The sequence below is a fragment of the Caretta caretta genome, chromosome 1, assembly GCF_965140235.1.
Source record: "Caretta caretta isolate rCarCar2 chromosome 1, rCarCar1.hap1, whole genome shotgun sequence".
Classification (NCBI taxonomy): domain Eukaryota; kingdom Metazoa; phylum Chordata; order Testudines; family Cheloniidae; genus Caretta; species Caretta caretta.
Genome location: NC_134206.1, coordinates 175,954,005 through 176,026,093, shown reverse-complemented (window position 1 = coordinate 176,026,093; position 72,089 = coordinate 175,954,005). Strand labels below are relative to the sequence as shown.

General features: G+C 42.9%; 1 protein-coding gene and 3 long non-coding RNA genes across 5 annotated transcripts; 2 read left to right on the top strand and 2 right to left on the bottom strand.

Annotated features, from left to right (window-relative positions):
• The first annotated feature begins 25,779 nt into the window (after positions 1-25,779).
• LOC125644444 (uncharacterized) lies at positions 25,780-32,647 on the top strand. The gene is made up of 3 exons (XR_007359008.2): positions 25,780-26,051; positions 29,143-29,199; positions 32,572-32,647. It is a non-coding gene; the product is annotated as an uncharacterized LOC125644444 (long non-coding RNA).
• C1H21orf91 (chromosome 1 C21orf91 homolog) lies at positions 31,369-55,255 on the bottom strand. Of its 2 annotated transcripts, none has more exons than XM_048868410.2 (5): positions 55,110-55,255; positions 54,056-54,186; positions 35,208-35,741; positions 32,814-32,876; positions 31,369-32,327 (listed from the first exon to the last, which is right to left on the bottom strand). In XM_048868410.2, the coding sequence occupies exons 2-5, from the start codon at positions 54,177-54,179 to the stop codon at positions 32,167-32,169; spliced, it is 882 nt and encodes a 293-aa protein (XP_048724367.2). In that variant the 5' UTR covers positions 54,180-54,186; positions 55,110-55,255; the 3' UTR covers positions 31,369-32,166. The 2 variants fall into 2 exon arrangements, with proteins under 2 accessions (XP_048724367.2, XP_048724375.2); XM_048868418.2 differs by having other exon boundaries at positions 55,072-55,227.
• On the top strand, positions 36,493-39,674 carry LOC125644451 (uncharacterized). The gene is made up of 3 exons (XR_007359017.2): positions 36,493-36,594; positions 37,230-37,416; positions 38,452-39,674. It is a non-coding gene; the product is annotated as an uncharacterized LOC125644451 (long non-coding RNA).
• Positions 55,256-64,076: 8,821 nt separating the features above from the next.
• On the bottom strand, positions 64,077-70,806 carry LOC142070573 (uncharacterized). The gene is made up of 3 exons (XR_012666445.1): positions 70,708-70,806; positions 67,326-67,487; positions 64,077-64,353 (listed from the first exon to the last, which is right to left on the bottom strand). It is a non-coding gene; the product is annotated as an uncharacterized LOC142070573 (long non-coding RNA).
• Positions 70,807-72,089: the final 1,283 nt, after the last annotated feature.

Genomic DNA, 72,089 nt, shown 5'->3' with positions numbered 1-72,089 from the left:
TGTTGAGATGTGTTTTCACGGTACACGATATAAATATCTATTTTCATTCTCTCTCTATAACATAAATGCTGTGTGGTGTTGATGTCCGCCAGTTTGCTTCTGCGGGGAGGGTTGGGGGAATCGGTAATATATTTGTCAAGAATGTAAAACAGAACCATAATATGAACACCAGATTTTATCTCTTTTGGACACAGAAGGAGCTGTGTCTAAAAGACACAGACACCAGAAAATGTGTTGACAGGTCCTGATAAAAGGACTATGGGACCTCAAGGCCACAGATACTTAGGGAGCCCCGAAGTCCCAGGACACCATTACTACATATTAAAGGTGAATTCCAGAGCTAGAATAAAAACTGTGTTATTCACAGATTTGGTTTCCAAATGAGCCAGCCAGCCATGCGCTTTGTGTGTACATGACAGGTGGGAAGATATACATACTCACACCTGAACTTTCATAAAACAAATGTTCTTTTCTTGAAATGGTCACAGTATACATAGCATGTCTCCTGAGAGGGGTCAGATGTAATAGTATAGTAGTCAACAAAAATGCATTTATATACACGTGAGGGGACAATATTGATGTTCCATGGCTTGGGTTGTGGGTTAGGGAAAAGGGGCTGATCCACAAAAGGACTTGGGCTGAGTGTTGCAATGCCTAAAGTTTAGGCACCATGCTGCTTAGTGGAATTCACAGCCATGAGATAAGTGTCCAGGTTCCCTATACAATATATGGGGAAAGATAAGTGCCTAAGAAAAGGATCATAGAAGCCTGCATGCTGGGCAGGGAGCTGCCTAAGCTAGCCAACAGGAAATGCTGAGGAGAGAAGTGCGGCTTGGGCCTTGCCCATCTCAGAGAGTTAGATGCCTATCTTTACTTAGGATTCACAGCCATGAACCCTCTCCTGGAGTTAGGTGTCTAAGCCAGGTCAGCCCTTTCTCGTGGAAAAATTGAGGCAGAAGTGGTGATGATGGTGTGCCCCCTCACAATCCCCAAGTGGTTAGACTGCTAACCTGGAGTGTGGGAGACCAAGTAAGGTTCAGATCCCCACTCTGCCTGATTTGGAGCAGGGACTGGAACCTGGGTCTCCCAGAGAGTGTGCTAACCACTCGGCTATTGTCATTTTCTCTTTGGACCAATGAGTATTTTATATACAGTGGAACATATTCAACAGGAGAGACCCACCCCAGAATACCCCATAGCCTAGGATGCTCACCTAGGAGATGGGAGCCCTGGGTTCAAATACTTATTCCTCTTGGGCAGAATGGGGATTTGAGCCTGGGTCCCCCATATCCTGGGTGAGTACTCTAACACTGGATTATTGGGGATAAGGGAACTGCCACCTGCAAGCTAGGCTTGGGAGCACCTAGTCTGAAGATTCCACTGAGGCTTAGGCATGAGCTAGGTACCAGACTGCTCTGTGGCACCAAGACTTAAGTCTCTTTGCACATGGCCACTGGCAGAAACTTAGCTGCTTTCGGGGTTAGGCAGCAGCTGAGTAGGAGCTTTGAGGGTCTAAATTTTGGATTTAAGTGCCTAAAGTGGTAAGTAGGCACCTAAACCCCTTTGTGGATCTAGCCCAAGGGGTTTTTTTTTAGCATCATGCATTTGTGACCTTCCCAAACCTTTTCAGGTAGGTAAAGCAGATGGTAAGAAAGTAAATATTTATAATACATGGAAGGAAGGGAAGATATATTTTCTTGCACATGATTACTAACTTTCATGTTACTATTATACACTACCAGGGTAAACTGCCATGGATCCATTGAAATCAATGGAATTATGACAATTTACTCCAGCTGAGGCTCAGCCTCCAGATCTTTACCTGTATTAGCTAGCTATGTGGCTATGGCAACCAGGTCCATGGATGAATTAGCAAACTCAGTTGGAAGGGCCTAATTTGGTAGCTCTCTGAACTCTATATTTTGTGAAGAAAATCCAAGTACTCTTTGGTCTTTAGCACTTTTTTGCTCCAAGCATCATCCCATAGAAGAAAATAGGGAAGAATGATATATTATTGTATTAAGGAACAATGCATGTGGCATTACTGTGGAAATCCTATTTCTTTAAAGGTGTGAGAGAGTTTCTGAAAGCCATGCTCCAACATATCTTAGTGCTTAATATCTGTTATGAACCAGTCAATAATAATAACTTATGGTGATCTTTTATAAAATATTTTTAGTTGGTTACAGCATGAATTTACAACTCTACTGCTTAAAATCAAAAATCCCATAAAGTAAACTAAAATAAAATAAAATTGTAGTTACTGAAGTCTACCACCAGAGAGGGCTTTTGCTCTATTAAATATTAATGGCTAAATGGCAAATATATCAAAGGGAAACGTACAAAGAGCAGTGCTTACTTTCTTCTCGTGTAAATGTCAAATTGGCAGTTTGTGCAGTAGTTATAATTGGATTTGGTCTTTATTATATTTATTCTAATTGTGAGTACTGAATTGTCCTCCTTCAGATACCAAGAGGAAAATAATGTATTGAAACGTCAACCGTTCATAACAGTGGAAAAAATATAAGATTTAATCAAATCCTTTTAATTGTACATAGTGTTGCTTCAAGGATAATTGTCAAGATAGTTTTGAAAATGGGTACAATGGAGATAAATTGGGGATAAACTATTTTACTGGATAAAGAATAAGGAAGCTAATAAGGGCCATATTCTGATACCTTTTCATTGAATAGCACCTGACTTCACAGGTGGTTGGTTCCACAGGAGTCAATAGCTGTACCCTTGGTGTGAGATGCTACCCAGCATTGGCTGGGCTGTCAGAATGTGGCGCTATGGACCAGTGCACTTCTCACTGATTCTGAGGGTGTATAAAGATCAGGAGTTCTATGGGGATTGCTAAGTCCAACTGATATTTCTTCTATTCTCCACCAAATGGTATGTGGCACACTAACCAAATGTTGCTTAAATGCACAGAAGTAGCCATCCTTTTTAGACTTCAGATGCTCCATTTAAACATCCAGGTCACTGAAGGGTTGCTTAAACTAGAAGAATTCATGTCCATACCTCAAGGCTTAGTTTTAAATTGACATAATATTTATATTTGCTGAACATGGAAGTATGCAGACTTCTTGTTTTGTTTTTCTTTGCCTAAAAAGAGCTTGGGGAGAGTCTGTGAATGTGATATTTTTACATTTGATGGCTTATGTCCTTTAAGCCATGTATTGGCTCTGCAGGTTTCCAGTAGATGGGGAGGCCTGGTACAGCAAATGCACAGGAGTGTAACTTTATTCATTTCTGCAGTCCCCTTGACTTCAGCGAAGAATTCTCAGTGCAGGCCCTCACCCTACCCCCACTCTTTCTTCTCAGAGGAATGTTTGGAAATGTGAAATCAAATTGTATGCTAGATCTCTTCTAATAAAAATATAGGGATGAGTAGAAGAAGCGAGTCTGGGCGGTTATTATTTTAACCTATTTACTATGGCATAAATACATAATGTTGTACAAACTGCAAGCTTTCCAGTCCTCTAGAACCATTGGTCCTCATCCTGCATTCCTTGCACAGTCAAAACTTCTGTGACTTCAGCAGAGTTTTGAACACACAAGAAATATAGGTTTCAGAGTAACAGCCGTGTTAGTCTGTATTTGCAAAAAGAAAAGGAGGACTTGTGGCACCTTAGAGACTAACCAATTTATTTGAGCATGAGCTTTCGTGAGCTACAGCTCACTTCATCGGATGCATACCGTGGAAACTGCAGCAGACTTTATATATACACAGAGAATATGAAACAATACCTCCTCCCACCCCACTGTCCTGCTGGTAATAGCTTATCTAAAGTGATCATCAGGTTGGGCCATTTCCAGCACAAATCCAGGTTTTCTCACCCTCCACCCCCCCACACAAATTCACTCTCCTGCTGGTGATAGCCCATCCAAAGTGACAACTCTTTACACAATGTACATGATAATGAAGTTGGGCTATTTCCTGCACAAATCCAGGTTTTCTCACATCCCCCCCACCCCCATACACACACAAACTCACTCTCCTGCTGGTAATAGCTCATCCAAACTGACCACTCTCCAAGTTTAAATCCAAGTTAAACCAGAACATCTGGGGGGGGGGGGGTAGGAAAAAACAAGAGGAAATAGGCTACCTTGCATAATGACTTAGCCACTCCCAGTCTCTATTTAAGCCTAAATTAATAGTATCCAATTTGCAAATGAATTCCAATTCAGCAGTTTCTCGCTGGAGTCTGGATTTGAAGTTTTTTTGTTTTAAGATAGCGACCTTCATGTCTGTGATTGCGTGACCAGAGAGATTGAAGTGTTCTCCGACTGGTTTATGAATGTTATAATTCTTGACATCTGATTTGTGTCCATTTATTCTTTTACGTAGAGACTGTCCAGTTTGACCAATGTACATGGCAGAGGGGCATTGCTGGCACATGATGGCATACATCACATTGGTGGATGTGCAGGTGAACGAGCCTCTGATAGTGTGGCTGATGTTATTAGGCCCTGTGATGGTGTCCCCTGAATAGATATGTGGGCACAATTGGCAACGGGCTTTGTTGCAAGGATAAGTTCCTGGGTTAGTGGTTCTGTTGTGTGGTATGTGGTTGTTGGTGAGTATTTGCTTCAGGTTGCGGGGCTGTCTGTAGGCAAGGACTGGCCTGTCTCCCAAGATTTGTGAGAGTGTTGGGTCATCCTTTAGGATAGGTTGTAGATCCTTAATAATGCGTTGGAGGGGTTTTAGTTGGGGGCTGAAGGTGACGGCTAGTGGCGTTCTGTTATTTTCTTTGTTAGGCCTGTCCTGTAGAAGGTAACTTCTGGGAACTCTTCTGGCTCTATCAATCTGTTTCTTTACTTCTGCAGGTGGGTATTGTAGTTGTAAGAAAGCTTGACAGAGATCTTGTAGGTGTTTGTCTCTGTCTGAGGGGTTGGAGCAAATGCGGTTGTATCGCAGAGCTTGGCTGTAGACGATGGATCGTGTGGTGTGGTCAGGGTGAAAGCTGGAGGCATGCAGGTAGGAATAGCGGTCAGTAGGTTTCTGGTATAGGGTGGTGTTTATGTGACCATTGTTTATTAGCACTGTAGTGTCCAGGAAGTGGATCTCTTGTGTGGACTGGACCAGGCTGAGGTTGGTGGTGGGATGGAAATTGTTGAAATCATGGTGGAATTCCTCAAGGTCTTCTTTTCCATGGGTCCAGATGATGAAGATGTCATCAATATAGCGCAAGTAGAGTAGGGGCTTTAGGGGACGAGAGCTGAGGAAGCGTTGTTCTAAATCAGCCATAAAAATGTTGGCATACTGTGGGGCCATGCGGGTACCCATAGCAGTGCCGCTGATCTGAAGGTATACATTGTCCCCAAATGTGAAATAGTTATGGGTAAGGACAAAGTCACAAAGTTCAGCCACCAGGTTAGCCGTGACATTATTGGGGATAGTGTTCTTGACGGCTTGTAGTCCATCTTTGTGTGGAATGTTGGTGTAGAGGGCTTCTACATCCATAGTGGCCAGGATGGTGTTATCAGGAAGATCACCGATGGATTGAAGTTTCCTCAGGAAGTCAGTGGTGTCTCGAAGGTAGCTGGGAGTGCTGGTAGCGTAGGGCCTGAGGAGGGAGTCTACATAGCCAGACAATCCTGCTGTCAGGGTGCCAACGCCTGAGATGATGGGGCGCCCAGGATTTCCAGGTTTATGGATCTTGGGTAGTAGATAGAATATCCCAGGTCGGGGTTCCAGGGGGTGTCTGTGCGGATTTGATCTTGTGCTTTTTCAGGAAGTTTCTTGAGCAAATGCTGTAGTTGCTTTTGGTAACTCTCAGTGGGATCATAGGGTAATGGCTTGTAGAAACTCGTGTTGGAGAGCTGCCGAGCAGCCTCTTGTTCATATTCCGACCTATTCATGATGACTAGCCGTCACCTTCAGCCCCCAACTAAAACCCCTCCAACGCATTATTAAGGATCTACAACCTATCCTAAAGGATGACCCAACACTCTCACAAATCTTGGGAGACAGGCCAGTCCTTGCCTACAGACAGCCCCGCAACCTGAAGCAAATACTCACCAACAACCACATACCACACAACAGAACCACTAACCCAGGAACTTATCCTTGCAACAAAGCCCGTTGCCAATTGTGCCCACATATCTATTCAGGGGACACCATCACAGGGCCTAATAACATCAGCCACACTATCAGAGGCTCGTTCACCTGCACATCCACCAATGTGATGTATGCCATCATGTGCCAGCAATGCCCCTCTGCCATGTACATTGGTCAAACTGGACAGTCTCTACGTAAAAGAATAAATGGACACAAATCAGATGTCAAGAATTATAACATTCATAAACCAGTCGGAGAACACTTCAATCTCTCTGGTCACGCAATCACAGACATGAAGGTCGCTATCTTAAAACAAAAAAACTTCAAATCCAGACTCCAGCGAGAAACTGCTGAATTGGAATTCATTTGCAAATTGGATACTATTAATTTAGGCTTAAATAGAGACTGGGAGTGGCTAAGTCATTATGCAAGGTAGCCTATTTCCTCTTGTTTTTTCCTACCCCCCCCCCCCAAGATGTTCTGGTTTAACTTGGATTTAAACTTGGAGAGTGGTCAGTTTGGATGAGCTATTACCAGCAGGAGAGTGAGTTTGTGTGTGTATGGGGGTGGGGGGGATGTGAGAAAACCTGGATTTGTGCAGGAAATAGCCCAACTTCATTATCATGCACATTGTGTAAAGAGTTGTCACTTTGGATGGGCTATCACCAGCAGGAGAGTGAATTTGTGTGGGGGGGTGGAGGGTGAGAAAACCTGGATTTGTGCTGGAAATGGCCCAACCTGATGATCACTTTAGATAAGCTATTACCAGCAGGACAGTGGGGTGGGAGGAGGTATTGTTTCATATTCTCTGTGTATATATAAAGTCTGCTGCAGTTTCCACGGTATGCATCCGATGAAGTGAGCTGTAGCTCACGAAAGCTCATGCTCAAATAAATTGGTTAGTCTCTAAGGTGCCACAAGTACTCCTTTTCTTTTTACAAGAAATATAGATTCAGATCCGTAATGAAATCCTGCTCTAAATGTGGAGGTGCACTAGTTAAACCCACTCTCTAAATCATCTGTCCTCTCGTCTAGATTTCCCAGTGTGTCTTGTCCTGTTTGTCTGTCCTTTAGATTGTTCCCAGGGCACAGACTGTCTTTAATATTGTGTATTGCACACTCCACAGCACATCGCTGGCACTAAACAAATCATTAACAGAATAACCAGCCAGAGGGTAATGTTTATTCTTGAAAATTAAGGCTTTGATCTTGTCTTGGGAGCCACACACATCAGACTTCTGCCTTCAGCAGAATTTTGCATGAGTGCAGGTAACTATGCAAGAGGCTCCCGGTGCATGATCAGGCCATAAATGTTTGTTACTGAAAACTGCAATCTTGGAAACATATCCCTTCAAATGTGTTTTAACAAAACCTAAATTTGGGACCTAAGTTGACTTGAGTGTGATCCCTTCCTCTGTTGGCATTCAGGAGCATTAAATTAGTTGTTGGGAGAGGGATTATCAGGTCCTGTTATGACAGAAAGTAGGGACCGACTTATTCACAATTGTGTGTGATCAGATATATATTTGGTGCTGAGCACCCACAACTCCCATTGACTTCACTGGAGGTTGTAGATGCTTTGTGTATCTCAAGATTGTGCCTCTAGAGAGGTCCCAGAGAGGAGTAAAAGTGCTGTGTGAAATAAAACTAGGCCCAACTCTGTGAGAAGCTAAACACCTCTGGCAAGGGGCTGAGGGTTCCTGTCTCTCATTCACTTCACACAGGATCAAGTGCTTTATTCTTAAAGAACATTAAATAAGTCTTCCCCCTCTCTACGATATTCACAGCCAGCGCTTTATACTTTCCATGGTCTTTCCTCACCATTCTGATAATTGCAGGAATGTGTCAGATGGATGGTGCAGAAGGCGTTCTTTGCTTCTGTCATGCACTGCTCCGGAGTCATTAAGGCTCCAGGTCAAGAAAGCACATAAACATGTGCATCAGTTCATCCTTAAGCAGGAAAGCACATCAGGATGTACTTATAATTTTAAGCATACGCTTAAGCTCTACTGACTTCAATGGGACTTGAGCACACACTTAAAATTACACGTGCTTACGTGCCTGAGGGCTGAGTTACTGCAGGTTCTGTTTAGAGCAGCGGTTCCCAGACTTGTTCTGCCGCTTGTGCAGGGAAAGCCCCTGGCGGGCTGGGCCGGTTTGTTTACCTGCCGCATCCACAGGTTGGGCTGATCGTGGCTTCCAGTGGCTGCAGTTCGCTGCTCCAGGCCAATGGGGGCTGAGGGAAGTTGTGGCCGGTACGTCCCTCGGCCCGCGCCGCTTCCAGCAACTCCCATTGGGCTGGAGCAGCTAACCATGGCCACTGGGAGCTGCGATCGGCCAAACCTGCGGACGCGGCAGGTAAACAAACCGGCCCGGCCCGACAGGGGCTTTCCCTGCACAAACGGCAGAACAAGTTTGGGAACCACTGGTTTACAGGATGAGTTAGTGCAGTTGAGTGAGCAGCCCTGGTCTGGCTGCTGGTTTGCTCACAGTAGGCAGGCTTTCCTGAAGCCTAAATGAATAAAGTAACACATTTAAAAGGTTCAGAAGCCTAGTTATCCACCTGCTTATACTGTGAATATCAGGAGTTTCTTCACTTTTGTAAAACTCAGGTAAACCAGAGGAGAATCAGGTCCCAAATGCACATGAAGGCTCCAAATCCCAAATGCACATGAAGGCTCCAAATCTAAGGATGTCTTTTCAATTACACTTTCATTTCCTGACACTTGAGATCTGCCTTCATGTCTCTCCTTGGCACAGCACTAAGCCATTGTTTCACTATGATGTCAGCAAGGGACAGGGAATAAATGATGCAATAAAGCAGCTATGCGGCCCTCCTCCTGCACACCCCAATGACAGCTTTGGGGGATTAAACTGGAAATTGAAGGTTTACAGTAATTGCCTTGAAAATGTTGATTTTATTTGTCTTTTACTAACATTTTAAGACAGTGTTGTTAGTCCCCAGTCTCCCATAGGATAAAAAGGGAGTTTGGATTCAAAGAAAGGCAGCTCAGGATAGGAGTGATGTGAAGTTTGTTGTTTACAAAATGTTTAGTTGGAGTCTAATTCTGGGGGAAAGATGTGTCTGAGTTAAGTCTTTACAGTGTCTGGAGCTTGAGAAAAGGGGAAAGGGACTTCAAACCACAGATCAGCAGAAGTGGACGTGTCTTTTCTTAAAGCTGTGAACATTCATCCTGTTATGTGTGACCTGGCACAGAACTTGCTCTCCATTGTAGACTAAAGAGATTGTTTTGAACTGTGGACGCTGGACAAGATTGCCATTGGATTCCAGCTATTTCAGAATGTATGGGGGTAAACTGCAGGGAGCTGCTTATGTTCAAGTACCTATCCCTATACTCCAATGTTTCTCATTTCATAATCAGGAAATGAGAAAATTCATGCTGAAGGCCTTTGCAATGACCACATTTTTGGGTTAATCCTCTTTAGGGATAAAAGATGATGATACTATTTTATACTTTCATAGCGCCCACCCTTGGAGGATCTCAAAGCACTTCAAAAACGTTAATGGATTAAGCGTGACAATAAAACTCATTATTTGTAATTTTTAGATGAGGAAACAAGCACAGAGAGGGTGCTGGGAAGTGACTTGCACGAGGTCATGCTGGAAATCAGTAACAGATCTGGGAACAGAACCCAAACATCAGGTCAGGTTCTCAGCCCTATTCTGACCACTTTATTGCTAAAGCCAGTGAAACCAGTCAGCTGTGGATATGGTACAAAAGGAGCAGGAATCTCCCACATGATCCCATCTGGGGCTTCCCATAGTGGGAGGGTGTCCCAGGGAGTGTATAGTCACTGCCATCTCTGCCCCTGCTGCCTTCTGCTTAGAGGTATTGTTGGGTAGGGAGACGTGCATTGGGGTCATAGCCTGAGCTCAGTGCATTACAGAAATGACCAGGTTGTTGTGTGGTCCCATGGTCTAGGTAAGAGCGGCCCCTAGGCTGTTGCAGGTTGGCCCAGAGAATCAGGGAGCCATGACAACTCCACGATGCCCCCCATCATTGTACCCACAGCTTAGGCAGAGATGCCAGAGTGGGAGCATCAGGTAATGGAGGCAGATGATGAATCTGGCCAGTTCTATCAGCATTCCCTTAGCAGAGATAAGAGTAGGATGAATTAGGAGAAATATGTTCTTTTTTTTCTGTTTAAGTGCAAAATGTTAAAGATGCCCTGTCTATGAGACATAATAATGTACTGCACACAAAAAAGCTATATTAAGGTTGTAAAGTCAAGTCCTTAAAAGTTAGGAAATGCCTGAATTAAGGTTGCCTTCACCAAAATTCAGCTCCCTTGTGCGTATGCCTTAAGACACAGTCTGTAATAACATGATCACCTGTTTTTTCCATAGGATCCCTGCTTCATGAAGAGCACAGGAATAAAGGGGGCTTGCATAATGAGTAGCTATTCAGTATTTCTCTCTTCATTGTTCAATGTGCACCCCTAGAACTTATTTACTGCACTTTATTCAAACCCTTCTCTGAAGACAGAATTATTAATTTCTTCATGGGCTCCTCCACTTTAGTAGCTGAGTGTTGCACAAATATTCATAGGTTTCAGAGGGGGTAGCGGTGTTAGTCTGTATCAGCAAAAACAACCAGGATTCCTTGTGGCACCTTAGAGTCTAACAAATTTATTTGGGCCTTAGCTTTTGTGGGCTAAATTCCACTTTATCAGATGCATGGAGTGAAAATACAGGAGCAGGTATAAATACATGAAAGGATGGAAGTGGGAGGTCAGTCTAACGAGACAAATCAATTAACAGCAGGATACCAAGGGAGGAAAAATCACTTTTGAAATGGTAATGAGAGTGGCCCATTTCAGACAGTTGACAAGAAGGTGTGAGTAACAGTAGGGAGAAATTAGTATTGGGGAAATTAGGTTTAGGTTTTGTAATGACCCAACCACTCCCAGTCTTTATTCAGGCCTAATCTTACGGTGTCCAGTTTGAAAATTCCAGTTATGCAGTTTCACGTTGGAGTCTGTTTTTGAAGTTTTTTGGTTGAAGAATTGCCACTTTTAGGTCTGTTATTGAGTGACCAGAGAGATGGAAGTGTTCTCCTACTGGTTTTTGAATGTTATGATTCCTGATGTCAGATTTGTGTCCATTTATTCTTTTGCATAGAGAATGTCTGGTTTGGCCAATGTACATGGCAGGGTGGCATTACCAATGTGATATATGCCAGCAATGCCCCTCTGCCGTGTGTGTGTGTGTGTGTGTAATTTACTTGGTTTTTAAAAAAAGCCTAGGAATTCCATCATGTGGCATCATATATGTTATGTTCATGACATACATAAAAAGAAGTTAGATTAAAAACATGAGTATTCTTGCTGGAAGGTCGCAGCATACTCTACTTTATTTCTTGGAATTCAGATCAATAATACCCAAGGACTCCAAAACAAAAAGAGACAAAGCAGGTTGCTCCCTAAAACAGCAGCACAACTCATCCCACCTGATTGTTAATCCCAGGTGCTTCACTACAGAGCCACCTACCTTGCAAGCAGGACTAGGAACAACACTGATCCCCCCTCTCCCTTAAAGTGATAGCTTGCAATTCCAACACAGTCCTCAGTACACCAAAATACTGATACCCACGTGGGTCATCAGCAGGGCTTGAACCGTAAGCCCACAGACTTCTTCCACTTGAGCTAACAGAGTAACTGATAGCAGTAGTAGGTTGTCATTCTCTATGTGGACCAACACTCGAAGGGGATTGGACACTGGCCAGAGGGTTTCACAGATATATGCTGACAGCGGAGGAATGGTGAGACTCTGGTTCCATTCTGGAGGGGTGTATGCTCTAGTTGGCACAGAATTTTCTTTATTCACCTCAAGCTTGATGCCTTTATTCCCATCCCCTCAAACCTGTCTTTGTCCCAGTCGTGTGTCTTCTCCACTCCACTTCCTCATCCCAGTCCCATTCTCCTCACCTAGCCAGTCCTAGTCTGCACTCCTCAGGCTTCTCATTCCAGTTCCAGTCTCCTTGCCTAGCCAGTCTCAGTTTCCCCTTCTGGCTTCTCTTCTGATTTGTCTCTTTCTACCCCACCCAGGCCTCCAGTTCCCTCCTGTTCACTCCCATTTTTATACACATTAGTTCCTAGCCTCCATATCCCTCCCTGAACTTCTCATCCAATCTGTGTCCCCAACCCTCATGGCCTCTTGTTTCAGTCTCTTTGCCCAGCCATTCCTAGTTCTCCCACTTGCACACCTGCTCCACATTATATCAGTCACCCCTCACCTCTTTCTCCCACCCTGCTGGTTCTTAGTCCCAGTCTCCTTACTCAGCCAGTCCCAATCTCTATCTCTAGCTCCTTATCCAGTCTCAGTCCCTACTGTTTCCCTTCCCAGCTCCCAGTCACTTTGCCCAGCCAGTCCCAGTTTTCCTTCCCCATCCCCCCGACCCCCAGGATCCAGTCCCAATTTTCTCCCCATTTGGCTTCTTTGGGCTAGATCCACAAATGGATTTAGGTGCCTATGTCCAAGATGAAGGTGTTTTGAAAACCTCAAAGCCCCTGCTCATCTCCCACCTAACCCGGGAGGTGCCTCAGATTCCAATGGTAAAGTCCCAAAGGTCAGTGCTTATCTTGTAATGAAAGAGGTGCCGAGGCTCAAGCAATCTTCTTTACATTGATAACTGATGCAGCAAAACCAGAGGTGCTGGGGCTATGAACTACCAAGCCTAGAAGTGCTGGGGCTCAGCCCTGGCACAAATTAAGTGCTGCCAAAGGTACCTAAATTTCTCTTGGTGGGCACGCACACAGTGACTGCAGTCCTGATGCTGCTACTGCTTGGTACCTAGTTCAGGCCTAAGTACTGGCAAAATGTTCAAACTAGGTATTTCTCCATTCTTTGGTACCTAGCTCTCCCCATGCATTGTACAGGGGGCCTGGGCACCTAACTCAGCATTCCATAAAGTTGCAATGTGCTTAAGCCCCCTTGTGGATCTAGCCTAGTGGGTTCTCAACCTATTTAGTGTTGTTGGCCACATATGCAGCTCTTAATGTATATACTATTTGTATGGCCCTGAGGATGTCACATGGGCCACAGCTGTGTGCTGATTGGGCCATGACTGAGAACCACTGCTCTATTATAATACCCTGTTTTCAGTTGCTTGTAATTTTGCCATCTTTAACCATTTGGGCTGAAAATGTCGAGTGTCTGCTTTAGGCTGATCATTTATTTATTATTGGAAAATTTCAGCCAAAGCAGTTCAGCTGTTTCCAAGAACAAAATTCATTGTTTTGCCCATGTTAAAAAATTCAAGTGAAGAAATCTAGCTGAAGATCTGGCCTGCACTGAGCATATTCCAGCCCAGGACTGACCAGGACTTTACCTATAATTCCAGCTCTGGGCTGCTGCAGGCTGTCTCACTTGTGCTCTCAGTGACCCCCTTGCTGGGCCCAGGTAGCATGGAGGAGGAAACTGTCCCCTCTGTTTTCAAATCAGACAAGAGCTGGACTTTCACATAAAACAGGACTACAATCTCTGTTTTACAATTTAACTGTGGAGTCAATAGGATTTGCCTCCATAATAACAATTAAAAGAATATTAAATTTGAGCAGATAAAAACAAGAACTGACCTTCAGTATGAAGGCACAATGAAACACTCCCACATTCCTTAACAGGGCCTGATAATGTCTTGTTAAAGATGAGCATGTACTGTGAATTCCTCGTTGTTACCAGCCCATGCCATGACTGAAACATTTTTGAAAAGTAACTTTGGCTAGTGAATACAATTAATGTATGGTTGATGTCCATACACAGAAAACTTTATTCTATTTGCATCCAAATATTAACTATTAGTGAGTTTAAAATATTTTTTCCTTAATGAGATAAGCAGAAGTTTTATATCTCCTGTGTCTTACGTATGTTATGGCAGCAAGAGAAAAATGATATAATATAAAGCATGAAGAGTTGTGAGTTCTGTTTTGGAGAGAATTATTGTATAGATTATAAGAACAAAGGAAACAGGAATTAGGTTAGAATCTGATGTACCAGTAGGCATGCATTGTTTTATACCAAGAAGCACAAATTGTAGGTAAAATTTTGAAACCTGAGTAACTAAAGTTAGGCAGCTAAATATTATATATGTATTTTACAAAGGCACAACCGATTTTAGGGTAGAACCAGAATCCAAGATTTCTGGTTACCACTCTTATGGTGCAGCTATTAAAAGACATACTATCACAGTACTGGTACTGATGATGGATGGTATTTTCACAAGCATCTAAGTAACTAACATGCATGTGACTTTCATAGAATATCAGGTTTGGAAGGGACCTCAGGAGATCATCTAGTCCAACCCCTGCTCAAAGCAGGACCAATCCCCAACTAAATCATCCCAGCCAGGGCTTTGTCAAGCCTGACTTTAAAAACCTCAAAGGAAGGAGATTCCATCACCTTCCTAGGTAACCCATTCCTGTGCTTCACCACCCTCCTAGTGAAAAAGTTTTTCCTAATATCCAACCTAAACCTCCCCCACTGCAACTTGAGACCATTACTCCTTGTTCGGTCATCTGCTACCACTGAGAACAGTCTAAATCCATCCTCTTTGGAACCCCCTTTCAGGTAGTTGAAAGCAGCTATCAAATCCCCCCTCATTCTTCTCGTCTGCAGACTAAACAATCCCAGTTCCCTCAGCCTCTCCTCATAAGTCATGTGTTCCAGTCCCCTAATCATTTTTGTTGCCCTCCGCTGGACACATCCACATCCTTCTTGTAGTGTGGGGCCCAAAACTGGACACAGTACTCCAGATGAGGCCTCACCAATATCGAATAGAGGGGAACGATCATGTCCCTCGATCTGATGATATGCCCAGCCCAAAATGCCATTGGCCTTCTTGGCAGCAAGGGCACACTGTTGACTCATATCCAGCTTCTCGTCCACTGTAACCCCCAGGTCCTTTTCTGCAGAACTGCTGCCTAGCCATTCGGTCCTTAGTCTGTAGCAATGCATGGGACTCTGCACTTGTCCTTGTTGAACCTCATCAGATTTCTTTTGGCCCAATCCTCTAATTTGTCTAGGTCCCTCTATATCCTATCCCTACCTTCCAGCATATCTACCACTCCTCCCAGTTTACTGTCACCAGCAAACTTGCTGAGGGTGCAATCCATGCCATCCTCCAGATCACTAATGAAGATATTGAACAAAACCGGCCCCAGGACAGACCCTTGGGGCACTCTGCTTGATACTGGCTGCCAACTAGCATGGAGCCATTGATCACTACCCTTTCAGTGGGAGCTGTGAGCCTAAGTTACTTTGGCATTTTTGAAAATCCCACCCACTGTTTTGATCTAACACAATTCCAGTTACCTACATTGATGTAGCTGAATGTCCTTCTATTCAACAAGAAAGTAGAAATTCTGCTACAAGATTCTTTTCTTGATGGCAATTTACCAGTGATCTGAATTTGATATTCTTTTCCTTTTGAGTGAGTTCCTTTGCTTAAACCGTAGTCCAAAACTCAACATCTTTTTAACTTTGATTTGTTCATTATTTTTAAAAGTACAAAAATATATTCCCGGATCTCACACAAAAGCCAAATTGCTTTGAGTATTTGTCATAATGAAGGCAAAAAGAGAATTGGCCATGAACAACAGGGACAATAGTACAGATTTGTGCAGAGTCTCCATGGAAAATCTGAAGCGATTCAGCTGTTTCTTTTGAACTGCTCAATTGTTGCATATTTGAGAGCTCAAATTCTGAGAGTTATTGTGTGACTCTCATTTAACAGAAAAACACATCCTTGTACATTGTGATCCATGTCTCCAGCCTTCCCCATGAGTAAATCCTTCAAAATACAGCTAATGTTATTAGAGACGATACTTAAAGGTGATGAAATTCTCTGTGTACATGGCTGTCACCTGGAAGGAAATGTATGTCTTTGTGTTTAATTTTGAAACAGTTGTTGTCTGGTATTGAGCAAGTTCTCTTTTTGTGCCGAGTTATTTCAACTTAAGGCTATGTCTTCACTGCACAGCTGTATCAATGTAAAAACACAACTTGTTATCTCTATTTAAAATCCTAGTGGAGACAAGGGACAGTAATTCTTTCCTCGATGTGTAGCTAGGAGAGGTCAGCCCTAATCTCCTCACTTTAGGTTGACTGTGACAAGCTACCTCAAGTTAAAACCTCTAAAGTGCCTTGTCTCCATTATCATTTCACATCAAAATAGCTATCTTGGGGTAAAAACACACTGCTTTTTCATTGAAGACAAAGCCTAACGGTTAAAAGCAGAGAGAGCTCTACTGGACTGTAGCTAAAGCTTTTCTTTCTTTTCTTTCCTTCCAGCTGTTACTACAGCATGTGGCAGCTCAGTGCCTGCAGAATTGTAGTTGCCCTTTCTCTCTGGTTTTGGTTACGCAATGGGAATCAGGATTATGCACTGGGAGACAGGATTTCTCATGATCCTGCACTGGTGGTCAAAAAAACAGGAACATTTTACACAAAATTCACACACACCTTTTTTAATTTTTTTAATTTCTTGATCAGCTCCACTCTGACTCCCCAGTAATACAGGCGCAATAGAAATGTAAAAGCATCTTTTGGTGTCGTTTATAAAAATAAGTGGCCCCCGTATCATTTGGGCTGAGCTTGAAGTGCTGGTTGATCACATGTTGTTGTCACATGCTCTTATGCAGCTTTGATTCTATAGTATGACTGCTCAGCTATTTTAAAGCCTTTGCTTTTCAAATAGCTACGGGCATGTGACTTTCAAAGAGCTTGTCCATTACTCTTAGGGCTGACATTGTCAGCAGTCTAGAACAGTGGAAACTGACAAGCCAGGAACATTCTTGGCTGTTGGGAATCAGGATAGAATCTCTGCTCCAGCAGGCCAAACTATAGGGAATGTTGTCGATGGCTGCAGCAGCTACTGAGAAGGCTCAGCGACATCCATCTCTTGTTAGATGATGTGGTTATCATTAAACAGATTAAATGTTCAGTCACTGCTTATATTAGGGAATTTCCCAGGTGCCATTGTGTGGATTCTGACCTGCAGATCCAACAACATTGGTAAGGCTATTGTTCTTTACCAAAGTCCTCTAACCCTGTGGATTTTGCATGTTCCAAGATTAAGTACTAATTCAAACAATTACACTGCTTTCCCCTATTGAAAAAGACTTGGAAATTACCACCATCATTCGTAAGGCCCAGCCAGTAAAGCACTTAACCACATGCAGAACTTTACGCAATGGGACTGCTCATGTGCTTAAAGTTACACACAGGCTTGACTGTTTTGCCAGATTGAAGCCTAAGGAAAGATGTGTTCAGTATTAGTCTCTGAAACCATCCTGGCTAGGAAGCTTTGTGTTTTTTATTGCAGAGTCACTGCACAGCTATAAACACAGTAAATTGCACTCCATGCTATTTTCATTTCAAAGTGTGAGCACTTTGGAATTTGAATTCTAATTAAAATAGCTACTGGAGTCCTGTAAACTGCTAGGAAAGAAATGCTAACACTGACTTTTAGTGAAAATCTGGTGGTCTGTGCTAGACTTCTTTTTTTAGCTTGAACAGGTTAGCATAAAAGGTGGAAAAATTGACTCTATTTCCCAAACATTTCTTCTTTCCTTAGAAGGAGGATTAAGAAATAGTCTTATTTTATAAGCTGATATTTGCCTTTCAGTGTACTCATTTTTGTGCTGCATCAGAAAGCTGGGGAAACGTTTTAAAGTGAAATCATTATAGGGAGTGCTATTCTGCACAGGAATTTGTACCAAGCAAGAGTTACTAAAAGTAGAAGTTTGGCAAATTGCATCAACTCAGTTGTGGTCTCCTCATCTCAAAAAAGATAGACTGGCATTGGAAAAGGTTCAGAGAAGGGCAACTAAAATGATTAGGGGTTTGGAACAGGTCCCATATGAGGAGAGATTAAAGAGGCTAGGACTTTTCAGCTTGGAAAAGAGGAGACTAAGGGGGGATATGATAGAGGTATAGAAAATCATGAGTGGTGTGGAGAAAGTGAATAAGGAAAAGTGATTTACTTGTTCCCACAATATAAGAACTAGGGGCCACCAAATGAAATTAATGGGCAGCAGGTTTAAAACAAATAAAAGGAAGTTCTTTACACAGCGCACAGTCAGCCTGTGGAACTCCTTGCCTGAGGAGGTTGTGAAGGCTAGGACTAGAACAGGGTTTAAAAGAGAACTGGATAAATTCATGGAGGTTAAGTCCATTAATAGCTATTAGCCAGGATGGGTAAGGAATGGTGTCCCCAGCCTCTGTTTGTCAGAGGGTGGAGATGGATGCCAGGAGAGAGGTCACTTGATCATTACCTGTTAGGTTCACTTCCTCTGGGGCACCTGACATTGGCCACTGTTGGTAGATAGTATACTGAGCTGGATGGACCTTTGGTCTGACCCAGTATGGCCATTCTTATGTTCTTAACTCCTGGTCTGTTGAAATTCCAGTTTAGTCACCTTTATTGCCAATATAATACAATATTTAATGCTTTGTAACATGAATTTGCTTTGATATCCTTTTAGGTGACAATCACATATTAGCTCCAGGAAAGACAGCAATACCAAGAATCATTAGAAATACCGGCTTGCATATGCTCTTATTGGGACAACCCCCCCAGGCCCTTTAAGGCATCAAAAACATTAAACTGTGTGTTAGTCTTGTGTCTAAGGTCTCTCCCTCCCTTCTTCAAACATTTGGCCAAAAAGGGAGGGAGGGGAGTGGCAACTATTTAAATATTTTCCAGTAGAGTACTTCATTTAATAAAGAGGGATTAGAAAGAGATCTTCCCCAAATTGCTATATTTTCAAGCATGCCTGCACATATATCTCACACTGTTAATATATATAGGCGCACACATCTCCACTCACACAAATGTGCTGGTAAGAGCCATGTGTTAAATTACAGAACCTGTAACCAATGCAAATTTAGCAGATGGCTCCAAAACTTATCATGTACCTTTATAGCACCACCTGTCTCTGCTCACTAATCTGTGTCCATGGGGCCTTCTTCCTGCATTCCACCCCACCTTTTAAAAATAACAGCAACAACAAAACATGGCAAAGGAATGATTCCTCTCCTCTCCCCATTCCACCTCCTAAATACGCAGACCTGAGGCCAAGGATGGGTAACATCAGTTCTTACAGCAGTGTGTCCTTGTGACTATGCAGGGCTTTGAACAAAAGCTGTCATAACTGATGCAGGGTCTTGTGGGCTCTCCATTGCAGATCTGGCTTGTTACACTCCACTAAGGATGTAGAGACATGGGAGAAGCTCTCTGCCCAGAGCCACCTTGATCAGGGGTAGGGAGAACTAAGATGAACAGTCTAAAGGTCACACCTATGAGTAGTCAAGCCTAGGGAGAAGTTTTTACTCTGCCGCAGTGTATGGAATGTGTTTTAAAGGAGACTCTAACCCTGACAAGGCCTCCTTCAGGTTTTGGACTTGACCAGAAACAATGATCATGTGGGAAGGGTCAGATCTAAGGACTCAAAGTGGTTCGTATTAGTGATGCCCAGTGTGTAGCCCATGTCTGGGATCACTGTCTTTTCCTGTGTGTTATAATGACAATTTTAAGAAAAAGAGAAGTTTTCAGCAATACTTACAAGGAATATGTTTGAAGTTCTCTAGCCTTACTTATATTAGCTCAGCTACGAGCAACCTCGTATAGCAGTGATGCTGCTACTGTAGTAAGATTTCAGACTTTAAAGTCAGCCTGAATTGAAACAAGCACTAGTGCATGTAAAGTATATCTGTGATGGACTGAAGATCTGTAGGCCGTTGCATTCTAGCGGATGTCATCATGTGGTGTCAAGGTAACCCAGTGGGGTGCAGTTGTGTTGGGGTTTCAGCTGACAGGCAGAAATCAGTTGGAAACCAGGGATGTGGTGGGATTGTGTTTGGGGATATAAAACTTGGAGCCTCTTGGGAGGATAAGTGGAGTTCTAGCATTCCTCAGTCCTACAGGGTGTTCTGTCAAGTGTGAGACCAGAAAGTAGAGTCGGGAGAAAAAGAAAAACATGTTTTTAGGAGACAACCACATTTTGTTCAGTGTTAATGTTAATGTTAATTTTCCCCTTTAGATATATTGTCCTGGAGTTGAACAGGCCTAGTAGTTTATATAGAGTCTTTTTTTTTTTTTTTTCAAATTAGCCTCGTGACCTGTTGCACTTAACTGAAAGGCAGTAAGTAGTGAGCTTGGATGTGCCCTTGAAATCCTGCTCTGATTAAAGTTCCCCAGAAGAATCAGGGCCTTGAATAAAACAACTATAAACCTAAGAGCCTGGATGGGGGAACCATGAACTATTATTCCTTTTAAACCTTCTTTTATTCCAAAAATGGTACAAGAGCTTTAAGGCTGCACAGTTAAACACTCAAAAGTTAGCAAATGTAAAAGTTATGATCATACACTACACTCACTCTTCCCCCTTGTGTCAATGAACTGAGGACATTGCCTTTAATTATATGATTACATGCTACTGCAGGTGAAGTGTCATTGTTTTTCTACAACCCGAGATGCATGAGTAACATCTTGTAATTTTTATTCTTGTATATTTACACAGTTTTCATTATAATAGTCCAGTCTATCCCTGCTGATAGATTTTTAAAGTAATTTCACATTAGGATACATAGTACTTTCAACTATGAACTAATATACCTTCTCTCACCAATCAGCAGCACTGCCTTCCCTTTTTAGTTAACAGTCTCACTGCAAATTCTGTGGGCTGAAGCCCCTTAGACAGCAGGGAGCTTACTATTGACAACTGGTGGTGAACAGGGAGAAGCGTGGCCCACATATGCTTGAGAGCTCCAGATGGACAGACTACATAGGTGAAGGGGCTCTCTGCTGACATCTGTTGGTGAGCAAGGGGAAATAATTGAATGGGCGAGGCTTCATTTGCATTTCTGTTATGTGACAATTTGGGGCATTTTGGTCAAAATTCTGTTAACTTTTTAAGTTTGGGGGAATAGAACATTATTATCCCTATTGTGTAATGAAAGGGCATGAGACCTGCATCAACTGTGCAGGGGGAGAGGGGTCACCTTGACCAAAACTACAATCTGGTATGGTTGGGTAGTAGTGAGTTTGTTCCTGCCTTGTGATAGGAGTGTATTCCTAGTGGTAAAGATTTGATCCTATATGCTACTGCTCTCTGCCTGAGTAGTGCACAGAGGTGTTTTCATGAACATGAGGTGGGTAATGGTGAAGAGGTAGCTTTTGCTGAATCTGCAGAGGGTAGTAGCTGAGCTCTGGTGTGGGTCTCATACCCAGCAATCAAAGCTGTAATCACTTCAGCTGGGCTAGGACCAGGCAGCACTTCTGTTTGGGGGTCTGCCTGAAGTCTGGAGTCTCCTAACACTGGAAAACAGTGAGTGGCATTGCAGCAGGGGAGGAAAGTGGCTATTTCAGAAACATATTGCCTTATTGGACACGTACAGTGTGAGAGGAGGACTACGTTTAAAACTGTTGTCTAGACACCATGGGAGACTGAAAGGTCTCATTGGTTCCCCCAAGCTTATTCTGTGCCCTTTTGTTCATACAATGGCCTCGGTGCTTGTATGGGGACGTGTTCCTTTCAAGGGCATCTGGGTGGTATATAGTTTCCCAGGCTTATGGACAGAGGCCTTGAGTCAGTGACATTACAGATCATACAGATGCACAAGGGGACAGGGTTAAATGTTGCACGTGCAACCCCAATGGCAGCATTTACTAACTTCTGAGTAACTAACTATGCAAATATTATCAGGTCTTTTAAATATGGAATTTCCTACATTTTTCCCCCTCCAGCTAAGGGTGCAAGTAAACAGCGAGTACCAGATTTATCAAACCCTTAGTATGTTTAGGAATAAACATTTTTTTTAAAAAAAGTTCTACACCTGGAAAATTAAACATATCATTTGGAAATGTTTGTCACATTTCAGGGTGCAATCCAGATCAGTGAGGGGCTGTGCCACTGCTGCCCTGCACCTTTGGGTGCCTCACAATGCTTTGCTGTTGTAGCTCCCAAGCCCTGGGCTGTTCGCAAACAGCCTAACAGCACACAGGTCCCACCCTGAGTGTCTGGGTATAGCTGCAGCCCTGATCCAATAGTTCTGACACAGCAGCCTGTCAGCAAACACCAGCCACTCTCTGGCTTTCTGCAGCCTTGGTTATTACTTGCACGGTGACCCAAGCACACTCCCAGGCCCAAACATTCCCCAAAACATGTGTTCTGCGCTGTTCATCCCCCTCCTGGGTAGTTCAGATATTAAAGGTCCATTGGCCCCTGTGAAGGGTCAATATTCAACAGTTTTCTACTTCAACTAGAGTAACCAAACAGCTTAGTTTAAATCCAACACTGGGTTAGTTTAGATTAAAAATAAAACAAGTTTATTGAACTACAAAGAGAGATTCTAAATGAGTATAAGTATAAGGTATTCAAGTCAGAAATATCCACAAGAAAAATAAAGATACAACACTTCCTAGTAGCTAAAATTTAACATGTTAGACTTGGTTCAAGGTAACATTCTTACCACATATTTCCAGCAACATGGCCAGCCAAATTCTCGGGTCAGGCTCTCCCCTCACCAAAATCAAAGGGCTGGCCCACATATGCTTGAGAGCTCCAGATGGACAGACTACATAGGTGAAGGGGCTCTCTGCTGACATCTGTTGGTGAGCAAGGGGAAATAATTGTTTTTTTTTAGCCGAAAAAGAGAGGTTGGGGGTATTTTTGCTCCTCATTTTTATAGTCCAGTCACCCTTTGAAATGCATTTTCTTTAGGGTTACCCCAGATAAAGTTCATCCCAGCAGTGAGGACAGAGACCTGGAGTCTGGTGGTGAAAGAGGTTCCATGTTGTTGTTTGCTAAGAAATCATTACTTAGTGCAACTGTGGTTCTTTGAGATGTGATCCAGACGTGTATTCCTCTTAGGCCTGTGTGCACCGGATCCGTTGGCATAGTTGAACCACCTCCAGGAGAGGCAGTAGCTATGTCAGTGGGAGCAGCTCTCCTGCTGACATAGCACTGTCTACATGGGGCATTAGGTCGGCATAACTACGTTGCTCAGGGATGTGGATTTTTCACACACGAGTAGATGCAGCTGTGTATTACATTTAGGCATGTGTGTGCCCAGGGCACTGGAGCCAGAGAATTTTGCCTTGCAGGAACCATAGAGGGGCAGCACTCATGTCTCATGGTCATAGCCCCTCACCTGGCTATATGAGGAGGTGGCACTTCTGCTCCAACCACTCTGTTCTTTCACACCAAATGTCCAAAGATGAGACTCCGATTCAGAGGGATGGAGGGTGAATTGTGGAATACACGTCTGGATCACAGTAAGTAACAGTTTCTTCTTCTTCAAGCAGATGCAGCCATGTATTCCACTTAGGTAACTCACAAGCAGTACCCACCCCCAAAAGCTGGGGCTCAGAGTCTACCTAAGCAAGAATTGGAGGACTGCCCTTCTGAAGGCTGCATCCACCCTGGAAGATGTGGTAATGGCATAATGGGTCAAAAATGTATGTATGGAAGATCACGTAGCAGCCTGAAAATGTCCAATATGAAAACATCGCTGAATGCTATTGATGTTGCTTGTGCTCTCGTTAAGTGAGCTCACTCCCTCTGAGGGGGTGTAGTGGAGGCTATTTCATATGCAATCTTGATACAGGATGTTACCCACCATGGGAGTGTCTGCGAAGAGACCACTTGGCCCTTCGTACAATCTGAATATGACACACACGGGCGAGGCGAAGCACTAAATTGTTTAGTCCTGTCCAGATAGAAGGCTAGACATCACCTGATGTCTAATGTATGGAGACGCTGCTTCTCCGGAGATGAATGTGGCCCAGAAAAGAATACAAGTAAGTATATCACCGATTTCAGATAAAATGGAGAAACCACTTTAGACAAAAATTTTGGATATGGTTGTAAAGTCACCTTGTCTTTGGAGTATTGTGTATAAGGAAGCCCTGCGATTAGACCATGCAACACGCACACTCTCCTTGTGGACGTTATCGCTAGGAAAGCAGTTTTCTGACCCGAGCAGAAAGGGACAAGATGCTGGGGGCATCCGATCAGTGCTGCTAGGACCATGTTAAGGTCCCACAGAGGAACCTACTTTTGGACAGGAGGCTGTAAATGAAGAAGCCTTTTTAAGAATCTTACCACTATGGATTGGAGAAGACGGATCTTCCCTGAGGAGGATGAAATGCTAGTATCGCTGCCAGATGCACTTTCAATGAACTAAGTACCGGCAATTGAAAGTGCAGAAGGTACTCCATAATGTCCTGGATGGAAACCAGCATCAGTTGAATTCCGCAGGAGAAGTGACTGCATGGAAAACCATTTCCATTTTGCTGAATAGGCCAGCCTGGTAGAGGGCTTTCTGCTGTTAAGTAGAACCTGCTGAACAGCTGCCGCATACTGCTCTTCCTCCTCATTCAGCCACGCAGTAGCCATGCCACGAGATGCAGGGAACTGAGCTCAGGGTGCAAGGTGTGGCCATGATTCTGAGTGATTAGGTTGGGATGGAGAGGAAGTGGTATGGGAGGCTGAACTGACAGTGCAAACGTCGAAGAACCAGCACTCTCTTGGCTGCGCTTGGGCAATGAGGATGAGCTTGGCCCAATCTGCCTTCAGCTTGAGAATGACCTGTGGAATGATTGAGATCGGGGGAAAGGTGTAGAAGAGAGCCGCTTGCCAGCTGAGATGGAAAGCGTCAGACAGGGAACTTGGACCGAGGCCCGGGAAGAGCAGAACAGGAGACATTTCCTGTTGTTCCTTGTAGCAAAGAGGTCTATCTTTGGAATTCCCCCAAGTTGTGGAGATAGTCCAGAGCATGCTTGTCTTTAGAGACCATTTGTGACTCAGTGAAAAATTCCTGCTGAGATGGTTGGCAAGGTGATTCTGAACAGTGTTCCCTCTAATTTTTTACCAAGTGTGGAATGAATTTTGTTATGTGCACCAATATGGAGGTGACGTGTGATACATCACCTTCATATTGGTGCACATAACAAAATTCATGTGGCGGGAGTGGGGCCGAGGGGTTCGGAGTGTAGGAGGGGGCGCAGCGGCAGGGCAGAGGGTTGTGGTGGGGGGGGATGAGGGCTCTGGGCTGGGGGTGCAGGCTCTAGGGGCAGGGGATGAGGAGTTTGGGGTGCGGTAGGGAGCTCAGAGTTGGGGCAGAGGGTTGGGGTGCAGGGGGCATGGGCTTTGGGGTGGGGCTGGGGATTTGGGGTGCTGGCTGCCCTGGGGCTGCGAGGGGGAGAGAGAACTCTCCACAGCCCTCTGTCGCCGCAGCAGATCAGGGCCATGTCGCCTCTCCCGCGGCCATGGCAGGTCCACGCTGGGGCCAGCGGGGTGGGGCGTCTCTCCCTGCTGCAGCCCTGAGCCCCTGTGCAGGGCTTAATAGGCAGCCGCGCAACTTAGAGGAAACATAGATTCTGAACCCTGAGCAAGTGGTCAGTGTTATATCCTTGGGAGCAACAGTTTGAGGAAGAAATCACTGGAGAGACAGAGCGCTGTAAACCTTTAAAGCAGCCATTTATTGCCCCACACTGAACTAACCAAAAACCAGCCAAAACTGCCTGGGCTATCCCCATATAATCTAACTCAGTTGCCATAGCAACACAAGATTCTATTACCACGACAACCAAATACACAACAGTGGGCTATAAGAATGAAACTCTCCCCCATGCTAATCTGTCACAACCTGAGCACCTCCTGGCAGAGCATCCTGGACTGTGCTCTTCCTTGCTTGTTCACGATACGTTGTCGTGGTATTGTCAGTAAATATGTGAACACCTAAGCCCCTGATCTAGACCTGAATGGCTCCAAGCACCTGCACGCTGATACGCAGGGAGGACTCCTGCTCCAGCCACAGACCTTGGTCTTTCAGCAGTCTCAGATGTGCTCCCCAGCCCATCATTAAAGCATCACAGTACAGCGTGGACATGCCCAAAGAAGAAAATGCCCATTGATGTGTTCCTGTCCCACTTTGTTGCCAACGAATGGCCACTTGAAGGTTAGTGCCAGTCAGTTTTGATGACAGCTGGCTCGAGCTGTCAGCTTGTGCTCTGTCTTTGAGAAACACATTGTAGTTATAAATGGAAATTATGTTCAGAACTCTTAATATGCATGTCATACATAGATACATTACACAAGAATATTAATGATCAGTGTGGTGGTAGTTTTTGAAGGATACCTCACAAGGCATACATTGCACAAGCATTATTACAATAATGTGTAGAGTATGAATACAGCAGTGCTTTCATATGAATCTAATTGTTTTTGGTAATGGGGAAAACAGGATTACAAAACATGAGATTAAGACAGACCAGACCTGGATATAAGCATACAAGCTATACGACCCACTAGATAGGCCAGAGGTGGGCAAACTGCGGCCCGTGGGCCACATCTGGCCCACGGGACCATCCTGCCTGGCCCTTGAGCTCCTGGCCGTGGAGGCTAGCCCCCGGCCCCTCCCCTGCTGCCCCCCATCCCTCACAGCCTCAGCTCGCCGGGCTGCCAGCACGCTAGCCCTCCGCTCCTGCCGGGCAGAATGGCGACGTGGCTGGCTCTGGCCGGGTGGCGGGGCTGTGAACTCCTGCTGCTCTGAGCAGCATGGTAAGTTGCGGGGGGAGGGAGATTGGATAAGGGGCAGGGGATCCCAGGGGGCAGTCAGGGGACAGGGAGTTGGATAGGCATGGGAGTCCGGGGGGGGGGGGGGGCTGTCGGGGGTGTGGATAGGGGTCAGGGGAGCAAGGGGACAGCTAGTTGGGGAGGTTGGATGTGGGGCGGTTAGGGGTGGGGGTCCCAGCAGGGGTGGTCAGGGGACAAGGAGCGGGGAGGGGGGTTGGATGGGTCGGGGAGTTCTGAGGGGGGCAGTCAGGGGGCAGGAAGTGGGGGGGGGGCAGGGGCCAGACTGTTTGGGGAGGGACAGCCTTCCCTACCCAGCCCTCCATACAGTTTCATAACCCTGATGTGGCCCTCGGGCCAAAAAGTTTGCCCATCCCTGCAAAAGGCTCATAGCTTCTTTCTGGTTCTTGCTGGATTCAGCAGTGTGGTGATGAATTACGAGAAGGTAAAATCAATGAAACTGTCATCTGCTTACTGTGTGTGGTGCACCTACCACACTGGGCTCCATGACTGACATCTCTGGGTTGCTGCAGTACTAAACAAAGCAATGAGTTTAATCTGCCTGGAAGACCTGGTATCTTCTGGCCACACACTATTAGTCCCTCTTTCAGCTCTCCCTTTGATTTTTAAACGTTAAGTATGTGTACGTTTGAATAATGATAGTCTCAGCTTTTTAAATGTTGAGTTTGTAAGACTTTACTAAGACAAATGCTTTATTGGTGCACCATGGAGTGAATAGACACATATACGTATACAGCCCTCAAGCAATGAACAGAAACCCGAGTTTTTAAAAATATAATTAAATAAAAATTACTTCTAGTCTTCATGAAACTGCTGTTTGGTTCTTACAGTGATCTAATTTTGATGACCTTCTGAGACACTTTACAAGCACAATTTTTATATGTTTAAGAATTTCCCTTTGGGGAGAAACAATATGATCTCATCTCAATTTTATGTGGTGGGAGCCTTGCAGGCAACTACAGGTGCAGTTGCATTGAACTATGACAAGTACCAGTCCAGAAGCATCACATACCTGACCAAAATATGAGTGTGTGTCCTTTGTGCTTCTCCCCCACCTCCCAACAGCCAACATGGATCAGTGGGGGCAGCTTTGATTTTTGTAAAGTCTTTGGGGATGACCAGTAGAGTCTAAAGATAATTTTTTTTAGAGAGTGAGACATAATTGTCGGTTGAAGTTCACTTCTTTAACCTCTCATATTGCTCTATTCCACTATAGGGTGTGTTTGTGTGAAACCTATTGCCATTCTTTGTTTGGCTCATGACATCAGTATTATCTCTGGGTGGGTTCATTAGAAACTCATAGAGCATAGCTGTCCACCTAGAGGAAATAAACAGTATCACACTCTACTATAAAAGGAAAGGAGTACTTGTGGCACCTTAGAGACTAACCAATTTATTTGAGCATAAGCTTTCGTGAGCTACAGCTCACTTCATCGGAAGAAAAGTACTCCTTTTCTTTTTGCTAATACACTCTAACACGGCTGCTACTCTGAAACACTCTACTATAAAGTTTGAGAAGTCCTGGTACTTCAGAAAGTGCAAGTACTTCCAGGCTGAATTCTGAGCAGGTGATGGATTTGAATATTTGCAGTGTAGTTGGATAGTAGTAAAGGGTGTGGGTTTTTTGTCCTCAGTTGTTAATTAGCTATATAGTATACTGCATTCCATTTAGTTTTACTACATTAACAAGCTCATCTAAAGCAACTCTACTGAAGACTATTTCAGCAGCTAGGCCCAAATGATCAAAGTATATTAAGGCACCTAACTCCCATTGAAATCAATGGGTGTTCAGTGCCTAAATACCTTTGAGGCTCTAGGACCTAGCAATTACGCTACCAGAAGTTCCTCTGAGTGGTATGATACTGCAGTTGGATTGATTTAATAAAGCTGTCCTGATTTAGGTATATAACAGGGATTGGCAATGTTTGGCACGCATCCCACCAGGGTAAGCCCCCTGATGGCCCAGGCCAGTTTGTTTACCTGCTGCGTCTGCAGGTTTGGCCGTTCTGGGTCAATGGGGGCTGCAGGAAGCGGCGTGGGCCAAGGGATGTGCTGGCCACCTCTTCCCACAGCCCCCATTGGCCTGCAGCAGCAAATCGTAGCCAGCAGGAGCCCCCCCCCCCCCCAGGGGGCTTATGCTGGTGGGCTGCGTGCCAAATGTTGCTGATCCCGAGCATATAACAACCTGCAGCAAGAATCTTTGCATCGCCATTTATCAGTGACATGAGCCTTTAACTTATACTAATGATGGGTTGCCAAGATTCATGGCCAAACAGCCTCATCAAGGAATTCATTAAAGGCTGTCAGGTGGGCTGTGTGTTTTGTGCGTGAGGGGGGATCTGTTTTGTATAATTCGGAATAAGAAATATGGAATTATTAATGTCCTCCTCTGTTGTATGTATTTTTAAGCATTATTACATAGTAAGTGTGTTTTACCTAGGGATTTTTACTTTCAGCTTCTATAGGAGGAAGTTGCCTACCTTTACCCCTGGACTCCAATCATCTTGTTTAAGGTAAAATACAGATTGAGATCTCCTTTCTACCAGGATTTTGTCAAGAGTGGATTCTTTAGCATAGCCTTAGTCTAAATTTGTTTTTTAGGGAGAGTTTGGTAGATATTTTCTATAGTACTGTGGTTGATGAGGCTGCAGGACCCTTAGTTTTGTGAAAGGTCTCCAGTTCACTGGTGAAATCCACAAAGATGGTATTGGTCAGGAGTGAGATGTTAAGTTCCCATGCCTCCGTAGGACCCCAGCAGGGAGAGGTTCAGCTTGTACATTCATCTGTTTTTTCAGATGACTGCCCCAGGCCACCAGACTAGTTTTCTTTCATGCTCTGCATATTTAGAGTGAAAATATTTCTGTAGCTTAACACCACTCATCTGAGAAGTGGGAGACAGATGGGAGAATTGGGTCTCCCACATTTCTGGACACTAACTCTTGGGCTAAAGGTTAGGGGGGAGGCCTCTTTCTTCCCACTCCCAGATATTTTGGATAGAATTAAAGTTGTTTTGCCACTCTTCTTGCAGGAAAGGGTTCAGGGCTGTGAAACCCAAGCAGAGCAAGGCACTTAAGTCTTAGGACATACCCCTCTTAACACTGCCTGCTATTGGCTATTGTAGATCGCATTCTCAGGCACCTCTGTCTCCCCATGTGTTGTATAGGGAACCTGTGCACCCATGAGTTTGTGAATACAAATTAGGTGTTTCAACACTTTGCTCTTTAGGAATACGGGTATGCAAGGGCAAGGTGTGATTGCAGCTTGAACTTACATTGCTGAGCTAGCTTGGGTCCCAGCAGTGAAGTTGCTTTAGTGCAGGCTTGCCCTTTCATCCCTTACACAGGGTTCCAGGTTGGCTTGTTCAGCTCACACAGCCACAGCTTCACTGATCTGGGATCCAAGATAGCTGAGGGCAAGCTTTTCGTCTAGCTATGTCAACTCAACCTGTATGGACATTTTAAATATAGGCTAGAGTATAGAGTACTGTGTGTAGGATGAGGCAGGCTGCAACTGGTTAGCAGCATAAGACTAACCACTTACAGCATCAGCAAGGGTACTAAGTATGAGAGAGGAATGAAGAGTGCTGCTGGAGTTGAATTTTGGGTAGGTGTGGGTATTAGCAACCCACAAACTGGGCTATATATTAAACTATATATTAGATTATAAAGCTGCTTGGCTTCTCAAGCAGACAATTTTTCTCTCTCTCAAGTACACAAGTAGAACATCTCAGAAGGAGCAATAGCCTACTTTCATAGTGGCTATTAACTGCTCTCAAATCTTCTCCATCTGGCTGGTGAAATATTTCAGACTGGTCAGGCTTCATAAAAATGCTAACAGCAAAGCTACTGCTTTGATTTTGATGAAGGCCTAGGATAAACTGTTGAATTTACTCTGCTCTAAAAGGGTAAATATTTCAAAATGTAATCCAGTTAAGTAACCAGAGATCTTTATCAATACACTACCAAAAAATCCCCTTGCTGAACATCTAATTCATGTTTATAGTTATCTTGATATTACATTAAGAAGGTTTAAAGGTGGTCTTGCCTATAAAGAATCCATATTCTCTGGTAGTTTTAGATACTCAGGGATTAGCTAATGCACCACTGTACTTCTAGGGCTCATTTTGCATGCAAGCCATTTGATATTACAGCTTTCTCCCTTCAATCACAAAATACCGCAGTGACAAACAATTCGTAAGTTCCTAATGTTGGTGCTCAGATTTTGCAGTTGTTCCTTTCTAACAGGTGAAGGCCTCTGAACTACATGTGACAGTCACATTAGTATTCAAACCCTAGAAAACAATATTGCCTTGGCGTTTGTTCTGACATATTTTCTGCCACTAGATTACTTCTGAATATGAAAACCCCAGCACCATGCCATCTTAATTGTGTGCACACATCAGTTTAATTTATTTCAGCTCTGGGAAAAGCCTTTACTAGTAACTTGTTTTTTGCAGTAGCAACAGAATGAGCAAAACAAAACACTAACTGTTTACCTAAATTTTACATATTAGATCCCTTCTTCTGAGAAATGTAAAGAGCAGAGACTGTGCCTTTTTAATATTGGTAAGCACAGTATTATTCGTGCTCCCAGCACTAGTTCCTCTCAAGATACAGAATTGTACTACAACCAAGTCTCTTCAATTCATATTCTATTTAAAACACTAGTATTGAGACAGTTAATGAGGTATTACAGGTTTATTTAGTTTCTTTGAAGCCATATACCTTTATTAAGCATTGAAAAATATTTCACACATACAAAACCAACTCCATACACTAAAACCAAAATATGGAATTTCAAAAAAAAAGAGGTGCTGTGCTTAAGTTTATTCTACCAGAAGATACAATCCATGCCTGATGAAATCACCTTCTTGAATTATAAAGTTGCTAAAAAGAGATGCACCATCACAATTTATTTAATGGGAAATAAATTTGTCTTTAGAAAACTTTTTTTTAAAACATCTGAATCATGAAATATAACCATACACAAGGCATAAATGTTACACAGAATCATTCAAACATTTTATAAAGAGATTTGAAAAAGTACCTAAAATAGTAACTTTTGTTCAGTATAAAATTTCAATAATAAAATATTGCTCATAATAAATAAGGAATTTCATGAATACTGCTCTCCTTGTAAAGCTCTCTTGGTTGGATGCTGTTTGATCAGGCATCAGGTCGTTCGTTGTTGTTGAACAAATATTTCTGTATCACTAAGACATGACACCTGCTTCAGGGGACACTGCCAATTGTGCGTGAAAAAACTACTTCCAGAGTGAACGAAAACACCCCCCCAGTAGATTTTAACATCTAAACACTTGCATTTGTTAGAATCCAAAAGCTGTTGCATACAACTTGTTTTATTTAAGTTTGAAGAAATTTTTCCCCCCCATCATTTCCCCAAAAGCTCCTAGAAGTCGGTGCAGCTTTATTTAATGGAACTGTTATGGAAAGTTAATACTAGTAAGGACCTCATGCCATTTATATGGGGACATTTGATTTCATTCCTGCTCTTCCCACCTGTAGACATGGCAATTTGGAACAGTTCTTAAGCAGTTGCTCAATAGCAATGTGGCGGACATTGAGTTCTGAGGCCAAAGAATCCTTTTCTTGCACTTGCCGAGTCAGCTCCTCAAAAACATCTGTAAGAAGGTGGACAGTCAGGTTTAAAAGCCATTGCCTGAAGATGTGTTAAAATTGGTTTTGGAATATGCAGTGTGATATATACAGGTGCACAATAGAGAGCATGAGTACTGGGAGAACATTCAAACATTTTTAGCTGCAATACTCCTTGGTATACAACGCCCCAGTATATTTTAACATCTAAACACTTGCATTTGTTAAATAATCCCATTTAATTTATTTGTAATTTTATTTAAAATACAGTTTAAACTCTTGCACAAATACCTTACCAGCAAATGAAGAAGCACATCTTTGAGGAGTTGTAACTGTTTATCAAGAGGTAAGTGCATTAGAAAATGTAGAAGTGTTTTTCCTGTCTCTGCTCTGGAATTCAAGCTTGTGTAGATTTCAAAATGATCATTTAAGCAAACCTAGAGTTTCATTTCAAATGACATTTTCTGCATTATAAAAAAAAAATCAATAAGTATTTAAAAATGATTTCTCACCCTGGATTTGCTTGAGGAGTTTTTCATTCAGTTGCTCTACCTCTTCAGGAGTCATCATATTCACTGCAACATGAACAAAACCCATCACCACCCCCACCAAAACAGGGGATAACAAAAAAGCACCTAAGATTTTTTATTTCTACCCTTGAATGTTAATAGCTGTATTAATGTGGATTTGTCAGTGTTTGAGATTTTTCTAGTATGATAATTGTGCTATAAGACAAATGTGTATTTCATACAAAAACACTTAGTTCAATGTTAAAAGTCAAACATTCAATGTTATGAAGTGTCAGAATTAAAGCTGCAAGAATAGATATGCAGTCTTTAACTACATGATCACATTATGTTTTTCTAAGTGTGGGGAGGGTTAATTTTCATACTTTTAGGCACCTCCACAATTAGATGGTGAGCACGAATAGGAAGTGCTATGAAGTTTGTGATCCTGCAAAAACTGCCTCTGGCCATGACTCCTTCAAGGTAGAAAGCATCTGTCAAGAGCCATGCTGGACTATGATGTACACAAATAGCCCGATGGCAACATTTTTCAAACCTTCGGGAACTCAGAACAAAGTCAAGTATTTCTTTCTCTTGCCCAAATCCCACAAGCACCAAAGACAAACCCTGTACCACCTTAGAGCCCTTTGAAGTGCCAGAAAACTGTCAGTTTCCTATTTTCTACTCAGCTTGCTTTTCAACTGTCCATTCCATGATCGTTTTTTCCATGTCTTTTTTCCCTATGCAGCTTGCCTGCCCTCAGAAGGGTTTTAAAAAGTTCTCAGGGGTGCCAAACTCTGCTTCAACTGAAGTCAATGGAAGGAGAGTGAGGCCAAAGCCTAGTATGTGTCTGGAAAAAAAAAAAAACTCATGAGAAAGCCTCTTATGCTGTCACAAGTGCAGGGCAGGCTGGGTATGGTCTGCTGCTGCTCAGATTTCCCAGGCAGCAGAGTGAAAGTGACGAACCTTGTCATTAGTACAGATGCCCACAGGATGCTGCATAGAGGCAGCAGAAACTTGAAGATCTTAGTAAGTTTTTACTGTGCTGCAGCTTAGCATAGCCATGAGCAGGTGCACCAGAGTCGCTTACTGCAGACTTACCACCACACTGCACCCATTTACACCTAAGTTCTTGTTCAGAAGATTAAAAACATTTCTAGCACTTGTTTGAAGTAAAGTCAAAGTTAAAATCAACCTGGGATTTTTTTCTTGCCCCATTTTTAGTTGCTATCTTCTGCACAGCGCCCTGCCCACGGGGCCAAGTGAGGAGGCATCAATATAGAGGGGACAAAGAGCAGGGCACATGGGGTTGCTGGGGCATGTGTGGGGCACTCAGACTGGAATTTAGAAGGGCTAGTGAGGGAAGGGGGGGGCACAGAGGTAGTGGGGTGACATTGAGCCAGAAGCTGAATGGGGGTGGGCAGGAACAAATGGGGCCAGGGTCAGAGGTGCCTGACTGAATGGAAGAGGCTAGGGGGTCAAATAGGTCTGCATGGCATGGCAGAGGCTCCCTAAATCCCTGCTTCCCCAGCCCCACCCCACCAAAAAATGAACCTGTTCCATGCTTCTTCCATCCATACCCAACCCCCCCCACTCCCCTTCTTCAGGTTCACACTCTGGCTCCTTCATAGCAATTACTTCCCTCTCTTTCAGCTCCTCTGTTACCCCTGACTCCCCTAAGTCTTTGCACTGCAAGAAATATGTTTTTGTATTGTAGTTTAAATGAATTAACAACTTTGAGTAATATGCTGGGAGTTAACTTCACTGTCCTAGTCAATATGCCTTTCAATAAGACAGGTTCCAAAGTCCAAGGGTGTTTGAAAGCTTTAGTGCATAAGGGCTACTGTATATCCCTATAATCGTTACCAGTATATAATTAAGTACTTTAGGATACTTTGAGAGTGTGACTAATCTCAACTATTTTACTTTGCACATTATTTTGGTTCTATGCAAAGTTTTCTCTAGTTTCCTCGAATTCATTCTACTATTCAGGGCAATTTGGTCTCTGAATTACATATCTCAGGAACAATAATGAGAAAAAGTCAGTCAGTAAACTGCTAATAACCTCCACTGACACGACTGTGCGTCATTGCCATGTCTGAATTATGAAGGATAAGCAAAGAACTCTCCTCACAAGAGCTTAGGAGACACATGCTATGTGATGGTTGGGTTAAGACTAGCAGGGATATAAAGTGAACACCTCACACTGATTCACTTGGTTGTGTAGACGCCTGAAAGCTAGTTTTTTTTATAGATGTAAAATAAACTGTTTCAGCACGTTAGACACTTATAGCTAGTATGTGGGTGAACTTAACTGTTAAAGAGACTACAGATCGTTTTACAGAATATAGACCATAGTGAGAAGTAGAAGTGTACCCACCTAATTCCCCCTCTACTTACATTCGTCCCTGCTGTAACAGGGCTGTTGTCTTTGGGCATTGGCATCTGAATCACTTTTAGCTTTTTCTGTCTTCGGTGCTTGACTGCAACTAGGCCACAAAACACTCTTGCAACAGAATGTAGCTCCTGTTTCTTGCAACATATCAAGTCTGAAATCAGTAGATTCTTTTTGTTCCAAAATACTTTGAGAACAGTTTGAGATACCCCCAGAACTTCCATCTATCCATTTTGCAGAGTACCTGGGTACTTGGGAGTCAAATTGTGGAATCAGTTTTCTGTCTGTCTGATGTCTGAAGTTAAAAAGCTGGTGTTGAGAAATTTTTGTGCTCTCAGAATCAGAATCCAAATCTTTGTTTTGTGCATACTGTATAATCCTGTTAATTTTTTTGCTCAAGATACTTTTTACTTCTGCATAGGTACTTTTGGAGAGTTTTGATCGTGGGCAGTCCTGATTTGCTATTAAATGGAATTTTTCAAAGCAGTCTCTGTGCCCCCTTAATGATCTTGTGTGTAGAAGATTGGATTTTGGTACCCCTGTAAAGACAGAAATGACATTGATTATGTAAATTGTGTGTTATTCCGTAATACCTTTAATACTTAGAAAGCAAATGCTTATGTTTTCAAGTTGAATTTGTGGTTCTATATATTGTTTCCGGGACTCTCATACAAAATGTGTTGGCAGTTTTCCATTTAAGTGGATCTGAAGACAACTAAGGCTTCAATGAGCACAAAAAGGCCACAAGCATATGCTGCATCAACACTTAAGTATCAGAGTATTAGACTTACTGTTTTTGTTTTGGAAAGATAAGGTGGGTGAGGTAATATCTGTTATTGGACGAACTTCTGTTGGTGAAAGAGACAAGCTTTTGAGCTACACAAAACTCTTCTTTAAATAGTTTTTACCCTAAGGCTTGAGAAATCTTATTACCTGTTCATCTCTAATGAGTGGAAAGGCGGAGTGCTATACATCAACTTCTGCAGAATCCAAGTTTTTACTCAAAACTAAGTTTCTAGCCCTTACAGTTGCAAAGATAACTTTCCAAAGATGAAGCTTGTGCACAACACTGTATTGGCTTCACCCTGAGTCCCTCTATTGCCAGTTAGACATTCCCAAGCTGCAGCAGAATTAAATTAACAAGACTCAGGTTAGTTTTATTTCTAATTTTGAATTCTGTGCACAGCAGTGAAACTTAAGAGTGTTAGTTTCATACTGTTGGGAAAGCATGTAGTGCTGAAACAGTTTATGGGGAGAGAGGAACCAAAAAAAACCAGAAAGCGAGGGAGAAAGAAGAACAATGGAGATCCTTCTCCTCTTTTTCTCTTTTCAGCAGCCAGAAGGGTCTGGTGGAGGAGAAACAAAATTTCTCACCTTCTGGGAGCTACATAGGTAAGGAGACCCTACTAGCCAGATTCAGGAAAGACTGACCTTCCAAATAAGGTCCAAGGACATATTCCTACCCAGCAGCTACAGGTTGGACTTCTCACCAACATACTGCCTCAACTCTTCACTGACATCTTTCCACCCTCCATGTTTCATATCTACCATTGGCTAGTATGTGGGAGACGGGTTTTTTTCTCAAGCTCTGGTTATCAACTCTATAGTTTTCAAAGATAACCTGCAAAAGACTTTCAAAGCAAATTCCAGTGATAAATACATACACATTTCTAGTGTAAACCAGGGAAAGGCAAATCATTTTTCTTTTCATAGCTTCCTAATATAACTTAAATATAGCAAATCTGCTTAACTCAAGAGGCAACAAGCCTTTGTTGCAAGCCATTAGATCTTTAAGCCATCAGGGAATAGAAAGGTCTGTAAGTCAAAATTACAGCGAATACATTGCTTAAAAGCCTTCAGACTTTTGAGATTGATTTTTTCAATACCATTCCCCTCCCTCGCCTTTCTTTTCAGCATGAAATGCTGCTGATGTTATTTTATGCTTATGAAAACTTCAAGTCTCTCATATCTTTAAGTGAAATATTATACAAGTTACTGTATTTTAAGTCTCTCTCTTTGTCCAACAGTGCTACACAGAAAAGAAGCTACTAATGATTTGGATAGGGAGCAGAATGCACAATGAAGTCTGTTCCTTTTGTTGGCTTGAAAAAAAAAAAACAGTCCATGCAGCAGTAACTAAGGATCCCCTGAAGGTCTTGTGCAAGAAAATGGGGAGGGAAGACAGAGAAAATATTTTATCATTAAGTTCAGAATGTAAGTTTCAGTACACAATGTCTCCACGTTTTTGCCTAGTACCCATACACTGTAACGGTTATATGGAATGTTCAGTTTAAAGAGTTACGCCAATACTTACAATATACTTCTTTGTTTCCTCCCATAAAAAACAAGGAAATCATTAGTTGATAGAGGATGAATTTCTCGCCCCCATCCCCACAAAGTTAGTTTCTTAACTATGGTTGTTCAGGGAGTGTGGAGGATGGATGAAAGGAATTTTAAACCCACACCTCCAAACTGTTGTCCCAATTCTATTTAGATAATACTTTAAAAACAAAATAACGTCATATGGTCTACACAAGGCTTGAAAAGTCTACCAGACACGAACCAGAGGATTTTTGACCAAGGACATCAATCCTGCAAAGTAGTTAGTGTGACTCCATCTCACACAAGAGATTCCATATTAAAAAGGCAGCAGACTCCATCAATTTGCTCACAGATGGCCACAGACTAGGTTGCATAAATGGATTTGGACACTGTCCAGAAAAAGCTATTCCTTAAAACTGCTCAAATATCTAAGTGACAGACTTATGTCCATGACATCCAGAAATCCTCACAAGAGGGCTACCATGAGAACAGTCAAACATCTACTGCAAATAGGGACAGAGTCCTTCACTCAGAAAAAGCCAGGGAATATGCTATTTTCTCTCCCAAAAGACATGGAGAGTGTGCGTGTGTGGTGGTGGTGGGGGGGGGAGGATGGGGGTGGAGAAGAGACCATGCTGTACCTGATCAAATTAACACAGAATACAAAATTCAAGACAGAGGCCTTAAAAATCTAGGTTGGCAGCTGCCATCTCCAAGGGCTCTGGAAGCCATCTCCACCATACATTAAAAAAGGAAATATTTTCATATTCCAATCTGATCTGTGCACTGCAGTTTCCTTTCTTTCTGGTACACCTCCAAAGATTTCCCTACCTTTCAGGTTATTCTCTGCTCTAATGTTTGTTTGTTTTTTAAACCAAAGTAAATAAATAAAATAAATAGATTAATTTTTTAAAATTATTGGTCCAGATTGCTACACTGAAGCTGAAGCAACAAGTCTGCAATCCAGAAGCACACGCTAAATGTGAGGTCCCCAGCTCTTCAGGGGCAACACCCTTAAGCTACTGGAAAGTGGACGGTTACTTGGAATACACCAGGATGTTGTCCAAAAATCCTTCGCGGGGGCCACATCTTTCATATCAGTTTCTCACTAGGAGGCTCCTAATAAACTTGAGATCCTCAATCTCCTCTGGCTACCGAAAGAAGGTGCAATGGGGAGGATGTCCTCTACTACAGTGTTTTCCTCAGCCTTCTGTCTTGATTTCACTTTGCTGCACTTTGGGAAAAGTGTGACCAGCAGAAGAGACTTAAGAGTTGTCTGAAGACTTAGGAAGGCAGTTGCATTGATTTATGATGGGTACACATTCAGACAGTTATAAGGGCTAGAAGTGTTGGGTTTTTTTAAACAACTTTTCAATTGTGCAGAATGTCCTGGTCCTTAGTCAGAAGTTATGATACATGGTTTCCTCCATTCACAAGGGAAAGAACTATACCCACCAATGACTGGGTTTTTCAAACCCAGAAAGCAGGCAACTGCTGGTCATGTTTCTGCCTAATGTAACTATTAAACAGCTAAGTTTCAAAAAATGAATGAGTGCGACTTCATGAAGAAATGCAGCACTCAGAGTTTATAAAGGAAGTATATTAAAATGTTGACAGATCCACTAAGAACTCTAGAGTGTTAAATAAAGCCACATTCTGCCCTTGAATATATGGCCATTATCCCCACCAACTTCAGTGGGAGTTCCATGCATGTAATTACTGGCAGAATGTGTCAGAGGGTCAAAAGGTGCATAACTTTCTACTTGTAAAACTGAGGTTGAGAATTATGGATCTGACTCAGTGAATGCCTGGAACACTAAAAACACAAAACAGAGAGACAAGGGGATGCTCAGTTTATTTTTGATTCAACTGATACAAGGAAGGATTTTTAAAATACGTCTGTCGATATTTTAACTGGCATTTTCTCTTTTTTGTAAGGAATGGAACGTCTGCAAAACAGTGACAGACAATACGCACTGAGCAAAGTTTGAATTTTACTAAGATGCTATAACATTTTTTCAATGTTGGAGAGTTAATTACAACTTGCAACAAGCACTTCGAAGATGTGATTTAGTACAATGGATATTCACTGCCCCACTTATCTTAAGTTTCCAACCAAAAATGTATATTAAAAAAATGTAATAATACAAGAGCTGCATCTTACTTAAACACAACCCTGGGCAAAGTATTTATTTTTATACATGTTCTGAGGTGACGTTTTAAAATCCTAATCAGTAACTCATCTATAGACTTGAGAGCCCAATAGTGTCAAATTCAGTTGTGAAAAAGGTCATGAAGTTTCTGAGGGTATGTCTACACTACAAGCACTACAGCAATGGAAGGGTTCTTTTCCATCACTGTAGTAAATCCACCCCCTTGAGAGCAGTAGCTAGGTCGATGGAAGAATTCTTCCCTTGACCTAGCTGTGTCTATTGTGGGAGTTGGGATCAGCCTAACTACTAAATCATATATGGGGATACATTCATAAATAGGGCCCTACCAAATTCAAGGCCATGAAAAATGCATCACAAACCATGAAATCTGTTCTTTTGTGGGCTTTTCCCATATACCACCGATTGGCTACCTTTGGCATCCGGCCCGTAAGGGAAATCCGATGGAGGGCTGGGACGGTTTGTTTACCTGCAGCATCCGCAGGCTCGGCCAATCTCAGCTCCTAATAGCTGCGGTTTGCCTTGCCAGGCCAACGGGGACTGCGGGAAGTGGCGCAGGCTGAGGGATGTGCTGGTCACCACTTCCCACAGCCCCCATTGGCCTGGCACGGCGAACTGTGGCCAGTGGGAGCTGCGATTAGCTGAACCTGCGGACACTGCAGGTAAACAAACTGTCTCGGCCCGCCAGTGGATTTCCCTGATGGGCCCTGTGACAAAGGTTGCCGATCCCTGCCACATACTATACAGATTTCATGGGGGAGGCCACCATTTCTCAAACTGAGTGTCCTGACCCAAACAGAGGTTGCTGGCGGACTGCAAGGTTATTTTAGGAGGGTTGCAGTATTGCCTCCCTTACTTCTGTGCTGCCTTCAGAGCTGGGCGGCTGAAAAGCGGCAGCTGTTGGCTGGGCACCCAGCTCTGAAGGAAGCACCTTGCTAGCAGCAGTGCAGAAGTAACGGTGGCAATACCATACCATGCCGTACTTACTTCTGCGCTGCTGCGGGCAGCGGCTCTGCCTTCATAGTTGGGCTCCCGGCCAGCAGCCGCAGCTCTGTGGCCACCCGGCTCTGAAGGCAGCACCACCTCTGAAGGCAGCAGCAGTGCAGAAGGGTAGCAGTATCGCAACCCCGCTACAATAATCTTGCAACCCTCCAACAACTCCTTTTTCTGTCAGGAGGACCCCCATAATTACAACACCATGAAATTTCAGATTTAAGTAGCTGAAATAATGAAATTTACAATTTTTAAAATCCTATGACCGTGAAATTGACCAAAATGGACTGTGAATTTGGTAGGGCCCTATTCATAAAGTAGTTTAGGCATAGTCACTATGCCTAATTTTCAGGGGTCTGGGATTCACAAAGCCTGATTTTGGCAACTATGCTACATATACAATGAAGGGGGATAGATAGGTGTCTTAGAATGGGATTAATAAAAGTCAGCACACTAGGTGGTTCCCCACTTAAATTACCCAATGGGAAATCCCAAGCTAAGTGTGTGCACTAAGTCCTTGGCCTGTCTCAGAGATCAGTGCCTATGTCCAGGCTGCAGGGAGGTGTCTCTATCTGCTTCAAACTCTCAGCTGCAAACACTGCTTTAGCATTAAGTTGTTTTTGTAAGAAGCTGGGAAAAAGGAGGATGACTTCCCTCATACCCTAACCTAACCACTGTGGTAAGACTTATTTGCCTGGAACGTGAGAGACCCCTGGTTCAAAACCCTCCTCTGCCTGAGGGAGAGAAGGGATTTGAACAGGGCTCTGCCACCTCTCAGGTCAGTGCCCTTGTTACTGGTCTACGGAATAGTCTGAAGTGGGGCTCCTTCAATCTCCCCTGCTGAAGCTGTTCCACTGTAGATATACAATTAAAAAAAAAAAAAAATCACTGGAGCAGGGGAACTGGTTCCTGGGTCTCGCTCTTTCCAAGTGAGTGCTCAAGCCACTAGGGTACAGAGTCTCTCGTGCTTGCTCCCCCACCGTGATCCCCCTCCCCCCCCCCCAGCCAAAAGTATTTACCCTCTGGAATAGCTCAATATTGGGCCAGAGAGTGCACATAAGCATGAGAACGACCCTAGTCCCATCATTTTATGCAGTCAATTGAGTCAGGCTACTGCAACAACCTTCCAGGCCAATAACTTTACTATTCCAACAAATACAATTTTATGCATTATTTATTTTCTTGCTCTGGACTTCAAATAACTATCACACTGACCAAATGTATCTATTCTGTGTCAGAGTATGATATTAGAAGTTGTGAGCTTCAGACATAATTGTTATATAAGCAGAAATTAAACAGAAGAGAAGAACTCAAGGCCATGTTCTGCACTATGTCAGTTGTGCAGCCACATAATTTTAAACCATATGATCATTTCTGTACTAAATTACAGAACTGTTTGTTTTTTGCAAGCACAATGTTGTCTATGAAAAAGCCAAAGAGGGCCAAAATTTAAATTTCTTATGTCAGTTAATTTTTTTTTTTTAAATTTGGAATTTGAAGTAGTCTTTATACAACAAAACAGCAAAAAAAGGGTGCACAAATCATTTGTAGGTCACCTTTAAGCTATCATGAAAGCTTTGCATTCCAAGATTTCACACATCCACACTACCAATCTTACTACATGATTTTGATGCAATAGTTTCTAACTACCTTTTTAATGAGTTAAGTGATAAGTAGTGCTTTCCTCCACAGCAGCTCTGTCTAACGTCTTGAACTGATGTTCTTTAACATTTTGGTCTGAAAACTCAGAACTTACAATTGCAAGCCCACCACAGGCTAACAGACACTCATCCAGAATCAGACCTACAGAAAAAAGTACTCTCCATGCAATAGATATTGTAGTCCAAACCATTGCCCATCTGCTTTATATGGTAACTGGAATGCCACTCTTGGAAACACACACACCACACAGAGTCTTAAGATTTATTTTTTCCTTTTATTGGTATTTCATCAAAAACTTTTTGCAAACTGAAGAATGCCATGGACCAAGCAGCTTAGTCAGTTTTATCAAGAAAACAGGTATTCAGTCCTGGTAGCAATTAAATTAGTTCTTCCTCCACCCTATGGAAAGGGGCAAATAAGCAAGCAAAGCAAAGCTCATCAAGGTTATGGTAAATTACAGCATAAATTTATCTTACAATGATACAATATTCACTAGCCAACTTTGAACCAGAGCTTCCCTGGCTAACCTTGTCCCAGGGTTTCTTTATTATACTGTTTAAAATATTGGTCCTTGTGCCTCAAAGTTCCCACATGGTAGCCTGCTGCACCTGTGCTCCCAGCATGACTTGGCTAATTTGGATAGTCTAGTCTTTAGTAGCCAGGTATGCATCAATAGTTGCTTTTACGGGTATATGTATACACTTGCCCATTTGCCCTTTCCCCAGTTTTCTGGGAAGGAAGCAATGCTGCAGCAATTAACACAAAGAATACTAGTAGCCAAACACCATGCTATTACACAAGTATAATTCATTACATTGTACATTTAAAAACAGCCAAAAATGGATGAGAACTTAAAACCAAGGCAATAACAGATCACAAGCCCCTGTGATGATTACATTTGGTGATATTCTAAATAAAAAAGAGCTCTCAGCCATGTTTGCAGGTATTTTGATCACTTCACCTGCGGGGTGGGGAATAGTCATCCAAAATTCAAAGTACATAAGATTAAATCCACTCAACAGGTGCAAATGCTGAACACACCACAGGATGCTCTTGAACACCAAGACTATTTCACATGCCTACATGACCAACTTGCAGTGATCAGCAGCCTGTTTTGCTTAACTTCTGTTGCATTTTACTTTGTCAGGTAGCTGTTAAGACACTTTGGTCTTTCCACCCTATCAATTTAAATTAAATGTAACAGAATAAGCTACTGCCATTACCTTCAGATCCCAGCAAGCGTCTAATGGGACTTCTCAGTTCTAATTGCTTTTACAACTGTGAACATCAATTAATTTTATCAGTAGCTGGAAAGGAAGGAACTTTTTAGTCATAAAATGCACTTTTCAGATACATGAATGCTATAAAGCTTACTAAACCAGTTAATGAAGGTTTGTATTGCAATATTACTTAATGAAAATGTTCACTATAAGGCTACTAAGTTTGGCACTCTCCTCTACCGAAAAATTAAATGTACAGGTGTAAATTAAAAATGATAATCCAGTTAAAGTGCATTACTTTAATGGAGTCTGTATGAAAGCACCTTGTTAGTTAAAATTTAATACTCCTGGGGGAATTCTGCACCAGTGTGTGTTTGCAGAATTAGTGTTCCCAGCAGATTTCTTTGATTCCCTGCAGAAAAATGACTTTCTGACAGGGAAGCTGCACGAGCAGTCACGCACCACTCCCTAGAAGTGCAAGTACATTGTTTCGGGTTCCTCCCCTGCTTCCTGCCCCCATCACTCTTCAGCTGGGGGGGGGGGGGGGGGATCACTATTGGGGGAGCTGCTCCCTCATCTGCCCAACTCCCATGCATCTGGGCTTCTCATACCCAGACACCCGCACCAAGCCTTACCCCGTATACCCAGAACCCACCCTAGCCCTCCATACCTGAACCCCACTCCACTGAACTCAATCCCTGCATCTGGAGCCCCCCTGCATCTAGACCCCCTGCCTCTGGACCCCACACCCCTGCACCCAGACCACCCCCCACTGAGCTCCCTGCACTCAACCCCCCTCCACACTGATAATCCCCACTGCACATGCACCAGCCTCAGCCCCCACATCCAGACCCTCAACTAGTTGCACCCAGACCTCCACCCCAACACACACCATTCCCCCAGCACCCAGACTCTCCCACTGAGCCCCCTACACCCAGACTCCTCTGCTGAGCCCTAAACACCTTCACCTGGAACCCCCTGCAGAGTCCCACTGCCCCTGCACCTGGAACCCCCCCAGCAAGCCTCAGTGCATCCAGATTCCCTGCTACTCAGACCCCCCGCTGAGCTGTCTGCACCCAGACTGTCCCACATAGAACCTTCTCACCCCACACTGAGTCCCTTCATACTTGGATCCTGCCTGCCCCACACATGGTGCGCCTTGCACACAGGGGAAGGCCCCCAGGGTGTTTTTGGGGCAGGTCCAGGCCTTGTGCTCTGTCGGGGTTGGATGCAGCCTCACGGCTGAGTCTGTGTCCCAGGGATGGGTGGTGGGGAGGCTGCAGGGTGATCTCACACGATCGTGCAGCCAGTGGCCTATGCTCCTCACTGCCATGCTGGAGCCTCTGCATTTATTTATTGACAAATAAAACTTGCAGAATTTTAAAATATTGTGCACAGATATTTTTATTTTTTGGTGCAGAATGCCCTCAGGAATATTAAACTGATGCAGTTTAGTGTGTAGACCAGGCCTAAGATCTAAAGAGCAGCGGAAGGGAGTATAAGACTCTGCTATCTGGGTATAGTGCTGGTGCCTGTCCTATCCCCAACTTCTATTAATTCAGGATTTTGGGGTGGGGTTACTTATCCACAAAAGTGTAGGAAGGAGGGAAACTGCGTTCCATGGTCTTCTGGATCCACTGGGCCAGTGATGGGAAACCTGTGTTACCATCCTATTAATCCAGTACTTTGGAGCACCAAATCCTTCCTACCTGGCCTATTAGGTGGCTTTAGGCACTCTTGGTGCTTTTCCTTTCTGTCCATAGCTGTTGAGATGCTTCAGTCACTTAACAGTTGGTCTGATTCTGCCTTCCCTGGGAGATCCAGCCCTAGTTATGACATCCATGGAATACCAACTTATACTGAACTTAAATCAATGTAGCATTGCGCGGTGTGAACACTTGAAATGTTATGTCATGTTAAACTGGTTTAACTACATTAATGTAACTATCCCCATGTAGCTTAAACAACAACTAATGTGTTGAGGCCAAAAGCTAGCCATTACTCAATCTCTAGTTTTCCTGGGCTGGTGGTGAAGTTGTAAGTAAAGTGCATAAAATTCTTTTAAACATAAAAGAAAGACAATGACTACAGCTTCCTAAAAATGTGAGAGACTGCATAGCCTTGGATAGCGGTTCAGGTCAATAGTGACCGAAAGCAGTTGTTATCCAACAGTGGCCTGTAGTGATCTGGTCTGTCTTGAGTTTGAGACCCCCTGAACTAATGACCACGAGGGCCACATGAGGACTAGTATATTGGCCCGAGGGCCACACCACTCACCACCCCCGCCCTGCTGCCTCTGCCGCGCCCCCAGTCCACCTTTCCATGAGGCCCTGCCTCTTCCCACCCCTTCCCTGCCCCCATTCCAACCCCTTCCCTGAAATCCCTACCCCAACTCCACCCCTCCTGCTCCCAGGGGGTGCACGGTGCATCGGGGGCTCAGGGCAGGGGGTCGGGGTGCAGGGTGGGGCAGGTGGCTCAGGGCAGGGGGTTGGGGTGCATGGTGCATCGGGGGCTCAGGGCAGGGGGTCGGGCTGCAGGGGGGCATGGTGCATCGGGGGCTCAGGGCAGGGGGTCGGGGTGCAGGGGGTCAGGGTGCGGCAGGGGGCTCAGGCCAGGGGGGTCAGGGTGCAGGAGGGGTGCGGCAGGGGGCTTAGGGCAGGTGGTCGGGGTGCAGGAAGGGTGTGGGATGCAGCAGGGAGCACAGGGCAGGGGGGTTCGGCTGCAGGAGGGGTTCGGGGGGTGGCTCCGGCCCAGCACACACCAGGGGCAGGGCAGGCTCTCTCCCTGCCTGCCTGCCCCCCACGCCGTTCCGGGAAGCGGCCAGGACCTGGGGCGGGGCCCCAGTGGTCTGTGTGTTGCCCTGGCCGCTCCTGCAGGTACCTCCCCGTAGCCAATGGGAGCTTTGGCGGAGGTACCTGGAGGAGCAGCCAGGGCAACACACATACCCCCGGGCCTCCAACCCTGGTCCCGGCTGCTTCCCGGAGTGGTGCGTGCCGGGCCGGAGCTGCTTTAGGTAAATGCTGGGGGGGCAGCGGGGAGCTGGCGGGGCCGCAGAAAATAACCCTGCGGGCTGTGTGTTTGAGACCTCTGGTTTAGTTCCAGTGGAATAGAGTCCACATTGAAGACTACCATCATAATTAGTCTTTGCAGACAGGACCAAAAAAAAAAAAACAAAAACAAAACAATAGCAACTGAACTACTTTAACCCCTACTTGGAGTCTTCCGTAGGAGGAGAAAAAACTGGCGAGAGTGGATGACGGAAACTTTCACTGCACATGTTCTGCCGTTAAGTAACAAATTTCAGTCTGACACATCAGATTTTAGATTTTATCATGTAATATAGTATAGCTTTTATTTAAGACATTTTAGATGTTTAATAATAGACTTGTCAAATGTTTTCAATAATTCTGCATTAACAAGGTTTTAAGTTAGTATGTATTGGAACAGTTATTTTCCCTTCTGCCAAAACACATTAAGTGATAGGAGCATGCAAGCAAGGCAGTCCAGTGTAAGAAGTAAAAGTTTTTTTGAATTACACCAGAACCAACACACCTTGATCTATTTTTGTATTGCATATCTTAAAAAAAGAGAGACATCCAACTTTTGGAGGAAAAATGCTGGAAGAGACCTTTACTGCCAAGTCTGAGCTCTTAATAAGCGCATGCAGATGTCTTAAGCTTCCGATATTAGAGCATCCGTCAGAGAGGCAAAGCAGAGCTCAGTAGTAAAGCAGAGTCTCCAAACTAGTTTACAGAGGATGTGTCCGTCTGGATGAGAAGCAACTCAGATCATGCAAGGTTTCTGCTAAAATTAAAGATCCAGGCTAGCTAATGGGTAATACTGAAAACGGTTCAGTTAGTCTCCCTTCCTACGCCACAACCAACACGAAATTACAAGGGGGGAGGAGAGGGAAGAAAGAGTCTGTAGAACCGAGATACATCATGAGATTTCCTGGCTTACTTAAGCAATCTAACCCTTATAAATTAGAAACAGGAAATGCATTTTAAGCAACAAATCTTTTCATGTTTCCTGTAGTTGTGAAAAAGCAACTAAATTATGTGTGTGTGGTTGAGCTGTTGGTTTTTTCTTCTTTTTAAAGCCATAGAAGAGTTGACATGCAAGGATATACACGAACAAAATTGACCTTTTAAGTTTTTGTAGACTTTGTTCAGCATAACTAACATGTTACATGGTTTAAAGAGTTATCAGATGTCTATTCTGAACTAAGTGTTAAGGGACACAATCAGTTACTTTAGGCACAATTCAGAATTGGCAAAAACACATTTTTTAAATTAAAAATGATTTATATTTAGGTAAATACACCTTCTTTCCCCCAAAGAAGAGATTTGGATACAAAGATTCCCTTACAGTGCAGATTAACACATAATAACTAAAATGTGAATCTGACTACACAAACTGAGCAAAGTGTGAGGCAGGTGAACAAATGATGTAAGATTATATTAAAATGGAAATAATGTTTGAAGTTTACTAATACTTTAGCACAAGTATAGAAAAATTTTAAGATGTGATTTAATTCAAGTTTTTCTTTAAATAATGATAGTTTATAACCCTCCTTCCTCCAAAGAAATTATATAGGTAGGTATCAGGAAACAGGGAGAATCAAAGCTGCAACTGTAATATTTTGCATATGTTATGTGTCTATTCCTGTGTCTTCTGTCTTTTGGCTCAACCCTGCCAAGAGCTCAGATCAGGTGGACTTCAGAACTTAGGTGGATCCCTACTGATTTAGACTGCAAGCTTTTCAGGAGAGTGACCATGGATGAAATCCTGGTTCCACTGAAGTCAATGGCAAAACTCCCCTTGCCTTCATATGCATTTATACAGCACCTAGTCAATGATATGAGCCTGATTTGGTCCTTATGGTATTAACTCAATACAAATATTGACCAACAGTATAGACACAGCATGCATTTATATTTCACTCAAAGGCTAAAATCCCTACTGGTTCAAAGGAATTCTTTTAAATGAGCAAAAATGCTATTTAATATGATTGGGCAGGGGTGCAGAGGGTAACCTGTCTGCTCACTCACAAAAGGTTCTGAACGAGACATTTGAATTTTGAGTATAGATATCCTTGTGATTACGTACTGCCATCTGAGCTAATGTCCAAACATGCTAATAAACATTTATCTCCTACGAACAGCCTCAGAAAAGCAGAAGTTGAAACATACTGAAACCCTAACACCAATCCAGGAAACAACCTAATGACAGACTGGAACATTCCCAACCTAAGAGCTAGATGAAAAACTACATTTTTAATTCTACTTAAGTAAGGCCCAAAGGATGTAGTCATTATCCATACAAATGAACTTCTACAGTTGTTTGGAATCTCACTGAAGTTAGAGTCCATACTAACCAACTGAAAGATCATGGTTTATGGTTAATTAAGAAGTCAGCCTAACTATCTGTACTTTCTACAATATTTAATCTACATACATTTGAAGTTCTACAATCTTTCTGGTTTTCTTATCGTTTTAAATCTCAGGCCAAATAAGTTTAGTTTTCCTTAAGATGTGTGAAATTGGTACAGGGCAGTTTTAGGAAAAAATGCTGACAAATACTCCCCAGGGAAGAAAACAGAACTCTGACCTTAAAGGAGACCAAGTCAAGAGAGAAAGCTTGGGTCCTTTGTGAAATATGAGGGAAATGAAAACTCATTTCCAGAAAATGTTGAAGGGAAGCTGACACAGGCTACTGGGGGCACTGGAAATGCTTATTACCTTGGAAAGATACTAAGCACAGTTACATGTATTGAAAGTTTGTTTTAAAATACAAATGGCTTCTTTATTTTACTGAGAGGGAACAGTTTGTTTATAGGCAAACCTCTTATCTAAATATAAATTCAGATATTAAGTTAAACCAAACATCATATACAATAGTTAGAACGAATATCTCTTTCCTAGCTACCAGTTTCATTTCTGAAGAACTGCAAAAGTGCTTGCGTACTTCCCATCGGAACAGCTAGCACTCACCAATAGAAAAGACACACAATAAACTACGTGTTTGCAAGTTTAACAGTCTGAGTGCCTGACGCCATACAGTTCAAATAAAAAGCAGCAACTATAAATTTTAAATAGCCATGACATTTCTGACATACTGCATCTCATAATTTATAACTATTCAGTGCAAGAAAATTAGCAATTACAAATGATTGCTGATTTCTTGTGCAAGAAGTGACTGATGACAGAATGATAGAAATGTAAAGCTAGTAAGAAAATTCCTGATGCATTTTCCTTTATAAAAGTGTGTGGATTACCCAATGTGGTCCCCTCCCAAGTCTTGAATAACTGAAGACCATTACTACTTGTCTACATGCCAAATAGTAAACTGTTCTGGCAAGTCAAAGTGAAGTGTTAGTGAAAGTAACTTAATATCACTTCAAGGTAGAAAAGATCTAGTGATCAGGGCTCTGCGCCGGGACTCAGGATACCAGGATTCATTTTCTGGCTCAGCCACAGACTTTCAGTGAGACTTCAGAAAAATCACTTATTTTACTCTGTGCCTTGGTTCAGTTTCCCCTCTGTAAACGTGTACAGTACTTCCCAATTTCATTGGGGCATACTGAGGGCAAAAGGCAGTATTTATGAAGTCCTCAGATTCTATGGCGATAAGGGCATCAATGCTAAAATGTTTCTAGATTGATAAGTATATGAACCTAAACACATCACATTTACCTTAAACAAAAAATAGTTTTAAGTTGCTATTTCTTTATGCTTTTTGTAAAACAAATCTTAAAAATAAAGCCTATATAACAAAGACTTTTGTGCAGTAATATTAGTACCTCTAATACTATTCAAAATAACCAGAAATAAATGCATTTATTTTGCAATCATATTAAATCTGAGATTTTTATAAAGCTATATTTATCCACTACTGTCTCAGATTCAAGCTCACCTGCTCAAAACAAAGCACAGAGAGACAAATACATACAGTAATCTCACAATAAAAGCAGAAATATTTTTATATCAAGGCTCCTATCAGCAAGAAGCAAGTGTCTGAATGTGAAAGTCATTTATGTTCACAAGTCATGCACAGCCGTTACACTGCAACAAGAGCATTTAACTGCAAATAAAAGTATAGTATTTGGTGGATTATGGCACCAGGTTTTCTTTAATCCTAAAGTGTAGGTGGTGGCATTAAAATCTGTAAGTCTATCAGTTATTTTAAAAACTATGAAAAAAAAATCCAAGTTTTAAAGTACACTGACAATATCCCTTAATTCAAAGCAACTGTCCAGTTTCACTATCAAAAGATGAAGCTATAGTAGGAAGCCCTTTCTACATAAAAAGGGAAGGCAGATGGTGCAGTACTACTGAAGTATTAAACACAAGTGCTTGCTAGATTAAGATGTGTACTACCTTTTTAATTGAATGAGTGACAAAGTTTAAGGCTGTTTTATTTTAATTTTTACCAAAATGAGTTGAGAGCACATGAAAGTGACACAGACTGACCAATATATTTTCTGGCTTCTGTGAGACACGAGTACAACTACCATTCTTTAGTATTATGTATGCATTAAGTGAGCTGTAGCTCACGAAAGCTTATGCTCAAATAAATTTGTTAGTCTAAGATGCCACAAGTCCTCCTTTTCTTTTTGCGGATACAGACTAACACAGCTGCTACTCTGAAACCTGTCATTAAAACTTCAGTTAGAACTGAAACAGAGCATATTTTTATAATTATAGACAGCAAGCATTCACATCAGTTTCACTCTTCAGGCATTTAATAAAGCTTGAGGAACACCAAAGGCATTGGAGACCTTGACCTCAACTTCAACAGTGCTCCCTGACCCTCCCAAAAAACCCTCTAAGGCCTTTGCAAGCTTGGTCAAAAACTCAATGGCATTTCTTTGTAATGTGGTAACTTTTGAATGCAGCATCTGACCAATTCCAATATTTCAGGGAATGTTCTATGCAGACTGGAACCAGACTGATTTGGGATAAACTGCAAGACCAATGGGGAACACATGAAGCTGCTGCCAGCTCTTAAGCAAATCTCCAATCACCTCTGCAACTGTCTATAGATTTTAAAAAAACCTGGTTGATAGCATCCATCAATGTCTTCCAACATAACAATACCCTATCTCATCTCTGCTCAGCATCCCAATAGTTTAACACAGCGGTTCCCAAACTTGTTCCACCGCTTGGGCAGGGAAAGCTCCTGGCGGGCCGGGCTGGTTTGTTTACCTGCCGCGTCTGCAGGTTCGGCCGATCGCGGCTCCCAGTTGCCGCGGTTTGCTGCTCCAGACCAATGGGAGCTGCTGGAAGCGGCGCAGGCTGAGGAACTTATCACCCAGAAAGAAATAAGAAGGGTAGGAAGGAGGGGAATGGGTGCATATGGAGGCGTGTGCACACAGTCCTTCAGGAGTGGAGAACAGGGACCCAGGTATGGGGCAGCAGAAAGTGCCCCTCGCATGGGGAAAGTGGGAAAATGAGCATTTATTACATAAAGCTCTTGCTACCTAGGTAGGAGGAAATGGGAAGCAAGACACCTCCCATTGTGGGGAGAATGGGGAACACAAAGAATCTCTGGGGGGGGGGGGGGGGGAAGAGACTGGAGAGATGCAGGGAGTCCCTGAAAGAAAGACCAGGAGTATGGCACACTGGGATTTTTGGCCTACACAAGCTATGAAGTTTGTGACCCTCCACCCCTCCTTCATGTTAAATGCAATCAATTAGTTCTTTCCTATATCAGAAAGAAAGATATAGGACGAGATGCTACTACTTAGAACAGCACGAAGGACACACTAACTTCATACATTCCATACCAATTAACTTGTTCCCTTTCAGTCGCCCATAATCAATGCAGGCCAGATCTACACTAGGCTTCTGCTGGCATAGCTATATTGGTCAGCAGCGTGGACTGCTGTGATCCCTGACCAACATTGCTGTGCCAGCAAAACCCCACACTGTAGAAGCAGCTTTACTGGAAAATCTGCACTTTTAGAGGCATAGCGTGTTTCACTCTTTGGGGGTTGTTTTATTATACCGGTACTAAGCACACTTTTGCCAGTACAGCTGCATCCAGACGAGGAGCACTTTACCAGCATCGTATATTGGTATTCTTATACTAGTAAAGCACTCCTAATGTAGGCATGGCCTGGGATCACCCCTGCTAAAATACTTCTGGGATGGGTAGATCTATCCATTATATAATCAGACTGGATTACTTTTGTTTGCTGCCAGACTCAGACATGTGATACTACAAAGCATTTATGGTGTATCAAAATGGAAAAGTTCTAATTTGCAGCACTCTCTTTTGTGGTGCAATTTAATTCACACACAGATGAATACAATAAAGTAAAACTTGACACTTTAAAACAAGGCTGTTCAGGACACAAAAACATCCACATATGTGGACCCTTGAAGCTGCAGGCACTGTCCCTGCCCTCAATATGGTTGTTTAGATTATTCCTATAAAAACTGATGTTTTAACCTATCAGGAAATGTGTTGTGCTTACACTTTACAATCTGATAATTATATAATTACATTAGTTTATTTGTAAACTCTTGGGGGCATAGAGTGCCTTCTGAAGTAAGTTTCTGTCCAGTGCCAAACACATAAGATGGAAGAAATACTACTGCAATGGTTTGGACACCTGTCAGCAATGAATTTGGAAAGGATAGCATACATGGTGATACATACCAGAGGACAAGAACTAGAAATAGATGAAGACCAAAGGTGTGTTGGACAGACATAGTGAATGACATAGAACAAAAAGATTTAAAGATGAACAAAGCCACAACAAGACAGGTATTGGTGGAAAGACTTAATGCAGCCCAATCACTGCTGCTGAGCTGATGGACAGGAATCAAAGAAAATCAAAAGAACAAAAGACCGGGCTTAGCATAGGCAGCCACCTATCTCTGACTGGGAACTTCAGGCGCTACCACAGTACAAATATACTTTTCCAAAATAAATAGAAAAACATCCATTACACAATTTCTCTTGGTATTTTGAAAAGCATTTCCTGTAATTAGATACTATTTATCACTACAAGTATACAACATTATATGGAAAAGGTGATTGTCTACTTTTTTGTAAATTTTTGCTTATCCAAAAGCCCAGCCAAGCTGATTTTTATAGTACATAAAGAAATCTAACTGAAACATGAAAGAAAAGGTAATAATGAAAGTCATCTACTCAGGAAGAAGTTATTTAGAATAGCAAAACTACGTTAAATATTCAGGATTTTGAAGACTTGAGGAAGAATATCCATAAAATTATCACACTGTTACTCAGAAATAGTGTTAAAATTATGCATTACTACAAATTTGTTTTTAACTATTTATACACCAACAGCTACAGACAAGAGTTTGTCTCTCATTGGCTTCAAGCCACCAAGTCACTTCCCTTTTTTAAATTTTGTGTTAGAACCTTCTTTTTCTCTTTAACTCAATGCAAGGTATTCTGGGACATTTAGAATGAAGTACACTATTAAGCTAAGTTGTACTGATTTCTTACCTTCAATGTTTAGCTCAAAACAGACGTGGCAAAATGAGAGTGTTTCTTTTTCTGTTCCCAGTTTACACACGCTGCAAACATTATCATCATTCAAGTCAATGTTAACAAACTGCTCTTCATTCATAGTGCCCCTAGGAGAAAGGCAAAGGTGATAACGTTATTTTATAACATTATACTATCCTTTTGTCAAAACGAGGAAGCAAGATATATATTCTGCATTTCTTGATAACAAAACCCAATATTCAGTCAATATGCATCCACATTTACTACAGAAACCGGTGGTTCCTGAAAGCGCTTTGAGTTCTGGACACAGATGCACAAAAGAAAATAAAGGCTACAAACTCATTTATGCAGTATTATTATTTTATTCATCAGCGCATAATTTCTGAAAGCAATACAAGCAATCACATGCCTCTCCCTTTTCATATCTGACGTGATCACATCATCTTAAGAACAAGAAAACACGGGGAAGGACTAAAGAGGCTTCTATATGCGCTCTGTTAACTCCACTGCATAAATATTTTAATGCAACGAGAGACGTTTGCCTAAACCACGTCCTCCTTGGTAATTCTCCAGTCAGACATTAGACAACGACAAAGCTTGTCCTACGACACGCTCGACGGTCTTTCCCCGGCCCCCGCCCGCGGACAATTAGCGGCGTCTGACGGCGCAGCGAGTTACGGCAGCGCTGCCCGGGCAGCGGCGGCAGCCGGGAGCCTGCCGGGACGGAGACTATCCCGAGCCCCGTCGCGGACGGGGGGGGACGCGGACACGTGGGCCGGGGCGCTGGGGGCAGCACCGGCGGGCGAGGCGGGGATGACGCGACCCCGCACCGCCGCCAAGCGAGCGGCACGGGGCGCGGCCGGCTCCCAGAGCAGAGCCACTGGGGCCCGGGCTAGACTCGCGGGCGCGGCTGAGCAACGGGGCCGAACCCTCCGCCCGCCCAGCGCGGCCGGGACGGACACAGGCGGAGCTCGGCGCCGGCGCCCCCGGGACCCCCCGCGCCGGCCCCTCACCACAGACCCCGACTCCCGCGGCAGGCAGAGCCCCTCACCGCTGCGTCGCTGCCCGCGTCTCCCGGGCCGCCGGCTCCCCAGCCCCGCTTCCCTGTGGCTAGCGGCGGCCGGGCGGGCTCCTCGAGGCCCTCGCCCGCGCGCTTCCGGAAGAGACCATCGCGCTACAGGGAAAGGGGGAGGGGGAAGGTTCGATGACCGTGGTCCCGGCCCTCTAGCCGCCTCCCGTCACGCCCGCCCCGCGCCGGGGCCCGCGGAGGTTCGGGGTAAGTGAGGGGACGGAGAGCGCCTCCAGCCCTTCCCCTCCCCGCGCACGCCGGTCAGGTGGAATGGTGAACCACCCTCCGATTGTGCAGCAGTTGGACTCGCCCAGCGCATTGTGACGCTGGTTCCCACACACCGGAGAAAGGAGGACGAGCGCAAACTGTCTGACTCTCGACTGTAGCACAGTCGGTGTGGGTGCTATGACTGGCCCAGGGTAACCTTAACTCTGCCCCTCCCCCAATGCACGCTGGTAACATGGCTCCCGTTTGTAGAGCTGGCAGCCTTTTGTTCCCAGAGTTGCCTGTGTCTTACGCACATCACATCTCCCTTCACTTTAGCGAACTAGCCCTTGTTGAAGTTGCAGGAAAAGTCATGCATTGTCTATGAAAGGATGACTTCCACAGCCTTGTCCGTTTCCTATATGATGTTTCTATGTCCCTGGTTTGGGAGTTTTGTCACATATTGTGTTGAAACATACCTGGGCCCGGGTAGGTTGAGCACTGGCAAGACAAAGCAGGTGTGGTGTTATATTTTATCGGGCCAACTTCGATGAGTGAAAGAGACAACATGGTTACAACTCCACTGCAAACATCCATACATTGGGGTCATTCCTCTACAGTCTGGAATTATATGGTTACACCTTATTTCCAGGGGACACAGTGTGTTCAGTGAACAGGTTGGATGGTGATTCAAATGGGGACAGAATCCATATAATTCATGTCTCAAGTGGCCCTAATATCCCTCGTCCCCACATCCCCCAGCGCATGCCACTTCCCGCAGCCCCCATTGGCCTGAAACTGCGAACCACGGCCAGTGGGAGCTGTGATTGGCCGAACCTGCAGACGCTGCAGGTAAACAAACTGTCCCAGCCCACCAGCGGATTTCCCTGATGGCTCACGTGCCAAAGGTTGCCCATCCCTGCCATATGTAATTACTGCAGTCTAAATTTGCATTTGGCTTATGGAAATCACTGCTCTTACACCAATGATACGCCAGTGTAACTGAGAACGCATTTGGATCTCACATTGGTTAGGCCAGTGGCTCTCAACCTTTCCAGACTACTGTGCCCCTTTCAGGAGTCTGATTTGACTTGCGTACCCGCAAGTTTCACCTCACTTAAAATCTACTTGCTTACAAAAACAAGACATAAAAATACCAAAGTGTCACAGCACACTATTACTGAAAAATTGCTTACTTTCTCATTTTTACAATATAATTATAAAATAATCAGAATATAAATGTTGTACTTACATTATAGTATATAGTATATAGAGCAGCATAAACAAGTCGTATGAAATTTTAGTTTGTACTGACTTCGTTAGTGCTTTTTATGTAGCCTGTTGTAAAACTAGGCAACTATCTAGATGAGTTAATGTACCCCCTGGAAGAATTCTGTGTACCCCTGGTTGAGAGCCACTGGAGTAGGATGTGTAGTAAATACAGCAGTTGTATATAGGGAATGAGGCAAGGATCAACTTGTTGAACAGTGAGAAGAAAAACAAAGAGAGCTCAGCTGCCTTAACCATTTGTGAAATTGGTACCTCTGTACTTTATGCACGAGTTGTTCTATTGACTCCACTGAAGTCAAAAGTACTACTCACTTAGTTAGGCATAAAGAAAAGGAGTACTTGTGGCACCTTAGAGACTAACCAATTTATAGTCTCTAAGGTGCTACAAGTACTCCTTTTCTTTTTGCGAATACAGACTAACACGGCTGTTACTCTGAAACCTGTCATTAGTTAGGCATGTGTTTAAGTGCTTTGGTGGATCAGGGCCAGTGTGCCCTGCCACTTGCAGAATGAAGCTTTCTGGAAGCAAAATTTGGTCCTTTACAGGGTTGTTATTTTCACAACAGCATCTCATGAAGTTAAGGAAGAAAGGAAGGAGAGGAGTTTCAACTAAAGAGGGGTAAAAAAATTATGTTTATGTGGAACGTGAAGAAGTGAGGTAAAACAGTGAGAGAGGACAGTAGGGTTGAGAGGGAGTAGGAGGGTTAGATAAGGTGGGGTGGGGGAGGAGGGTGACAGGGTGGAAAATGCCAAATATGGGCTGTGTGATTCAAACTGAAAGGAAAATCAGGTCTGCTCTGTGTTTGTACTTAACCTGAGTGAGTTAAACTGTTAGTAGTAGATTATATCTTTCAGAAGTTTCTGCAATTAAGAAAAGCTATGTACGTCACAGTGCGTGTATGTCAGAGGGGGATTTTGTCTACCCACACTCATTACCAAGAAAGAGGCTTAATATTATAGGAAGATATGTGCTGCATCGTACTTCCTCCTTAGAAACACTTGTTTCTACAGTACTTAATATTATGTTTATTATATTTTTTCATTGCATTTTTTGTGGGGAATCTGATTCCATGCTGTCACGAATAAAAATTACAAGGAACTTAAACCCATATTACCACATTAGATTATAATAGTGAAAGATTTTTTTAAAATGTCATTTACTTTATTATCTGTATAATTGATAGTGTCACTGATAGTTGCCTAACACTTTCCACTATAAAGCCCTGTACTCAGTTTCTCCTAACTTTGCTAAATTTAACATGTTTTGAGATAAAATTTTCCTGGCAAGTTGCCTGCCACCTGCTGATTTTTTTTTTTTTTTTTTTTTAAAGTTTCAGTAAAAACATCTTAGCTGTTTGCAAGAATAAGATTAAGGAACAATTGCCTCTGTTATATTCGTATAGTGAGATGCTGTAGCAACTCCATGTTTTGGAGCAGACACTTGAAATTTGGTAGAGTGTTAACACTGGTGTCGGTGATGTGCTTTTTGCTGTTCCTGTGAACATCCATTCAAATTTGGCCACGTTATGAACTCCGAAAAATTGGTTCATAGCTGCTCAGTAGAGGTTTGTTAAAGGATTGCAGTATTATTCTTCAAAGATTCACTATGTATTGAGCATGCACCACCATCCCTATGCTCGGGTTAGACTTCACATGCACTAACCCTACAGTGCCTGTGTAATCCACACACCTTCTGGGTGTGGTGTTCTGTCCCACCTAGGAGCACTGAGACCACTTAGAGAGATAAAAAATGAGTCTGCTCTACAGCCTTAGCCAACAGCCAGTTGGCTTTTAGCTCATGTGGTAGAGGCTGTCATAAATATAAAGGGAAGGGTAAACCCCTTTGAAATCCCTCCTGGCCAGGGGAAAGCTCCTCTCACCTGTAAAGGGTTAAGAAACTAAAGGTAACCTCGCTGGCACCTGACCAAAATGACCAATGAGGAGACAAGATACTTTCAAAAGCTGGGAGGAGGGAGAAAAACAAAGGGTCTGGGTCTGTCTGTATGCTGCTCTTGCCAGGGACAGAACAGGAATGGAGTCTTAGAAGTTTTAGTAAGTAATCTAGCTAGGTATGTGTTAGATTATGATTTCTTTAAATGGCTGAGAAAAGAATTGTGCTGAATAGAATAACTATTTCTGTCTGTATATCTTTTTTGTAACTTAAGGTTTTGCTTAGAGGGGTTCTCTATGTTTTTGAATCTAATTACCCTGTAAGATATCTACCATCCTGATTTTACAGGGGGGATTTCTTTATTTCTATTTACTGCTATTTTTTATTAAAAGTCTTCTTGTAAAAAACTGAATGCTTTTTCATTGTTCTCAGATCCAAGGGTTTGGGTCTGTGGTCACCTATGCAAATTGGTGAGGCTTTTTATCCAACATTTCCCAGGAAAGGGGGGGTGCAAGTGTTGGGAGGATTGTTCATTGTTCTTAAGATCCAAGGGTCTGGGTCTGTAGTCACCTAGGCAAATTGGTGAGGCTTTTTACCAAACCTTGTCCAGGAAGTGGGGTGCAAGGTTTTGGGAAGTATTTTGGGGGGAAAGATGCGTCCAAACAGCCCTTCCCCAGTAACCAGTATTAGTTTGCTGGTGGTAGCGGCCAGTCCAAGGATAACGGGTGTAATATTTTGTACCTTGGGGAAGTTTTGACCTAAGCTGGTAAAGATAAGCTTAGGAGGTTTTCCATGCAGGTCCCCACATCTGTACCCTAGAGTTCAGAGTGGGGGAGGAACCTTGACAGAGGCTCAGAGGTCCCAGGTGTAATCCTGCCTGCTGACAAGCGGGACCTGTCGTTGTTATACATACTCCAGCCTAGGGCTGTAGTAAAAGCAGGACTTTTCCTAGAATTGCTCTGCCTAGCTGGTAGGGGCTAGTGTGGTGGCAGGCACAGGAACAGAGGAGGGAGACTGTCTCTCCTACGCTTTCAGTGGCCCTCTTGCTGACACCCAGGTAGCGTGGTGGTGGAAGAGGAATTGTCTGACTTGAATGGAAAGGGGATAGGAGCAGAAGGAGACATAAGTCTGGGGTGGTGTGTAGGGGAGCTGAGGATGAGGGACTAGCCTAGGGAGAAAGGGGCAGAAGGGTCTATGAGTACTAGCACACAGAGCCTGAAACGGGACCTAGGATTCCAGAGTCTCAGCATTGCATGGGCATAGTATTTCAACACCTGTGAAACCTATTGGCAAACTATGTTTCTCTTCCACTGCTAGTGGCTTGTCCCCATAGAAGACAACAGTCTGTTAGTGCAACCAGCTGCTCAGTTAGCTCAAGCAGTAGGTGTGTCTCTGCTGTGGCTCTAAAGATCCAAACCGTGCTGATGAGCCATGCGGGGGTCAATATGGTTGTGCATGATGGATTTTTTTTTTCCAGTTTGCTTTATAAAAAAAAAAAGGAAATTACATAAAAATGTATTAGAAAGGCAAGGGGGCTGAGATAATATCTTTTATTGAGCCAACTTCTGTTGGTGAGAAAGACAAGCTTTCAAGTCAGACAGAGCTCTTCTTTGGGTCTGGGAAAGGCTCTCAGGGAGTCACAGCTAAATGCAAGGGGGAGCAGATTGTTTAGCATAAGTAGTTAACACATATTCTAAGGGACCATTCCAGGTAGAATGGCCCATTAACACCCCCCCTGCAGTTATAGGACAAAAAAAGGGGGTGAGTGGGTCATGTTCTCTGTATGTGTGTGTATATATCTATATCTATCTATCTATATATCTTCCTACTGTATTTTCCACTGCATGCATCTGATGAAGTGGGCTTTAGTTCACGAAAGCTTATGCTCAAATAAATTTGTTAGTCTCTAAGGTGCCACAAGTACTCCTGGTTCTTTTTGCTGATACTGAATAACACGACTACCACTCTGAAACCTGTCACCATAAATCCAGTGTCTCTATTCAGTTCATGATTTTTAGAGTCGAGCAGAGTTATGAATTTAAGCTCCAAGGTTCATCTTTTGAAAGTGTTGTACAGGTTTCCTTTGAGAATGAGGACTGATAGGTTAGACATAGACCACTAAGTTCTGTAATGAACTGGAGCGACATTAAAAGGAAGAAATTAGCGGTTAACTTCAATGCCATTGTCCTTATTGACAGTGTTATCATCTTGCTATTAAATACAAAATTTTAGGAGCAGAGAAAGTGGTTTTTTGTTTGTTTGTTTTTTACTTTAGGATTTCATCTGAATTTCAACATCCAGCAGATTTTTTAAAAAATAATGTGTGTGGTAGCCTGGAAACAGATATTCTCCTGAAGTAAAAAGTGAATCCATAAGCTTGTACATCCATCCAGTGGGTCACAGAAGTGAGGTAGCTAAGCCAACTTGCAATTACTCCTCTGAGTCATATAGGATCTGGGTGGAGCAGCAGCTACTCCATTGTGTCACAGTAGGGAGGGGGTGGCAACCAACAAGCACCAGGTATTACAGTGGATTAGAGACATGATGAAACAAAGTGGAGTTATGGCTACTCCAGCAGCTGCGGATGTGAGGCAGAGGAGTGGAATGATTCTACTTCCTTCCAAGTTCTTGTAAAACATTGTTCCAATAACCTAATTAAGAAAATTACCTGAGCAGTCTCAGTATTTACTAGTTTACCCCATTCTCTGTTTTCCAGGATACACTTTGAAAATTCCTGATTTCTATGAATAAGGTCCCAGTTTTTAATAATAATGATAAAAAGAGTCTTAGCTCTTAAGCAGTACATTTTTCATCCATAGATCTTAACACTCTTTACAATGCCACTGCCTCTTCAAATGAATTGGACTTGCTGTCTAAAACTGCTGCCTTGAGTTTCTCACTTCCAGCTCCATCCTTGACTCCCAACAATCTGTTTTCCACTCTGTCCAAACTAAAGAAACTGCTCTCACTAAAGTCTAAACCTTCTCCTGGCCAAATTTCAGAGCTTCTATTCTATCCTTTTCCTCATTGATCTTTCAGTAGCTTTTGACACAATAAGCCACTCTCTATTTCTTAAAACCGTGTCCTCATATTCGTTTTTGTGACTGTGTTTTCCTGATTTACCTCTGACCTCTCACCTACTTCTGCTTCTGTATCTGGTTTAGTGGGTCCTCTCCCTCCTCACTCCCTTTTTCATTGTGCACCCCCTCAAAACTCTCTCCAAAGCCCCTCACCTCACTCTGTGTCCTATTTCTAGATACTCTTATCCACAAACTTGTCATTGACTATTATCTTTATGCCAGTGACTCACAAATCTACCTCCCTACTGCTGATCTATCTCTCTGCATCCAATCCAGCACTTCAGCCTGTTTTTCTGACATCTCCTAGTCGCCCACTTAAATTTAGTATGGCCAGAATTGAGCTGATCTTGCCCCCAGTAGCCTTCCCTCACCCCATTTTCACTATCACTATGGATACCACATCATCCTCCCAGTCACTCAGGCCTGTGATCTGGGTATCATCTTCACCTTGGTTCTCCCTCTAGATCAGCACATTCAGGCAGTATCTAGATGCTGTTGCTTCTTTGTACATAACATTTCAAAGATCCAGCCTTTTCTGACTGCCAAAGCTTTTGTCTGGGCCCTTATCTCATGCCTCAATTAATGTAAGTTCTCCCCTTTAACCATGATACTGCAATTTGTTGGATCATATTAAAGAAGTTCTATATTAAAATCACAAATGAGTTTGATTCCCCATAGTTTAAATTCCAGGGTATTACTAATTAAGAGGTCTCTTGATTTTTAGTACTGTTTCTCTCCCTCTCTGTGTGAAACTTGCAAGCTGCTAATTGTGTTAGTACATTCTAAGACAGAGTCTGTTCTCAAAGCAATTCTTTGTAACAACAACTGCTCACACAGAAAGAGACTCAAAGCAATACTCTGTAACAACAGGAACAGCACCCAGAGACTCCCCGCCCTTTTGTTGTATTCATCTCGCTTTGTTAACAATTGTGATTAAAATAGAGATAAAGGATGTATGTGGATGGATGCTTGGTGTGGATAATAACTGAATGATCAGGGAGGTGCCAGCCTAAGAATCCAGTGTCCATCAGTTGAAGAAGGCGTCAAGTGGAAATAACCGGAGGACCCCCGGAGGGCAGACTGGAATCCACCCAACAGCCTCAAGGACGGGAGAACCAAAGAACAAGATAACATCTGGCAGCACAGAGCTGTCAGGAATGTGCCATCTGCTGATTGATTCAGCAACAGCATGATGAAGCAATTCCCATAGACTGGCATAGGAAGAAATTCCTATAAAAATGGACTCTAGAAAGTGAGAACTTTGGGGTCTGATTCTGCAAACCAACTTCCAGGAGCATCAGATGAGCATCTGACAAGGCCCTGCTCCCTCCTCATGTCCAGGCCACCTGGCCAGTGGCTTGGCATGAGCAACTCTAAGGCTGGTAACTATGATGATAACCTTTCAGAACCTGTGTGTGTGTGTGTGTGTATGAATGAATGAATGTGTGAATAAATATGAAATTGAATGGAATGTTATAGCTATAACTGCTTACTATGATTCTTTCTGTATTCACAATAAATGTGGTATTTTGCCTTTTCCCCTTTAATAAGATCCTGCTGGTTTTTATTTTATTGGTATAACAAATTCTCCTAAAGATCATTCAAAATGCTGCTGATAAGATCATCTTCCTAGATTGTCATTCTGACCATGTCATCCCCCTTCATCTTTGTGGCTTATCCTTAGTGACGACTTCTTCTCCAGTGCACAAGCTTGTTGTCTTCTTCTGTAAGGCCCTTCATTATTTGGCTGTACCCTATCAGTTTTATTGTCTTAGCAAGCCATCAACTCCCACTTTCTCTTTGCCAATAATGTTGGTCTTTACTCCTTTACACTACTTCTCCCACAATCATCTTTGTGCTTTCTACCAGTCTGCTCCTTCCATATAGGAAAAACTGTAAAGCCGTTTTTTGTCCTCTTTAAATTCCTCCCATAGTCTTATTTCTGCCATGCTGCCTACAGAACACTGTCAGATGATGACTGGGCAATAGTGACCCGAGACTACTGCTTAGTATAGCATGCTAATTTTACTCATACTTTGACCTCCCAACATTCCCATTTGTCCATTTCATCTACCTGTTGTGTCTTATTGTAAACCTGCATCGTAAACTCTAGTTTTTTTTATCACTTGTGTATACAGTACTTAACACAATGGAGCCCTGATCTCTGATTGGGAGCCCCTAAGTGCTATTGTAATACAAATAAATTATAACAGTAACAACAACATGGTAGAGCTAAATTAAAAGACACACAACCTTTCATTTATAGCATAATGAAACTGGAGTGCCCTTTCAGAGATCTGAAAGAGCTATGTGAACCAAAGGCAAAGCCTCTCCCTTCAGCCTGAAAATGGAAAACTAGACAGATGTCCATTTTAACGAGCAAGGAAGGTTTAATGACATACCAGTGTCTTTCCATGATAAACATCTGAAAGATTTTTTTTCTTTTATGTGCAGAATTCCCCTGAAAACCACATACAAGTCTGAAAGAGCATTCAGACAGATGCGCCACTGCTGAAGTATGTGGATGTCTAGGCTCTTAGCAAATGCTCTGCACTTACCTAGACAACTGATAACACAAGCTGCACCAACAGAATATAAAGTAGTCTGTGTCTGTTTTTATAAAACTGCTTCATGTGACAGGCTTCAAAGCTTTAATGTAGTTCTGATATTAGTGTGCTCCTGGCTCCTTATATGCTCTTGTGCACATTGACATGGTATCAGCAGGGGCTCATCTGTTCCATTGTAATTATTTCATCTTTTCCTAAAGAAAAAACAAGAGACATAAACAACCCACAAAATCTTAACACTTACTAAACATGCTTTAATTTGTTTATCCTGTAGAAAGAGAACCACATCCTTCACATGTCCTTATTTAAACTTGTACTACTCTAGATCCTTGATATCACACCAACAGTTCAGTTATTCTGATCCTCCACTGTGTCTAGTATTGAAGGGCAGGAGGTCATTGTGGGGCTAGTACTGGCATCACGGTACATGTGCATGAGTCAAAGTGCACTCACAGAGCACTGGGACGCTAGTTCTGATTGCTAGCATCATGGCTGATGGTTTATATATGCAGTCCTCCTGTAGCACCAGGAGTCAGCGCTTGTGCCATATCACAGTGTGACAGACTGACAATATCCTAGACAAACCTCCTGAAATTAAGATAAACTTTATTCTATTAAATTAAACCTGATTGAATTAGAGTTAATACCTTTGGCAGTCCATTGTATTAAAAATGTCATTGTGTGTGTTATTGTGGAATTATATGTACCTTCTCTAGGAGGAGAGTGATGCTAATGTACTTCCTCCTTTACTAGCCCTTAGAAGCCATCCCCATGAAGAGGTGTGCATTAATTGATTGAAATTGGATTCTCCAGAGACCAACAGACAAAGAATGGACTTCTGAATAAACAGCTGGGTTTTAAACTGGCTCAGAGCCTTCTTCCTGATCCAGCAAATTGACAGGACTTCTGATCACCGGAGGGCCCCAATCCTTAGGGAAGGGTTGGAACATTTTGGCCTACTGAGACTCCATAAGACTGTGTGCTTGTTCTGGGCTGGAGCTGTGATGGACTTGTGAGCACAAAGGAAACCCTGTAGGTCGGGTATTGAAGGACTTCTCCTTCCAGAGTCCATGTTAGAGTTGGAATGGTGTCTGGTAAGCTTATTAGCATGCATCTAGGTTCTTTGATTGTTTTTAATATGCTTTCTTTGTAGTGCTTTTACCTTAAGAATAAAATAGGCTTGCATGGAAAGAGCTGTGTGGTAGCTTATAACTGTTGACAATCACTCTGTTATCAGTCTCTGAAGAGAAGCAAGAAGGTGTGCTTAAGCAGCCTGTCTCTCCTGGGAATATCACAGTGAAGCCAGGGAACTGTGTAGCCTGGAAATATCCTGCTCAGAAGGGAGAGGGATGAGGGTCTGCACCCAAGAAAGGCACCAGCTGTGGAGTTGGAAGCCTGAGAGTGGGTGCCTTTGCTGGACCACTGAGGAGAAATACAGAGGCAGTTGCCCTGAACAGTACAGTATTACCAGATACCACTGTGAGGAAGCACAGTTTCAATGCTGAGCTGCAGTAGGCAATGGAGATTGACAGGTTTCAGAGTAGGAGCCGTGTTAGTCTGTATTCGCAAAAAGAAAAGGAGTACTAGTGGCACCTTAGAGACTAACCAATTTATTTGAGCATAAGCTTTCGATGCATCCGATGAAGTGAGCTGTAGCTCATGAAAGCTTATGCTCAAATAAATTGGTTAGTCTCTAAGGTGCCACTAGTACTCCTTTCCCAATGGAGATTGAGAGAGAGATGCCTCATGAAGATGGACAGTTCCTATAAAATGTTAGCTTGTTGACCTTGGGAACCCTAAGGGGCACAGAGATGATCTGAATAAATACATACTCCAACATTTCTAAACGAAACCATGCTAGATTTCTAGCCATCTTCATATAGTACCACTTTTTCATTCTGTAAAAGCCACAGACAGTGCCATGTTTGACTGCTAAAATGCATGTGTTTTCTATGTTGAACTAAATGAAAAGTAAAGACTGTGTTTAGCTCTGCTTCTTACTTAGTTAAAGCTAAAATGACACATCAATGTATGTGCAAGCTGAGCCTTAATCTTTAAAGACTGTCAGAAAGTATTAGGCTTATTGTTGACAATGGCCTAGTTTCCATTGATGGGTTCATTAAAAGTTTTGGCCAGCAAAATCAGGAAAAAGTACTGACTGGCAGCCCTAAATTAAATTCAGAAAGAGCCACCCTGTTTTGTTAATCCATTCCGGGTACTTGAAAACAACTCAGCAGGATAGGGAACTAATCTTATTTCATTTCAAATGCCTGCTGGGTCCATTTAATGAGGATCATGTCTGGTTCTTCTTTAATCCAAAATAAGACTTTAAAAATATTTTGAGTCACCTTTTTGGAAAGTGAAAGTCTGGCATTGAGATACTTAGGGCCTGAATATCACCTCCATTTGGATTAGAAGAAGGGTCCCAAAGAAAGTACAAATGGGATGTGTAGTAGGAGGGGAGAAGCAAATGGTCTCCCCTTCTCCAGATCCTGTGGAAGCTCTGCTGCAGATACATTGTGGACTAGGAGTCCAGATACAGGAGTGGGGGCTGTGAGTGGGTGAGGTGTAGAGAGAGAGGACTGCTCTTCTCAGCATCACCCCACTTCATAGCAGAGAAGAATTTGCCGGGTGAGATAATGCTGACTCTCATGCTGCTTACATTGGAATGTGCACGGATGGGGAGAGGAGGCTCCAGCAGTTGGTGTGCAGCCCATCTCCTGAGGGAGCCACACTGTCATGGTGGGAGAGGGGCCCAGAGATTAATCCCAAGGTAGTGCACCTCCGTACAAATACTCTTGTCTCCCCCGAATATTGTGAGATCTGTGAAATTTCCTTCTGGTTCTCAAACATATGTGGAATAGGTGGGTCACATGCCTGCCAGTTTTAGTGGACCAAACCCCAGACCCCTATGACAGAGCAATCTGAACGGAACCCCACTAGTTTCACTGTGCTAACTTTCACAGTTTGAAGGTGATAGAGCTCTTAGGATACACTGTATCTCCCAGTTGATAAGGACTGAGGAAATCACAGTAGATACCATAGTGAACTCAATCTTTAGTTGAAGGGTGGGAAGGTCATAAAGAGATAATATCACACAGGAGAAAACTTGGGAAAAACAACGTTCATAGACAATGTAGTAGTTTAGTCAGTATTTTTCTGTTACCTTTGATAGTATCAAAACTATTTGTGCTCTATTAAGGTCTCCCTCAAGCATATTCCAGACTTTTGTTCTACTGTAGCCAACAGTGATATCACAGTCTAGTGTGTGACATCATAGTGCTATGGAAATTATGTCTCCATTTTAACAATCTCCCTCTAGGATCACCTAAGACAAAAAAAGGTGTTAAAAGGGTGAAAACTGTTTTTTAAACACCGGGGCCTAGATCTTATAGTGTGATAGTTATGATTACAAACCATGCTTGCAACTCTAAAGTGTGCTGCCCTGATCTTCCCCATTCAGCTGAGGCTACAATGCGACCCGCATAGATCCCAGATGGCCACTCTGGGGAGGGATGTCCTAACCACCCATTGCTCTCAGCCACATCCCTACTATCTACTTTAGTTTTGGGTAGCTCAGCTCACTGCTTGTGGAGTAAGCAGGATGTCATTCATAAGCCCTGACATTCATCCTGGACAGACCCAATTAATAGTGTTCTGAGCCAGGTGTCTGTTGAACTACTTACCATTGGGCAAGTGGAAGCCCATCACTAACTTGCTTACTGTAAAGTTTCCTTATCCAAATACTTTCAGCTGACCATCACCTAGACAGCTAAGCAACTGCAGAGACCTCATGCAGTGAATGAAATACAGCTATTTAAGAACTACCACAACAATGTTAAACCATGTAAACTACACAAAGTTCTTTACACAAAGCTGCAGGGTGATTCTGGAGCCTGGTGTAGAGTGCATCTTGTGGGAGCCATTTGATTCCCCTGTAGGAACTTAATGTACAGTGTGTTTCTTTAGAAGTAGCTGCCTACAATTCTCCATCTTTCTTAATGCACCATTTTAATGATGCTTCAAATTAAGCAACACTTCTCAAGGTGTATGCAATTAAATATACCTTCAAATCCCTCCCCCTTTTTGGAGCAAGAGCCATAGGCACAGTGACCAAGTGCTCAAACAGGTATTGTCCAGTGAATTGCAACTCAGACAATAGAAAAAATTGAAGCACACTGGGTAATTTAGACAGTGAAATACGTGCACACACTTTTTGTATGGCGGTCAGTCTATCAAAGGCAGTTCTCATTTCCATCACATCTACAGAGAGTCACATAGAGGGGACCTCCCCTGGTTATTAATGCACCAAGTTCCTGTTATTAACTTTAACGGTGTTTGCAAATTGCTTCATAAATTATCATGGCATACTTTGATATTTATCATTGTGAAAATTAATAAGCGGAGGATAGCTCAACAGAGTGAGTGCTAAAATCGCCATCCTACGCGGCCCTGTACCAGATGTAATCATTTCTAGCCGTGAAAAGTGGGTGCAAAATACTACTATTCTACTCGGGCAGTGTTTCACACCCGTTTTGCACTGGTGCTGATGACTACACACAGTGCAGGGCAATGAAGACTCAGTCCCCATTCTGTTCACAAGGAAAAATATATATAGCTATCCTGACAATGGTCAAAGTTCTGCTACCTAGAATCACCATTTGGAAAGGGTACATCACAGAGAATGAAGATAACGCCATATACATAACACATACTATTCATAAATGAAATTGACATGTTCATGCCAGGATGCTGGAATAATTTGCTTAGTACGGGTGCTGAGAACCATTGAACCAAACCGTAAACCCTATATATGATGGAAACCACTTCAAGCCAAGGGGTGCAGTAGCACCCCCAGTTCCCCTAGTTCCAGCATCTATGGTTCATGCTGAAGAAATCTTTGACCCGAAGGCCTGTTTTTAAAATGAACAGGCTATGACACTGAGCCAGCTTCTCCTAGCTGAAACAAAATCTCCACAACCAAATATTCGTTTCTCCCCATGCATCTCTGCTGTTTCTCCAACACTACACAGTTTGGAGGCAGAGTCAAACAGCTCCATGTTATTCTCTCTGGCCTGGAAGAGGTTGGCAGGCAGCCCTCTTCCTACATGGTTCTCCCTCCTAGTAGGGAAGAGATGGAACCTTTGCTGTTCTTCTTTCCAGAACTTGTCCTGATTAGCTGAGGGGGAGCTATGCCCCACTCTACATGACAAGGCACCTTCCTGGTTCCAGGCCCTAAAGAGAGCAATTGCCGTGGGTTTTTCTAGACCCCAGCTGTTACCCTGGTACCACTTATCTTCTCATAACATTTGTCAGTCATTTCCTAGATTTCTGTCTGCTGCAGAACTGGAATGAGCAGCCTGGCTCCTGAGACTTCTCCCTTTGGCCTTAAAGGTCCATATACCACATTATAAGTTTGTTAAAAATGGGCAAAGACTAAGTTTTCATAAAATATATCTTCATCTTTAGCAAGACCTCTATGTACCTATCTCTGTCTAGGGGAATAAGGATGTCCTCAGCAATGGCTGGTTCAATGTCCTCCTCCTCCGTTGCTACATTTTTCGAGACCTGCAATATTGGTCAGACTCTTCACATCCACAGAGCCAAAATACCTTTTCCGGTGCCGTGCTGACTACAGCCTTAGCTTGTTGTAGCAACAGAATTGCAGCTATCTGATGTCACAGTTACGCTCCATGTTGACATGAGTGGAAAATTTGAGCCCTTTACTCAAATGAGGTGCTTCACAATCACAGAACAATACTATAAGGGCAGTGCACAAAATCACTTTCCCCTATAATTGTGAGAATAAAACAATTAGTAACAAATGTGTAAAGTTAACTTTTCATGACTTTTATTTTTTCATACATTTTATACTTCCTATGATGTCCATGGCAAATTATCCATGTTATCAGTTCAAGACAGTTATGCACCATAATCCCAACAACTGCTATTCCTATATGTTACACAGGTCAAGGCATAAAGACACTGTCAGTAACCACAATTATCTCCCATTCACTGACAATAGTTCTACATCCCCATTGCATACAGAGCAATATGCCATTTGGCAGTGTAAATTCTGCAAAAATTATATCAACTAAGAAGAAAAGAAGGTGGTTCTTACTTTACACATAACAACATCACACTATTACTTACTTCATATCTGTATTCATAAATAATAACTGAAAGTTTAAACAGCAAATAATTGTCATCCAATTTCTGATGGTCAAACCAAAACCTTCACACATACAGCATTCAGAAAAAAATCCAAAGCCTGTAAATACTGTCATGTCACAGTTATCAAAACTATTTTCTCAGGTATAAACTGGGCACACAGGAAAGAAAGCCAGAACTCTAGTAGATTACTTCCCCAGTAACAGATTGCAACCATGTAATTTTTACGTTATCTTTCAGGAAACAAAAACAAAAACATGAACTTCTTGCAACTACATTCCTTTTGAGTTAAAATGTGACGTTCTCCCCTAATCAATTCGTAATCTGAAACGTAAACCTGACCATATACATGTTTTTGCAATTCAGTTATTACATACCATTAGATTTAACTCCATCCCGTGAGGCCACCTTTTACAAACCACAGAACGATGCTGTGACAAAAGCTATGTAATCATGGAATATTCAAAGACTATTATATTAACTTTATAAATGATATATGTATCTGTAAGGGCTTGTTAGTGATTATACTCCTGGCTAAATGGGTAAGATAAACAATGCTTCCTGCAGGAACTAAAAACATTAGGGGGTAATTAATGCAAATCCTCAATACTGAAACAATGCAAGTAACATGTCTTTTTAAACTCCTCACCCCCTCTCCCGCAACCAAGCACAGAGAATGCTTTGGTCTGGTGGTTCAAAGAACTAAGAAAACAAAGAACTCAAAGCTGCATAAAACGACAGCCTGGATCTGGGAGAGACACCATCTGAGAGTGTAAAGGCATTAAACAATGACCAACAGAAACAGGCCCTGTGGAAGGACTTGAAATATTTTAGACCTGCCAGGGTCTTCATGTGAAAGATGCATGACCATCTTCGTAAGCGGGGCATGCATATAAACTATTTATCGTTTTCAGACATGTTTCTCTACAATGCAAATTTCTGCCTGGTATAAGGCAAAGGAACAGTGATATCTGAGATTATTCTGTACTTTTCAGATGTCCTCCAGACTTTGCGGAAATTTGGATCTTCATCTAGATCTGAGCTTCATGACTTTGGCTCACCTCTAAACTTTAGGTTATAATTGAGGCTTGAGTCCATCTCATTTTTAGGGTCTAATTGCAGATATGTATGAAAACTCTGCATTTTCTACAGCCTTGTTACTGAATTTGATGTAATTTAAACACAAAGTTCAGCAAATGTAGTGTTAACATAAAGTAGAGGCTGCGTGACTTGAATACTGAATGTTAATGAAACTGAGTTGTGTCATATTACCCTCATTTGCTTCCCATATATTTACTCTCCTTTCCCCCTCAGAAGCAGCAACTCCACATTTCATCTTCATTTGTATATCCAAAATACAGCCAGCTTAATTACCAATTATAACCTTACTCGTTTAAAAACTAAATCAAGTGGAAACAACTCCAAAAACTGTCTCCCTTGAGGAGAACTAAAGCCTTTGTGTTCATTTTCTTCACATATTTTGATTAGTATAAAGTACTGTGTAGCTTAGAAGTTAAGCTCCCCAAATGATGTTAATTTTAAATCAAGGTGACACATTGATCCTCCTGGGAAGAAAGTCAGATCAACACTAAGCCTCCTTCTCCTCCTTCACCCCTGACCTGACATGAAAACCCATTCCTTCGCAGGAGACTGACAAAGCAGCACTATTGTAACCTGCTCAGCAGGCAGCCTTTTATTTATTTCCACCATTTTTTGACTTATTTCTTTCCTGCCTGGCCTTTGTTATTTCTTCAGGTTT

What these genes read in the sequence shown, in the direction of transcription:
- C1H21orf91 (XM_048868410.2), bottom strand. Translation starts at nt 54,179, where the DNA reads ATGAATGAAGAGCAGTTTGTTAACATTGACTTGAATGATGATAATGTT. An exon ending in CTGTTACAGCAGGGACGAAT is followed by an intron (nt 32,877 to 35,207) that starts GTAAGTAGAGGG and finishes TTCATGTTGCAG; the next exon opens with TGAATATGATGACTCCTGAA. An exon ending in ACTCCTCAAGCAAATCCAGG is followed by an intron (nt 32,328 to 32,813) that starts GTGAGAAATCAT and finishes ACCTTCTTACAG; the next exon opens with ATGTTTTTGAGGAGCTGACT.